This window comes from Lissotriton helveticus, chromosome 4_1 (genome assembly GCF_964261635.1).
Source record: "Lissotriton helveticus chromosome 4_1, aLisHel1.1, whole genome shotgun sequence".
Classification (NCBI taxonomy): Eukaryota; Metazoa; Chordata; class Amphibia; order Caudata; family Salamandridae; genus Lissotriton; species Lissotriton helveticus.
In genome coordinates, this window is record NC_136063.1 from 156,276,424 (window position 1) to 156,348,512 (window position 72,089).

General features: G+C 45.4%; 1 protein-coding gene across 1 annotated transcript; it reads right to left on the minus strand.

The window, feature by feature from the left end:
• Positions 1-6,676: 6,676 nt before the first annotated feature.
• LOC144828454 (uncharacterized) lies at positions 6,677-53,462 on the minus strand. The gene is made up of 2 exons (XM_078686631.1): positions 53,076-53,462; positions 6,677-12,918 (listed from the first exon to the last, which is right to left on the minus strand). Exon 2 carries the CDS (start codon positions 12,841-12,843, stop codon positions 11,530-11,532), a length of 1,314 nt encoding a protein of 437 aa, XP_078542757.1. The 5' UTR covers positions 12,844-12,918; positions 53,076-53,462; the 3' UTR covers positions 6,677-11,529.
• Positions 53,463-72,089: the final 18,627 nt, after the last annotated feature.

Here is a 72,089-nt window from a genome sequence, read left to right on the forward strand (position 1 = left end):
TATCCAATTTTTTTTTATATAAGTAAGACAAGACCAAAAACGGTAAAAATCCACAGTAAAGTCCTTAAAAAATCTTCGGTTATCAAAATATGCTTGAAAAACACTTCCTTGATGTCGATAACTCATGCCAGGGCTATCATTGCGTCATGAGCAAACCAATCCAAACAGTTCTGGCTGACTGCGGTGTCGCGGGCCAGCTGCGGTGTCGGGAAGACCCGCAAATGGTACATTTTAGAAATGCAGGGCGTTGGCGACCTCTCGTTGAGCTTCCGAAAGTACGGCGTCCGCAGGCGTCGGTTCTAGAGGTCGGTGCAGGAGTTGTCGGGGCGCTCGGAGTCACACGCATTGCAGACCGAACTCCTCTCTGTTGAAGTCAGGAGCGCTGGCATCTGCAGGCGTTGGGTGCTGTGGTGCAAAGTGCAATGGTGCGGCGTGCAGTGCCCTCAGGTCGCAGTGCGAGCAGCGGCTCGGTGGCAGTGTCAGATGGCATCGTCGGTGACATCAGGGTCGTGGTGCGTAGTGAATGCGGTGCTCGTCGCCGTGCTGGAAGGTCACGGTGCAAGCAGCATCGTCGTAGTTTCTGAAGCGCTGTCATCGGCTGAAGAACAGGAACCGATGGTGCCGGCATCAGTAGGCCAAGGCTGCGGTGCGGGATGAGAGCGGTGCGTCGTGTAACTTTACGAGCAGTGCCCTCCAACCACAGTGCAAGCAGTGGCGTCAATTTCAGCATGGAGCATCGTCGTCGGGGATACCAAGGGGTCGTCATGTAGCGAGGCGGTGAGGAGTACAGTGCCCACAGGTTGTGGTGCAAGCAGCAGCTCGGTGGCAGCATCAGCAGGCGACACCGATGAGACCAGGGTCGCGGTGTGGCATTGTGGCAGTGTCCTCTGCTGTGCCTTCAGGACACGGAGTCAGCAGTGGCATCGCAGATATTGTTGGGTTGCTTTACTTCTATTGCAGCACAAAACACAGTCCCCAGTGCTGAGGGCAGAAGAGTTTGAAGTCTTTGCTATTCCTGAGACTTCATGAACAGGGGGCAAGCTCTACCTCAAGCCCTTGGAGAAACTCACAAAAGTAGATTGCAGAAAGTTCAGTCCAGTCCTTTCACTGCCCAAGACAGAAGCAGCCACTGCAGGCCAACACAGCAAAGCACACAGCAAAGTGGTAGTTCCTCCTCACAGCTTCTCCAGCTCTTCTTCTTGGCAGTCTTCTTGGTCAAAACGAGTTCTAAAGTTCAGGGGTCTGGGCCCCAGTATTTATATACCAAAATCCCTTGATCTCTTAGACAGAGAGTGGCTGTGCCCAGCCAGAACTAGTTCTGCCTTCTTTGGTGTGACTCCTGGCGGGAGGTGGAGACGCAAGGTCAGAGGCAGACCAGGCCCTTTGAGGTGCAAGGAAATCTCCTCCCTCTTCCCTAATTGCAGCCCAGGTCTATTCAGTCCTTTCCTGACCCACCTAGACTATCTGGAGCCACTCCTGCTCCCCACCCTTCTGTCATCCAAAACCTAGACAGGCAATCCACATTCCAGCAGAGGCACACGGGATGACTGAGCAAGAAAATACCAAATTTCTAAAAGTGGTATTTTCAAACACAGAATGTAAAAATCATCTTCACTAAAAGATGCATCTTTAGATTCTGAGTTCAGGCATACTAAACTTTATTTTCCTACCTAATTCCCCGGGCCAGTTATGTTTATAAGATGTTATAAACAAACTCCCCATTCTGTCCTATGGGGAACAGGTAGCCTTGCAATAGCAAAAAACGAAATTGGCCGTAATTCGCTATCAGGGCATGCCACACACACCAGGGCATGTCCTACCTTTCACATACAATGCACCCGGCCCAGAGGGGAACCTTGGGCTTATCTTAGGGATGACTGACATGTAAGAAAAGGGAAGGTGAGGGACTGGCAAGTGTGCGCACTGGCCAAGTCAACATGGCAGTTACAAACTGCACGCAGACTCCGCAATGGTGGGTCTGAGTTACCTTTTCAGGGCTACTCACGTGGGTGGCACAATCAGTGCTGCACTGGTAGCATTTGATTCACAGGCCCTGGCACACTCAGTGCACTTTACTAGGGACTAATACGTAAATCAAATATCCAATCATGGAAAAACCAATCCATAACACAATTTACTGCAGGAGCGCTTGCACTTTACCACTGATCAGCAGAGAGAAAAGTGCGCAGAAACAATCTGCCCGCAAAAAAAGATTAAAAACCGGGAGGTCATAAAGCAAAAACTCAGGGGTAACACGCCAAAAGATGCCAAGTCTAACACATGTCTCATCCAGCTGAAAGTAGGGAGAACTACTCACCCTCCTGGGAGTTTGCTTCACTAAGACGGGAGAACCTGGTCAGACCATCTGTATTTGCGTGTTCTGTGCCAGGACGGTGTTCCACCGTAAAGTCCATTCCCTGTAGGAAGATGGACCACCTCAGCAGTTTTGGATTCTCACCCCTCATTTTCATCAGCCTGTGGTCTGTCTGGACCCGGAAGTGAGTCCCAAACAGGTATGGTCTCAGCTTCTTCAGTGCCTAGACCACAGCGAAAGCTTCCCTTTCTATGGCACTCCAACTCTGTTCCCTGGGGAGTAGTCTCCGGCTTAAGAAGACTACAGGCTGGTCTAGGCCCTCTTCGTTCAGTTGTGAGAGCTCCGCTTCCACTCCATGCTCTGAAGTGTCAATCTGCACAACAAATTACTTGGAGAAGTCAGGTGCCTTGAACATGGCAGCCTTCAGGGCATCAAAAGCCTTCTGGCAGGACTCAGTCCAGATCACCTTCTTGGGCTGCTTCTTGGAAGTCAGCTCTGTTAAAGGGGCAACAATGGTGCCAGACCCCTTAACAAACCTCCCGTAGTACCCGGTTAGTCCTAAGAAGGCCCTCACCTCTATCTGGGTCTTGGTGGGCTCCCAAGCCACAATGGTGTCAATCGTGGGTTGTAGGGGCGCCACCTGGCTGCTTCCTAACTGGTGTCCCAAGAACACCAGCAAACCCTGCCCGATATGGCACTTACTGGCATTGATCATGAGGCCTGCCCTCTGAAACGCCTTCAACACTTCCCAGCTGGAACTGAACACTGCAATGTCATCGAGGTAGGCGTCACTGAAATCCTCCAGCGCAGCAAACACCTGGTTGACCAACCTCTGAAAGGTGGCAGAGGCATTCTTCAACCCAAAGGGCATCACCCGGAACTGGTAATGTCTTTCTGGGGTTGAAAATGCTGACCTCTCCTTGGCCCCATCGGTTAAGGCAATCTGCCAGTACCAAGACGTCAAATCAAACATGCTGAGGAACTTGGCTGCTCCCAACTGATCAATGAGCTCATCAGCTCTGGGGATGGGGTGTGCGTCAGTCCCGGTGAGGGCATTGAGCCAACGGTAGTCCACACAAAACCGCAGTTCTGGAGTGGCACCGGGTGCAGCAGCCATTGGGACCAAGACCACTGGGCTGGCCCAAGGACTGTTGGAAGGCTCGATCACCCCTATCGCTAACATCTTAGAGACCTCCTCTTTAATGCTGGCTTTGACCCGGTCAGTCAACCTGTAAATCTTGTGCTTCACAGGAGGGCTGTCACTGGTGTCTCTTCGTCATGGGGACACCAGTGAATAACACCTGGGGTTAGGGAGAACAGTGGGGCAAACTGTCCCAACAACTGATGACAGTCGCTCTGCTGCTCTGGAGTCAGTGTAGGGGAAAGGATCACACCTTCCACTTACCCATTGCGCTCCTTGGTAGACAGGAGGTCAGGGAGATTTTCACCCTCTTCTTCCACCCCATCATTTGTCGCCAAGAGCATGCTCACATCGGGCCTCTCGAAGTGGGGCTTGAGGCGGTTCACGTGGAGGACCCTCAAAGGATTACTTGGAACCTGCAAATCCACCAGGTAGGTGGCATCACTTTTGCACTCCACCACCTCAAATGGCCCAGTCCACTTGTCCTGCAAGGCACAAGGTTCCACTGGGGCCATGACCCACACATTTTGCCGATGTTGAATTTCGACAAGAGTGGCATTCTGGTCTTACCACTTCTTCATTTCTTCCTGGCTTGCTTCTATGTTCGCATGCGCGAGTTTCCTAAAGCGAGCAGTTTGGTTTCTGAAGGCCTTAGGTAACTAAACACTCCCTGGGGAGCTTTCCTGGGAGTTGCCTCCCAGCCTTCCTTCACCAAACTCAGGGGTCCTCTCACAGGGTGACCATACAGAAATTCAAAGGGACTGAACCCAAGAGATTTCTGTGTTACCTCCCAGTATGCAAAGAGAAGGCACGGCAAGAGGACGTCCCACTTATGCCTCATGGGTTCTGTTAGACCCTTAATCATTCCCATCAGGGTCTGATTGAATCTCCCCACCAGACCGTTACCTTGTGGGTTGTAAGGGGTGGTGAACTTGTAGGTTACACCACACTCCTTCCACAGGGATGTCATATACTTGGATATGAAATTGGTCCCCCTGTCAGAAACCACCTCTCTAAGGAAATACACTCCGGAAAAGATCCCCATTAATGCCCGGCCCACCACTGGTGCCGTTGTTATTCTGAGAGGGATTGCCTCCAGGTACCAGGTGGCATGGTGCACCAAGACCAGGATGTACCTGTTGCCCATGGCTGTCTTGGGATCCAGTGGCCCCACACTGTCCATCCTTACCCTTTCAAAGGGCGTTGCAGCCACTAGAAAAGGTTGGAGGAGCTTTGACCTTCCTCCCACTCTTACTACTTGCCTGGCAAGTTTGGCAAGACCTGCAATGTACATCTGACTGCCTTCGCATTTGGGGCCAGAAGAAGTGGGAGACAAGCCTGTCAAAGGTCTTGTTCTGCCCCAAATGTCCTGCCAAAGGCACGTCATGAGCCAGACCCAGTAGGAAGGTTCTAAAGCACCGGGGTACCACCAGCACACGGGCTGATCCAGGCTCAGTGACCTTAGGCTCACTGTACAGGAGATCATTCTCCCAGTAGATCCAATGTGATCCGGACTGATCACCAGCTGCCTGGTATGCAGCCTGTCGCCGCAGACCCTCCAGAGAAGGGCACTCCTTCTGCTCCTTGCAGAATTCCTCCCTGGTGGGACCCCTTCTTGCTGCCAATGGGTCAGCTCAGAGATGTCCCCCAGTTCAGCTACCTGCTCCCCTGTAGGCACCGGGGAGTCCCCCTCAAGGTCCGCCTCCTCCCGGTACGTGGGAACTTCAGGGGCCGGTTTCCCATGCCCATTGCCCTTTCTCTTGGCAGGGACTTGGGCCACTGTTTTAGGCTCCAAGTCCTCTTGATCACCCTCTCTGGCCGCCATTGACTGAGTAGACATGCATGCCCACTCTGGTAACCCAAGTATCTTCAAGTGAGACCTGAGCTCAACATCCTGCTCCAGGTTGTTATCTAGCAGATAATCTACAGGCATGGAAGGGCTCACAACCACCCTCAAGGGACCTGAGAACCTCTCCCACTCAAAGCATATTAAAATATATTTAAAAGGGAGGTTTTGACCTGTCAAAAGTTTTTTTTTTGACAGGTTGAACTGCAGTTTTAACAACGCTACATATAGGTGAAAATTGTAGCCTGAAGCTGCTGTTGCACTGCCACAGTAGTGGATGGCACACTAGGTGCTGCAGTCCACTAGTGAGTACTTTCAGGCCCTGTGTATACTTTGTACCATATACTAGGGACTTATAGGTAAGTTAACTATAACAATAAGGAATATGACACTTTACTACTGATTAGCAGAGGTAAAGTGCACAGATTTCAAAGCTAACAAAAACTATAGGGTCCAGCAAAAGGTAAATACTCAGGATAACCAAACAGAAAATGCTGATTTCCTACAATCTCTATTCAACTAACATGATTTAGGGAATGCACATGCAATAAAAATGTAAAATGGCAAAATGAGTGACCTCTTATCCTCTTATTAGTTCAACAGATGTGTTTCTTGTTGCCAGGAGAAAGCAAATATTTGAGCTATCTTTCATGTCTCAGTGCAAGGCTGCATGTCAGAAATATCTTCTGACACAAATATATTGCTACTTAAAAAGGTTTCCAAGAACACTATTGTGCTGAGTATACATTTTTATTATTTACTACAATAGGGCAATATTTCTGTACATGATATTTAGGATGTCACAGTTATGATAGAAAACATACTGACAACAACATTCTGGTTCCACTTTATTTATTTATTTATTTATAAAGTTTTATATGGCGTGAACAAGAATCTCAAGGATATCAGAGCGCTTTACAAAAGGATGGAAGGAAGGTAATAAATGCAATATTGACATCAAAAAAGCATAATAAACATGAATAATTACAGTACAAAGGGGTCAAAGGAGAAAAAATACAACAACTAATACATATCGGGCTAAGAAGGGGGCAAACGATGAGGTAAAGAAGAGTGGCATCAAATGAAGGTCTAACTGTTGTAGGATCTTTGGGCCCGATTCACAGAATGAACTTAAGACTCAATCCTAAACTTACTACTATTTTGGTATTCACAGAATGCACTTACTACTTTTGGTATTCACTGAAGTTAGGATTTTGTCTTAAGTCTGTCTTAAGTCGGTCTTAAGTTTGTCTTAAGACAAACTTAAGACAAAATCCTAACTTCTGTGAATACCAAAAGTAGTAAGTGCATTCTGTGAATACCAAAATAGGAGTAAGTTTAGGAATGAGTCTTAAGTTCATTCTGTGAATCGGGCCCAGAGACTTCAAGTGGATGATCATAACCCATTTAAGGTAAGAACTTGTTCATTAGGAATCTTTTGGCTTCCAGTTTGAAAGCAGCCATGGAGGAGATTCTGCGTACTTACGGTGGAAGAGAGTTCCAGATGTTTGGGGCAGCACCCGAGAAGGCTCGTTGGCAGGTTTTCCTTTTGCTACAGATTTGTGGTTTCAGGAGGAAAGAGTTTGCACCCCTTGAGGGTCTACCACCCCCAGATAGTTCACAGTTTTGTGCTAGGTAACTGGGTTTTTTTTAAATATAGGGCTTTGTGTACCAGACAAGCCATGTTTAGCTGAATTCGAGCTTCGTAAGGCAACCATTTAAGAAATTTTAGGACTGGGGCTATGTGCGCGTTTCTTTTGGTACCTGTAATCAGCCTAGTCGCAGCATTCCGAGAAGCCCTTAGAGGAGCCAATGAATATTTGGGGATTCCACAGAGCGTAGCGCTGCCATAATCAAATCTCTGCAACACAAGCGCTTGGACCACCTGCTTGAAATAAGATTGTGGAAGGAAGGGCATTTCTGAGTGTCCTCATCAAGTGATTAGCTCCCTTACACACATTGCTGATATGAGTCTTCATGTTCAGATGCTTGTCCAGGGTGAGTCCAAGAGATTTGTCTGAGTCTATAATGAGGGAGGAGCAGTTGAAGGCAGTAAGGTGATTCAACCAAAGGTGTGGCTTGGGGGTGTGGTTCGGAGGAGATATGAGAAGGAATTCAGTTTTGGAGGTGTTGAGCAGGAGGTGGTTCTCGGTAACCAGTTTTGAGTAGATGTTAGGAGATGATAGAGTTGAGTGAGATGATGTTGTCCGGGGAGGAGAGTTTCAAATATAATTGTGTATCGTCTGCATACTTGTGGAAGAGAAAGTTTGTGGAATTTAGTGCATTAGCTAAAGGTTCCAAGAACAGATTGAATAGTATAGGAGATAGGGCGGATCCTTGGGGGACTCCCATGAGTACTGGAGAGGGCTGGGAGAGAGTGCGGTTCACCTTGACTCGTTGTGATCTGTGGTGGAGGAAAGACGAGAACCATTGTAGCACCTGACCGGAGAAGCCCATCCTTTTCTTCAGAATGGATATTATATTATTGTGATTGGCCCTGTTGGAAGCGAAGGAAAGGTCAAGGAGGTATAAGAGGCAGGATTCCTTTTGCTTGAGCATTTTTAAGATGTCATCTAAGATGTCATCTATGACGTGAATGAGAGCCGATTCAGTGCTATGCCCCTTCCGAAAGCCAGATTGATGCCGGTCAAGGAGTTGAAAGTTCTCTATGTGGGAATAGAGTTGGGATTGGACGTATTTTTCTAGGAGCTTGTCTAGGGTGGGGATGTTGGATATAGGGCAGAAGTTGTTAAAGTTAGCCCTATAAGCATTAGTTTTTTTTAGTATAGGAAATAAATACCTGAGCTGCTTTTAGGCACTCTGGGATCGAGCCCTGTGACAGTGAGGTATTTACAATCCTTGTCCAGGTGGGGATGAGGATATTCTTGATTTCTTTGAAGATGGAAGGAGACAAGAGGTCGCTGAAATGATTAGATGGGTTGATACTCTGAAGAATCTTGATTTATTTTTCACTGAGGGGAGTGAAAGTTCCCCATGATGCATTGTTCTTGGTGTTCAGGCTAAGCTTCTCAAAGAGGTCTGGAGGTGGTGCGGGCCTCCAAGATGTCAGTAGAGCCTTTTTAGAGGCCTGTTCAATGTTGATGAGACTTGCTTTCTCTGTGAAGAAAGCAGTTTGTCCAATGAGGGTGGCTGCCTCCAGAATCAGGGTGGTTTGGAGCTGCCACTGAGTGCTGTTTAACCAGTTCAAAGAGTTTCTTGGGGCGGTTAGCGGCCTGGTCAAGTTGGTATCTAAGGTAATCTGCCTTAGCATTCTTGATTAGTTTGTTGTAGGAGCTCCTATCATCTCTCAGACGTTTTAGTCGTTCCGAGGAGGGATTGGATTTCCAGGATCGCTCAACTGCCCTAAGGTTGCGGCGTTCAGTTTATATGGTCGTTGAACCAGTGTTTGGATATTTTTGTTGAAGCATTTTTTTGGGGGAGTGCTGCAATGTCGTCCATGATGTTAGAGATGTTAGAGTTGTAAAAGTCAGCGAGTAACGGAACCTCAACCAGGTCTGATTTGGAGGAGAGGGCAGATTTACATTGGGCTGCTAGTTCATCAGAATTGATAGATCTGAGGTCCCTTTTCCAAATCTTTGATTTCGTTGGTTGGACCTTCCTCATAGAAACCTCTCTGTTAATATAAAATAGGATACAGTGGTGGTCGGACCAATCGCAAGGGGTAATGGTATCCAATGAGATGGATTGATCCTTGACGATGATGAGGTCTACAATTTCGCCTTTAGTATGAGTTGGCCGGTCACAATGCTGAGACAGCTCTTGATCATCTAGGAAAGATTTAAGGCAGGATACAGTGTGGTTTTGGGATTAGCCCAATGAAGGTTGAAATCACAGAGGAAGATTTGGGAAGTAGCCAAGTTGACATTCCTAGAGATAATTTGCATAAGTTATTTAAAGAAGGGAAGAATGTCACCCAGGGGTGATAAAAAGTGTGAAGTTTGCACACTGACTGGTTATTACTAGAGATGCTGCGACAAGGGTATTCAGATGAGGATGGTGTAAAGGACCTCGAGTGAGAAACAGAGAGTATGTTCCTGTGAATACAGGCTAGGCCACCACCTGACTTCAAAACTCTGTCTAGGCGAATTATGTTGTGGGTAGGAGGTACTAGGAGGTTCAAGATAGGATTGGAGGTGGGATTTAGCCAAATGTCTAACTCATTGTGTTGGATGAGCCCACATTTAAGTCGTACCAGATTAGGGGGGGAAGGAGTCTGGGTGAAGTTCGCTCTTGTGAGGTTGTCATTATTGATGGTTCTAAGGTTGTGAGGGCTTCTCTGTTTGGGTTAGAATGGATGGTTTGTATTTGTCCTGAGAGATCGTGTTGCTGTAGATAATAGGCGCGTAAGAGTTGAGTAGGTCATTGATATAAGTAGATGCCAGTTAGGCCTTTGATCTTCTGGGCCGGAAGGGGGCGTTAGGTAGGGGTGTGGTTTTCAGGAGGGGGGGGGCTGGGCCATGAGATCTTTAACCCTAGGGTGGGTCTGGATAGGTTCGCAGAGGTGAGAAAGGAGCTGAACAGGGGGAGATGATCAATTGAGAGGACTTTCAAGACATGTAGTTCAACAGTGAGAAGACGCAACTGTAGAGGAATATCGTCCAGGTGCGCTACCAAGCCTGAGTATTGGGAGAGGGGTGAAGGATGAGTTAGGAAATCAGGCGGAGAAGGGGGGCCTTGATGTAAGATCCTGTGGTCCAAGGTGGTGCCAGGGAATTGAGTTGATCGTTAGGGACTCGTGGTGCACTATGGTCTTTGGATAGCTGGGTAGGTAAATTAGTGAGGGAGGGATGGTCGTTGAGCAGTGATTCAGGTATGGTCTAGGCAGGGTTGACTGGATTTGTCAGATCATGGTCCGTGGAGGACATATGCCGGGTCACTGGCCTAGAGGGTAGTGTGAAGAGAGGTATGAGGGAAGGGAGGTCCTTTGTTGAAAGCAATGGCAGTGGGTCACTAAGGAAACTCTCAGCTTGAGGAACAGTTGGAGTCGGATTGGAGAGCTGTATGCAGAGCGAACCAGAAATGTTTCTCGCCTTCGGGGTTGGGGTTCTAGAAGGTTCTGACAAGACACCAGGGGACAGAGCCTCTCTATGGTCAGTTGAAGGCGAAGCATAATTTAAATAGAGTGATGCCATCCCCACTGTGGTGGGGGAGGGCTGGATAGAACCAGAGTAGTGGTAGGGAGTGTGTAGGGGTCACTGGGTTTCGCTGAGGCCATGTTTTTGAGTAAAGGGAAGATATTGGCTATCTTAACTAGGTTGATATTGGAGGCTTGGATTAGGAGGATACCATTGTTGTAGAGAGTGATAGTAGCGTTGGCGTTGAGCATGGGCAAGGGCACCAATGTCAATTTGAGACCACTTCCTTTGAGCAAGTGATAGCTCTCTTTTCAAATGTAGTAGTTGAGGATTATAGTCAAAACAACCCTGCCTTTCTGCATAGCCAATTAGGTTTTTCATTAAACGGGCATTCTATTTCATGTGCTTTGGAAACCTGATGCATTTTTACAGTGTGCCTTTCATAACAAAACTGTAAACTGTGGAGTAGTTTGTTTTGAATCATTCTCACATATGTAATTACATCCCTTGCCAGCACTCTACTCCCCACTACATCATGTCATGTGTTTATGACCTAACTTCAGCACTGCTCAATGTTGAAGGTGAATGCCGAGGTCAACGTAGAGGACAATTACAAAAAATAGTTAAAAAAATATGCATACAATTAGCATTGGTCTAATAACATAGCTCATCTAAATTTGAAAGGTAAGGGAAAAGAGTGATACAGAATTAAAACTTATCACTGATGATCCTATAATGTTGTCAAGTGAATTAAATAATATTATTAGATTGTGGTTACTCATGTTTTGCATGTGGCTAAAATGCTTGAACTGCCTACAGTCAAAATGGCTACCACAATCCATACCCTAGAGAGAACACAGGTTCCAGTCAATTAGCTCCTTAAGTCTGCCTTCTGTCTCCATCAGTCAACTGGCTCAATACACTGCTTGACATATCAAATAAAGAATAACCATAACACTGGCCTGATCCAATCATTCAGCTCCAACGGTTAGAACCCTACTTATGTGTCCACTATTGAACAAGTGTGCCTTGCCATAGCCAAAATGCCCTTAATTCTTTGACCTCGCAGAATAGCTTGTGAAAGGGCAGAGGGTGCTTCACACATTTCCCACTGTTGCCCCATGCCTGCCATCTAATACCATAACCCCTGCTTTAGTCTCAGTGACACATATTGACAGAAGCACATGCCATAGTCTAGGTGTCCCGGTATTGGCACCTCCTCACAAAATGGAAAATGTTTTTTGGCCACACAGACGGCATAATTTGAGGAGAAGTATACAATGGCTCGTCTGAACATCTCATCGGCTGATGTAAGTCCATTTCTGAAGGTATCCCTAAAGGTCTGTTTGCATTCTTCAAGGCAGATGTAGACAAAATGAAGCTTCACCCGAGATTCACAGCCTATCAAAACCAAGGTACCCATCAGGAGATCGTTGGCATGTCCAGTTCTTTGAGCCATCTCAAGATGCTTACGCTCCTCAGTCCTTTTTCCCCAATGACAAACACTTACACATGCAACAGGTAAAAGAATACAACCAATTAACAAGAAAGAGATCATTGAGATAAATAAGTGCATGGAAGCAAAGGGCTCTAAGACATTAAAAAGTATATAGAATAAAATAAAAAGGAGAGCTAAAATTACCAATAACACACAGAGAAAAACCCTGCAGAATATGTTTTGAATGCACGACCCTATGACAGGAGTGGTATTGATTGCCTGAATTGCTGCTTGGTAAATCATTGGGTCTTCTATGAGCATTCTCAACGGATCAGGAATAGGGGCAGTGCTGAAAGTTCCCGTTTGCCAGTTTGGGATATCTTCTTTTAAAGCACTTAACGTTAGCAGGGTCTTTCCATTATACAGTGCACTAGGTTGGTAAGGGACCATGGTGGAGTGTCTCAGCTGATGATTCGATGTGCACAGTACCTGTAGCAGTTTTCTGAAAAATTGGGAGTCGTTGGCCTCAATATAGGTCAGGTGGTGCAGGTGAAGAGGAACGGGGCAGGGTTTCAGCATGACAGGAACAATGGGCTTTCGTTCCATGCAGTCCTTGAGGAGAGAAAGATTGGCTTCAAACAAGCACCAGCCACTCCGTACAAAGTCAGGGCTCAAGACCATCAGTGTTTTTTGGCTCCACTCAATAGACTCCACCATATTCTCAGTGATTAATTTCCCTGGGACAAAGTCCCGTCCGTGGTAACACACTTTTAGACCGGTGGCCTCCAGTTTCCCAACCAGGTCAATGACCCAAGAAGTATCCAGGCTACTAAAGCTGATGAAAACATGGTACTTCTCCTTCTCACTTAATATTGGGATGGTTGCCAAAGCCATTTCTTTCTGGGATTCCATCAGATCAATTCCACATGAATCCTCAGCTGTAGACGTACTTTCCACAGGGAATATCTCATCAGAAACATCCTTCAACTCAGGATTATTTTCGGCCATTTCTTTCAATTTATTTGAATTAATTAATCTGGTCTCTCACTGTACTTGATTTTATAATTTCAAATGGTCACACATCTGTAAGAAAATAACATTTAATTTATTGAACAACAGTTTGTATTTCAAAATATGAACGCTATAAAAAAATGAATATTATAAGGATACAATTAAAACTGGTAGTTAATAAAACATGCTTATGAAATGTAAAAGAAAATAAGCCTATAAAATGTAATGTGTGAGTCACTCTGGCAACTGATAAAAGTTACGGATACCTCAATCAGGTCACATGAAACTATGAAAAAATAAATACTCATCCTTCACATTTTCCAGATGAAATTACAGAATATATCTATCCAATCATATTTCTCCTACAGGATATAAGGGCTGTTCATACATAACTTACAATTCACAGAAATTGCTTAATTGCAACTGTGGAAAAGCCTAAGTTCAAAGGAAACTTCAGTAGAAATATGAAAAGAGCCCACACAGAAGGGTCTTGGAAATTACATGAACAATCCTTTTATCTTTAAAACTTGGAGTTCAGCTAATCCTAATTTTAAATACAACACTGAGGGACCTACAAAGTGTGCATGGTCCAAGTAATCTTCAGAGTCCATCTGAGATTTGTCCAACATAATTCAAGAACATAATACACTCATTTTTGTTCAGGAGATCAGCTTAGTCTAACGGGCATCCTGCTGCAAATTTGACAAACTGTTCTGCTATTTCTTCAGAAAACCTTGCTCTGCCTTTCACAACAAATATTGTATCCTGAATAACACGGAAAAGGTAATGGTGTTGTTTCTTCACACATACTTACAAATTAAATTGCACTACAATATTAACACTCACAATTATCCCATACATTGAAAACAAACATGACCCCCAGAAGCATTTTAATTGTGAATACTTTTAAATCCATTTTGATGAAGAAGCTAAAACATTCCCACTTAAACGTGGTGGACGAGCAGAAACTGAATGGATAAATCTTCACTATTCGATCTTCACATGAACCACCAAACATCCTGTGCATCCAACAACTACTTATTTCATGTTTCGTTTAAGATTTGATTCTAAAATACTGACATCACCAGAAAGGCAAAAAAGTACTTACACAGAACTTAACAAGAAAGGGAAAAAGACTGTTTGTAGAAAGCCAGAAGATGATCCAGAATTTGAAAGTATGAAGAGCAAATACATCCTTATATATGTATTTAATTAAGCATGGCGACAAGAACCCATAATATTGTTATAGAACATTTGGCAGTTTCAGACTTTCAGCTTTGTCTGAAAACTATGATAATTTCTGGTCCTTATCTCCAATTTGGTGTTGTTACAACGTATCCAGAAATACAAGACAATATTATTTTCAGTGTTCTCTGAACGAACACCTTGGGATTTGAGAGTAAATGCATTAGGCGTAAAAGAATATATGTACATTTTTTGCTACACCATACCTAGTCTTACTTGTAGTACAGCTATTTTCGTGCTCTTGATCACATTTTTTCTGATTCAGAATATTGCGGACGCATCCCTCTGCTGAGTCCTCACTCATCTGTCTAACTTCTGTGACTCTGCTGTACCAATTTGCTCTATGTAATCAATTGTATTTACAATGTGTATCTTGTATTGCTTGGATTTTGCTTGCATCGCATGTATATCTGAATTTTAGCTCCTTTTTCATTTTTAATTAATAAAAATGCTTCAACTAAAAAAAAGAATGTGTATGTATGCAAAAAAAGGAACTGTTTGACAGCCACTGTGTGGAGTAAACATTTTGGTTCAACTGCCAAAAAATGAACTATCCGATGAGGATCCACTATTACTTTTCTCTCATTATCTAACATATTTACTATTCTGGTCCACAATGTTTTAGATAATGCACATATATGTGACCTTAGCTACTGGCTTCTTGGAAGACCATTCCTCTGTACTTGGTGGTCGGTCACTCACTATCAGAGAGCATTTTATTATATTCAGATCAGATGGCTCCAGTTATGTGCAAGTTTTCGGGGTTATAACATAAAACCACTCTGATTTTTTACTCTCGTTATATGTAAATGTAAATTGATACTTGTATAGCGCACTACTCACCCGCAAGGGTCTCAAGGCACTTGTACGAAAACCGCTGTGGAACCCATCCTGGCTTTCCCTTTGAGGTGTTGTAGTGACCGGGTTTTTGGCTCTATTTCTGAGTGATGGTGACTTTAGGCTTGCTACCATCCTGGATCCCTATTCTTGGCTTGTTTTGGTCCTTTTCAGGCCTTTTTCCAGACCTAGAAGCATAAACTAGGGGATAGCTGCTTTATATGATGATAGATCCCTTATTCCTGACTCTAATCCATCTATTGCCTATTGGCTTTGACATAATTATGTGTCCTTTCATCATCCTACCTATAGTAGAGGGTGGATCCTGTAGTCCTGACTTTATATTACATATTGGTATGATTTGTGTATGAATTCTGATAGAGTTAAGTCCTTTTCGGGCCTACAAGGCCCAGAACCAGAGAGACTCCATTTTGCTTTCTGTCCCTGCAGACTGAGATGCTTGCAGGGTAAAGGTGATGTTTTAGTTATGAGGTGTTGTTCGCCCTTTGCAAACTGGAGAGAACCGGCCAGAGCTGAATCTTATCAAGAAGTGTCCCTGGGCTCAAGTCTCTAGACGAAACAAGCAGCTGATCACTGTGAAGGCGTCTGGAGCAGGGAGCCTGGTACATGGACCTGGTGGGAGGGGGCTACTGGCTGGAACTTTCCACTAGAGGAGAGCATTCTATATTAGCGAAGTGCAGAAGAGGAGGAGTGTCAGTCAGTCAGTCAGTCGGTCAGTTGAAGCTGGAGAGAGAAGTGAGTTGGTGTTTGGAACAGAGAGAAATCAGTCAGTTCTTGGAATGGAGAGAGAAGGCAGATGATTGCTGGAACTGGAGAGAGCAGTCAGATGAATCCTGGAATGAAGTTGGAACTGTCAGCTGGAGCTGCCAGTTTATATGCATTAAAGCAGTTACCAGTCAGATGGAGGAGTTGAAGCTGCCAGCTGGAACAGTTGTGCCAGTGGAGTGAAGCTGTGGTGACGGAGGGAGAGAGAGAGAGAGCCCTGATTCCACCAGAGAGAGAGAGAAACATTCCTTTCTAATAGGGTGAGGTATTCTAAATTAGTTTGCTTTACACTTAGACATTAATTTTGTCTTTTATTTCCCAGGCTAGATTCCCTACTGTATTGCTAATCCTTTTTCTTTCAGCGGTGTGCAGTCTGTTATAATCCATTCCCTTTTTAGCTATCTACAGTTCCTGTCAGTTACCAGATCTGTGTATGTGTCTATTCCCCTTTTACTTTCAGGCTATGTCTAGATCGCTAATTATTGTGATGTTATAATTTGATATTGTGTAATAAAGGAGCCCCAGTTCTTAGTGAACCATTGTAACTGTTATTATTCATAATAAAGTTAACCTTTCTTCTAGTCAGATGCTGTTATGTGAACGGATGTGACTCCCGTCCAGGTAAATGGTAACTGAGCAAGGGAGTAGAGGAGCACTTGTATTTGATAATAACCTTTGCATATTATAATTTGGCCATTCTTGTGTACCACATAAAATATAATGAGACATCCCCAGTACATATTAGATGTATGAGAGAAACTTCCCAATAGAGAAGAGAGAGCTGAAGGTATGCATAGGAAGTGATTGCCGATGTGTTGCGGCGTTATGTGGCCAACGCCGGATTGTGTTGGTTGTGTGATGTGACATGTTTGTGCGTGATACGCTGGGGGGATACAGCGTTTACACCCGACGGAAGACTGCGGCTTGCGTGAGCACCAACCAGGGTTGGTGTGTAATGGTAATCTCATAAGAACTGCCCCTTCACAGGTGGAGGCTGGTAGTATAGCCTGGGTATGACTTACCGCGAGGCTATCAAGTGTGAGTGAGTGTGCTGTAGAGCATGGACGTCCTTAGTAATCAGTGAGTATTCCTAGTAATCCTATAGATTTAGTGGTGTTTTTGACGATATGAGCTTGTATATTGCTAATTCCCCATCCTCAGGTAGGTACCCAGGTGCCTGGATAAATGAGTCCTGAGGAGGGAGGTGGTTACGTTTCGGCTGGAGTGATGGAGTTTTGTGAGCTGATTCTATCTGGTCCGAAAATCCGGTCGTTACAGGTGTCCACTCCTGGGCACCCCCAAGGTGGAGGCCAGGCATCCTTAGCGTTGTGGAGATTAAGCAAGCTATTGCCCAGAGTTGCAGAGTGGGACTCCATGATTGGAATAGGCACCGAGGCGAGAATGATCAGGTCTGTGGAATTTTTTAGCCCAAGACCCGCCGAGGCGGGGAATTGAACCCTGGTCCCGGGCTAGAACTCTGCATCAGGGTCTGCCGCTCTAACCATTGAGCCACACTTCTCCACTTCTCCATATCGGATTCCTGTTGGTGACATACTTCTGTGAGCAGTTATTCCAACGAATGAATGTGTGAGACATCCCTTCAATATATGTCTGTGACGCTTTCCTTTGCTTTGTTACAATACAGATATACAAAAGAGGGACGAAGGGCTTTTGGCAATGTCCAGCATATGCGCCCAGAATCATGAGAAAAACAAGTAAATTGCTGTTCCTAATAGTTTAAAAACTGAGTCAGTTAAAGGGATCTAGAAGTGCTCGACCATGAATGAATCAGAAGTAGGAATCCATTTTATTGGAATTTAGGGCCCTCACACACCCAGATGGGTGTCATGCTTCATCATGATGCTGCTCCTCGTCGGGTCGGTGCTGCAATACCCGACGGGCTCCCGATGCGGGGCACTTTGGCGGAGATATTTTTTGCAATAGCTGTTTGGCGCCGTAGGGATGAGGGGCCTTGTAAGTGAAGATGTCAGTAATGTGTTCAATGGGTGAATTAAAGCAGGGTTGGGAGTACCAGCTATGACGATTTTAATGAGTGTGTCTCCTACCCTGAGTAAAAACAAAACAAAAGGCGCAAGGCTGGGACTTATGTCTCAGTTGGGGCGCGCTTTCATGTGAGAGGTCAACATGTTTCTCGCCTAATCCTAAATCTAGGGGCGATTCGTCAGGACCTAAAAAACTGTCACCTAGGGTAATGATGTGGTCAAAAAATCACACTACTAACTACCCTAACTACCAATTGTGTAGAATACCTGGTAGTGCTGGATCTACCTGATAATGCAGGATCTACCCTATTCGAATTATTAAAAAACGTCATCAACGCCCGGCAAATCTTACATGAGGAACTTCCTCATGTGATGTGCGTTGCTCTACCCGCCGCTGCGCGGCCTGGCAGGTAGGTCTCCGGCCGTGGTGTAAGCTACGCACATCACATGAGGAAGTTCCTCATGTAAGACTTGCCGGGCATTGAGGAAGTTTCCCTGTTATGGTTTTGCATGTAAATGGTGGCAGCATATCATCTTTTATGAATTCACAGTTGATCAAACCGCTTTTCTGTGTCACTGGATTGAGGCCTACCGGCCAACTTGTGTACAGTTCAGCCTCTATGCAGTAAGCAAAATCCTTCAATTCTAAGGCCTCTATGAAAGATTTGTGTGCATGAGAGACATAGAGTAATGGAGGCCTGCGGGCTCCACTTTGGATGCTTTTGGCTTGGCCTTGTACAAAAGAAGGAGGTGAGATTGCCTTCCAAGCCAATGTAGTACTGGCATTCCTGAAGCTAGAGGAAGGAGACATAGACACTGAAATGGGGAAAGAGAAGGCAAGGCTTGTTCAGTAATTCAATTAGGTCTTTCACGAAGAGGTACTGCTAATATCTTCCTGCAGCAATGCCATTTGGGAAATGATTGGAGTGAAGGATGGAACTGCAGCCTCCGTAGTTCAAGGTGAAAGGCAGACCCTAGGTGAGGCCTGCATTTTTTGTCTCCCCCCTGATAACTCAGCAGTGTGGTTGATGACAGCCAGGAAAAAGCTCACACCTCTTTATGCCTCTGTTGTGGGTGCTACAGGCATGGGACAACCCTGCTGTGAGGAGCACTACTCTACACAAAGGCTGTGTCCAAAAAGCAGCCTGGAAAGGACATTTGAAAGGAAAACCACCCTGAACTGGTTCTGAATCCACAGCTTGTCTGCTTTCACTGCATAGATGTGAGAGCTATGGATGTTCTCGTTGTTCCAGTCCTAAGTTCTCTGTCCCTGAAGAAGTGAGTGCCTTACATCGTACTAACAGGACCGCTGTGCAACCAGAGCTGTTGACTCACTGAAAGCCACCATCTCAGGAGTAAGGGGATATTACCTGAAGTCTTGCCTTGATCGAAGAAGTAGCCAATATGAACTGAAAGTGCGCAAAAGCCAACTTGTCTATCAAGAGAGGGGGGAAGCCTACCAACCCTACAGATGGTGCACTTGTCCAGGATAAGCTAGGAGCAGCAAGACCCTTGTGCTGGTGGGGTCTGACAGAGGAGTGTTATCTGCGGACCCCAAGTATTGGTTGGCATCGGACGCTCCATTATGCTAGTTCTGGTTTGAACCACAGATCTGCCTGCTAACACCTCTAAAACCAAAGCAGTATGCCCAAGGCTGTCCTCACTACTGTGATGAAGAAAAGTGTGCCTACTGTGACCAACAGAGGAGAACCCACAGCTCTCCATGCAGCTGTAAGCAAAATAACCAAACCCACGGAAGCCGATGCCATAGCGACAAGCAAGGTTCACCACTGTGGTTCACCATGCCGGTGCGACCTCAGGATGGCATGACCCACTCACATCAACTACTGCTGGTAGTGCCCAGAAGTGGGCAAGAAGTCAATCATGATCTGCTCAGATCCTAGGGGCAACTCCAACTTTGTTACCTGTACTTCCTGCTAGAGGGATCAGGCAATGGAGTTGGTTACCGTCATACACTACAATCTCCCCATGACTGAAGGAGGCTGCTGCACCGTGAATTGCATGCCATTTCCCAGAAGAGGGAGAAAAAGACACTGCATGCTTTGTCGGTCCACCACTGGCCTCAAGAGACTTTACCAACTGTAAGAGTCGAACTTTACTGAACTGAAAGCTTGTCCATCTAGATGGGGTAATCTGCACCTGAGGCATTATTTGTGCCTTCTGAGATACTCTACCCCACAGGGGAGACATGTCTATCTCAAAGAAGGAGGGACACTCAACGGCTGGAAAAGGGTGAGTGTCATACCAAGGCACAATAGCCCCAGTGCCTGTACACTGAACTGTAGTTGATAGATATTGCAACAGTGATATTACTGAAAGCACAGGGTTGAACAATCAGACATTGCGCTGCTTGGGTGACTGTTGAGTTCTGACCTCAGATAAGGAAAAAGGGGGTTTACCCAAATAAGTCACTGGGGACCTGGGTGCTATATGATATATACGAAAGGGGTCCCAGTGAACCGTTTAAACATTCATCACATTTATTTGCAATCAAGGTAAAAAAAAAACACATTAAACAAGACACATTGTAAATTAATCACAATGAGCAAAGTTTACAATACAAAAATTATGGATACATTAACAGTGCCCAAAGAAAGGAAGGAAAAGAGGGATTGGCGTGATGCTGTGAAAGAAAAAAGTGAAGAAAGATAATAGTTGTGACAAAAAGGATATTTCAAAAATTATTAATTATTAATTGTTTGAAACTAAATTGGCTTCAGATCCCTGAGCCAAAACAAGGAATCACAGATTTCCAAATGTTCATCAAAGGTCATGTATGTGACGCTGGTATTCCATATCCACAACTAAGGGGGGGCGTCAACTGAGGTAAAAAGGAGTAGCCGTCGACGTTTCAACCCCACGCTACGAATGTAGGCGTAATTAGGACCTTACATCGGGGTCTTCATCAGGACAAGAGGCGTGAACCAAGGGAACACTATGAGTTCTAGAAATACAAAAATAATACTTTTAGTAAAATGGTCTCCATCACAATTGGAGATTTAGTGGTGAAATCATCCATACTACAGAGAGATTAAAATATTACCATGGTGGTTAAGTCATTAATTCCACACGGTGGCAAGTTACTGGAATATTTCTTTTGTCGCAATCGTCAAATTCTGCAAAAATAAAATGAATTTCAAACCGGCTATCTCTTTGCCACATTCAATGTCATCCATGAGTTAACTCACTCAATTAAGAACAAGCTAAATGAATTGCTCCACGACTAGAAGAGGCTGCTTATGTATACCTTGAAAGGCTCACAGAACACACCTCCCACAGGACCAAGGTAGACCAACCCTCTAACAACACATATCGATCTATAATCATATACACATGTCACTCCTAACATAGCAGTTAAAATTAAAATTAGAGCCATAGGTTCTGGAATTACATATGGTGTTTAAATTCTCAGGAGTCTCATATATATGGTGGGACACACCAGTATACCTTCCTATACAAAGCTCTGTAATACACTATGTTAGATATTAATGGGGGAGACCTGGAGGTCTTGGCATATCAATATAAAAATAAAATTCCTACCTTAAAAGAAGGTAGACCGTAAATACGTCTATTCATATGGAAGTTTGGGGATTGAGTCTCGACTGTGTGCAACCACAAGACCTACGAGTTCTGACCTCAAGCACCTGTCTGTACCTCTCTGAGAAGACTTGCACCTCCTCCGGCTAGGCCTCTACTCCCGAGAGTTATTCTATTACAGGACCGGAGGCTTCAGATTATGCTTCTCAGTCTTTACTGCAAAAACACAGCAGCCAATGAAAATGCATATTTTCATCTATAACAGTATAAGCAACTACATTGCCCATGATGCACACATATATAGGCACGCCCCCACAGTCCATAAGAACCCTCTGCGTGCTCCCATCATCCTCTTTCTTTGCTGCTCACAGCAAGAGTTAAGTGCACCTGATTTCATGTTCCCTCACTCTGCTTTGCATGGGGATTGATTCGTTATTTAGGGCTTGATATTTGTTTATGTCACTTTCTAAATGCTTGATGATATTCTTTTCATGGTGCTTAAACGTGATTGTACCTGTAATTGTGCCGTGTGGGACGGCTTCGGAGCGTCGCTCCGGTCTCTTTAGTTAAAAAGCCTTCCTTCACCTGTGGCATTGACAGCGGAGCGTTAGTAAACAACAGTCTTTGACCGGCAGAGCGGCGGCCGCATCTCGCACCGGAGCCTCATTTACCGGCAAAGCTCTTAGTGCTGGTGTTGGGCCTCCCTCATAGCCCTCCTACGCCATACGGGCCGGTGGCTCTCGGCCGACGCGCGCGCCCATGCAGACCAAATTGGGCAACTTTTGGGCTGGTTTTTGGTCGCGATTGGGCTGCGCACCTCGGCTCGAATCCCTGGCTTACTTTAAACGTATTTTCGAGCGCTTTACACACCGGTTGCCTCTCTGTGCAGATCGCCTCCCAAAAAAGGTTGTAAAATACTGGCCAAAGAGTGAGCACACGCTCTTGGTAATATTACTGGGCCCAGGTCACTGACCTACTGGATTACAGCTTTGCTGAGGGGGTTTAGGTGAACTTTGTTACTGGACTTGTGTGCTTGTGGGCTGACCCCCCCTCCCCCATTACCCTCCTGGTGGTGGATATAAGAGCTGCTCAGCTACTTCTTAACATTTATTTCTTGATTCACTCCACCCTAATTATGGAAGAGTGGGCTCAGTACCCAGATGAGTATTATGAGGAGGAGGAGGTGGGTGAGGGACAGCAGGAGGCTGTCTTGGAGGATAACCTCTTTGAAGCCTTGGACGCTTCCGTCCAATCTTCAGTAAATAAGGCACTGGAGACTACGGTTCCTCAGACCGTGCAACAAGCCCTAGCTGTAGCCCTGCGTCCAATTAGAAAGCAACTAGAGGGTTTTGAGGGATCTCAAGAAGGCAATCCTGAAGTTATTGAACAGTCAGACAGTCACACTCAGGGCAATTGCCAGAGTAGTAGGGGTTTTGGCTTCGTCAATTCAAGCTATATTCCCGGGCCCTCTTCATTACAGGGCCCTTCAACGCCTGAAAATCAGGCATCTTCAGAAGGGACTGTCCTATTCGGACACCATCCCACTGTCACAGGAAGTCAGAACCGAATTACAGTGGTGGCTAGGTCACGTAGACGCCTGGAATGGCAGAGCAATATTCGGCTCACAACCAGAGGTGATAATCGAGTCCGACGCCAGCCGATGGGGCTGGGGCGCACGCTGCGGGGACATCTCCACGGGCGGCAGATGGTCTCCACAAGAGCTATCTTGCACATAAACTGCTTAGAACTGCTCGCAGGGTCATTCGCAATTCGGACGCTATCCCCGAGGCAGACCTCTTGTTGCATCCTCCTCCGTATGGACAATGTGTCCGCTGTGAGGTATATCAACAAGTTGGGCGGCACGAGATCGTCTCTTCTTGTACAGATAGCCAAGGATTTTTGGCATTACTGCCTCACGACTCAGATCTCAGTGATGGCAGAATACATCCCGGGCCAGTCCAATCAGGTGGCGGATTGGAATTCCAGGCATCTCAGGGATTACAGCAACTGGAAGTTGCTTCCCAAAGTCTTCCAGTGGCTTCAGACGATTTGGAGTCCATTCCAGATGGACCTATTTGCCTCCAGACTCACATGCCAGATTCCTCAGTTTTTCAGCTGGAGGCCGGACCCAATGGCAAAAGCGACCGACGCCTTCCTGCAGGATTGGTCGAATGCGAACCAGTATGCATTTCCCCCGTTCTTGCTGATTCCCAGAGTAATGATGCAGGTGATCAGACAACAGGCGGAGATAGTCCTGGTGACGCCGTGGTGGATGTCCCAGCCGTGGTTCCCCAAGTTGTTACAGTGGAGTTGCGATCTTCCCAGGATGATCCCAGAATCGGAAACGCTGTTGCTGGTCCCTCTTCAGGAGCGGCACCCTATGATCCTAGAGGGCAGACTCACGCTGATGGCATGGAGGCCTTCAGGGAACAGTGGCACTTGCCAGGAGTTTCGAACAGGACTTCTGAATTTATCAGACAGGGCCGGGCACCTTCTACCAGAAAACGGTATTCCTCAGCCTGTAAGAACTGGGTGGATTGGTGCGTGGAACGACATTTGGATCCCGTGGGGGCGGACTTATCCCGCGTGTTGAATTTTTTGTCAGATAAGGCAGCGGACGGTCTGGCTTACCGATCAGTAAACAATTTTCGATCAGCCATTTCAGCGGGGCATGCCCAGGTAGACGGGAAACCGGTTGGTATGCACCCGGTAGTATGCAAACTCCTTAAGAGAATTAGGGTTGCCAACCCACCTAAACCCAAATATACGGGTATGTGGGACGTTTCTTTAGTCATTTCCTTCTTTAACAAGCGGCCTGTTAATGCACTCTTATCTAGGAAACAGTTATCAGCCAACCTAGCTATGCTGCTTTGCCTGTCGTCGTGCAGACGTTCATCGGATGTGAGAGCACTCGACGTTACAGGTAGAGTATTTACCCCTGAAGGGGTTTCATTCATTATTACTGGTCGTACTAAAACATTGTCTCGTCATATTGATTATAATGCTTTTCCTGAAAATGAAAAACTATATGTGGTACAATGTTTAAAGACGTATGAAGACTGTACGATGGCATTGAGGCCTTAAGGTTGTTCTCAGTTGTTGATTGCACTGCAGAAACCATTTAAACCAGTGGCGGCCGCCACCATTCAATCAATCATGGCATTTATATAGCGCGCTGCTCACCCGGGAGGGTCTCAAGGCGCTGACAGATGGCTTCGTTTTATAATGCAAGAAGCTGGTATTGACACTTAAATATTTGGTGCTCATTCAGTAAGAGGCGCTATGGCGTCAAAAATGTACATGTTGGGTTCTAACATTCAGGATATTATGCGTTGTGCAGATTGGTCCTCTGAGTCAACATTTAAGACATTTTATTATAAGCCGGTGGGTGATATTACTTCTGTGGTTTTTAATGAGCGTTAAACTAGCATAATCTGAAGCCTCCGGTCCTGTAATAGAATCTAAAATTTGCTAGCATTCGCACCAAGAATTTTCAATTCTATTAAGGACACGGAGGCGAGGATTATCCCACCGGCTTGGTTAGGAGTAACAAGCTTGCCCACCCATATATTCTGATGATGTGTGACTTTATTCAGTGGTTACGGTTGTTTCATTTCCTTTCTTTCAGGATCAGACAAGAAGTCTGAATAAACGTAGATGGCTGGCAAGAGCCTTTGCCTGATGACCAATTATTTTCCACGTTGGAGGAGATTATACAGTTATTCAAGTTACCGTTTGGACTTGTGTTCACTACAAAGAAAGAGGATGATGGGAGCATGCAGAGGGTTCTTATGGACTGTGGGGGCGTGCCTATATATGTGTGCATCATGGGCAATGTAGTTGTTTATACTGTTATAGATGAAAATATGCATTTTCATTGGCGGCTGTGTTTTTGCAGTAAAGATTGAGAAGCATAATCCTCGCCTCCGTGTCCTTAATAGAATTGAAAATTCTTGGCGCGAATGCTAGCAAATTTTTGATTCATCCCTAAAACTTCTAGGAACTCTTTCAGAAAACCTGACACCTTCGGCAGCAGCTCGTGACGTAACGTTTAACACCCTCCTGCTTATCCTGGGCGGGCCAGTTAACTTCCTCCTCCTCACCAATCCCAGGGCATAAACGGACCATCCGGAGATTAGAGCCCCGGGGGAGGTGCCTGGAATGTCCCCGCTCGGCAGTGCTAAGAAGATGCACCTGTGGGCAATTCACACCAGGCTGCCCAGTCTGCAAGGGTTGATGTTGAATACTATTATTGCACATTTTGCTAACGTTCCATAAACTCTTACTGTTTAGCAATCCTTGAGTAGTCTCCGTATAATCATTTTTGCGCTGCACAAATAGCGATTAACTGTTTCGCCAGTCCTTTTCAACAATGTTACCTCCGGTCGCAACTCACGGCTGTATACGGTTTGGATTTGCATTACATAGTGCTTACTAGCCCTGATGAGGCATTTTGTTTCAACTGAAATTTAAACCATTTTAAGAACGCTAATTTATCATAATGAGACTTCCTTTCAGTACCCTGTCCTAGGTAGGAATGGCCTATGGGCAGAGCAAGAGGAATTATGCAATTATGCCGCCATGGCCTTTTCCTCGAATAATTATGTATTTGCCGCTGTTGCCATATAATCCTTCACCTGCTGCATAATCTGCAGATTTTAACAAAAAAAATGTTACTACCTCATACGGATCAAACGTTATAACAAAATAGTAACGTTTGTTGCTGCTCAGTAAAAAGCCCTTCGCAAATTTTGACTGGTCAGTGGTTTTACGCTGTTGCGGCTGGTTTGTATTCTTTTTTCTTCCGTGAGGTACACCGCAGCGCTGTCAGACAGCCTGCAAGGCAAGCGAAGCGTTTACATGTTTAGTGAGTGCCTTAGCATTGATAACTGTCACTTGTGTACAATGAAACCTGATACGCCGAGTAGTATTCTGAAGCACTACTAAACCAACATGTTGTCAATATTTGAACTACCCATGCACATAGCGTGCACAACACGACCAAAGGATTTCTGCGGGCTCGATTTACGTTGGGTGTGGATGTACAGCAGAGCTAGCTTCTCTGTGAATCGTAGAAGCATTTTCTGTTGGATCGGTTACTACCCTTCATTTTATATTTAAGACATCATTCACAGAAGCCACTGAGAATGAAGTCCTGTTGAACAAAAACCTGGTCATTCACTAACAACATAGCCGTTCAATTGCACAAGCGCACCTCGAAGATTCCAGACATGAGAAGTATCTTATAAGTGAAAAAAGTCCAGCGGGACTTATTATTGTGAATTTCCAGTAACAACACATTTTTGTCAGTCAAAACGTGAAAGCAGCCTCAATAAAGTGCAGGTTAGGCTGCATCGGTCTCCTTTTGATCCATGGTGACATCATAGCATTGACCTCCCACTGCCTCCGATTTACTGCTTAAAAGATCAAGGAGTGGAAATTACAAAATGAAAACTGCTCTCATAGTTGCCCTTGTTTTTTTCTTTTTGCAGTTTTACATAGTGCAAACTTATAGGTGATGAGTGGGCTGTGGCAGGGCCCTCTAGCCGCTTGTGTAGCGCTGTGTGCGTTTGTATTTTTAAAGTGCTCGATTTTAAAAGCATTTTTTAATCCTTTCCTGACACTGATGCTGGGCGGGTGGCGGGATAGCGAGTGAGGCTTCCCGACCGAGTGAGCCTTCCCGACCGAGTGAGCCTTCCCGACCAGGCGCCTCTTAGTGCAGAATTACAACACCTACCTGATTGGGGCCGCGCACCGGGGGGCTGTTCTGTCATCCTTCCTTCCCGCCCCGGTCCGACGCGGTTGTTAGCACCTTTGTGCGGAGGGCGTGGAAGGTGAGACAGCCACTTCCGGTGAACGGGAGGCCGATCAGCGCTCTAGTGCACTGCACGCAGACGGGCTGCGGGGTACTTAAGGCACCTGAAGCGTCGCCCACATTGTGGTGAGTGGGCTGTGGCAGGGCCCTCTAGCCGTTTGTGTAGCGCTGTGTACGTTTGCATTTTTAACGTGCTCGATTTTAAAAGCATTTTTTAATCCTTTCTTGACACTGATGCTGGGCGGGTGGCGGGATAGCGAGTGAGGCTTCCCGACCGAGTGAGCCTTCCCGACCAGGCGCCTCTTAGTGCAGAATTACAACACCTACCTGATTGGGGCTGCGCACCGGAAGGGCTGTTCTGTCATCCTTCCTTCCCGCCCCGGTCCGACGCGGTGGTTAGCACCTTTGTGCGGAGGGCGTGGAAGGTGAGACAGCCACTTCCGGTGCACGGGAGGCCGATCAGCGCTCTAGTGCTCCGCACGCAGACGGGCTGCGGGGTACTTAAGGCGGATGCTCTTCCGGCCGCGCGCCGACGGCGCGCCAAAGGCAAGTCCGTCTGCGCCCGTCCGCGGCCGGACGGGGACAGGGGCCAGAACCCCTGGGCAAAGTGGGGCAATAATACGATGGAGCCCTGGCCAACTCCGCGCACTGTGTCCCGATACTAATGAGGCCTGCCTTCATAGCCTGAGAGCTGAGGAGGACAATGCCTGCAAAGAATGTAAATACACATGGAGTACCAGTCAAACTATGAAGACTGGAGCCCTAAGGCTGACATGCGGACTACTAAATGTTAGATCTATGGTTAAGCATAAATTGGACATTTATGATCTGCTCATGGAGATGAACTTTGATCTTTTATTTCTTACCGAGACATGGCTTGACTCCCACTCTGAGCCAGATGTAGTTGCCGCCCTTCCGGAGGGTTATACCTTGGTCAGATGGGATAGACCTGTGGGTAGAGGTGGTGGAATAGCGATAATTTATAAAACCCCGCTATGTTGTGAATTGGTACCATCTAGTATAGCGGATAGTGAAGTAGGTGCCTTCTCTATAAAGGTTAATGCAGGCAATACTGTGAAGGGTCTTCTGATTTATCGTCCACCTGGCCCTTCTGCTCGTTTTTCCGTCAGTCTGCTTGAAAGCGTGACGGAAGAGGCCCTGCGTAGGGATAAATTTCTGCTTCTAGGCGACCTTAACCTGCATTTAGACGACCCACAGGATAGGGGAGCCACTGACGTTTGTCAGGGACTGCATGCTCTTCAACTCCTTCTTAGGTCCCAGGCATCCCCTACGCATCAAAAGGGCCATCTTCTGGACCCTATTTTTGCCAATTGGGAGGAGGTCAAAACTAAAACCCCTATACCTATTCCTTGGTACGATCATTTTTTAGTACCCTTCTCTATAGATGTGCCAATAACAATAACCCAAGTGCAAGTTAATACTAAATACCCCAGTCGGAAATGGGCAACTTTCTCCAAAGCAAAGTTTGATACTGCCTTGGTCAAAGGAGGTAGACCAGGAGGTCAGGATGCCAATTCTGCATCGGACAGACTGGAAGAGCGTATCAATGATGCATTGGACGCTACGGCCCCACTGCGCGCTAAAAACGCTGGCAGCAGACCTCAGAAATCCCCCCCCTGGTTTAGCGATGAACTTCGTCAAACTAAGGTGGAATGTAAACAACTTGAAAGGCGTTGGAGGATTGCCTTTCTGGAACAGGCCAAACAAGAATACATGGCTAAACGGAGAGTTTACCATAATTTAATTAGGCGCGCTAAGACCAAATATTTTACAGGAAGAATAGGGGAAGCCGAAAAATCGAGTAAGGAGTTATTCAAAATCTATAAAGAAATTTCCTTCCAGGGGCCACGTGTTGATCCAGCTAGTGTTTCAGAGGAATCCTGCAATCGCATCGCCACCTTTTTCTCCGATAAAGTGGCTGCTATATAATCTGCCTTCTCGGGTGGTGATAGAAGGGGCTCTGATTTTAAAGAGACAGAACTGGATGTTATGGAGGAAAATAGGCTCATGCGCTTTCTTACGCCATCGTATGAAAGCCTGATACAGATATGTCGATCCATCAAGTCAGGATCCCCCCTTGATCCGGCCTCACCCAAGCTACTCATGGGAAGTATTGAGATCCTAGAGCCCTATATTAGAGATGTACTTGATCTTTCGTTTAGTACTCATACTGTACCTGAAAGATGGAAGCAAGCAGTGGTACTTTCACTTAAAAAAAAGCCAAACGTGAGCTGGGAGAAATTGGATAACCTTCACCCAATTTCTCTGTTGCCCTATCTGGCCGAAGTGGCAGAGAAGGTGGCTAATCTTCAGTTGATGGCTCATGTGGAGAAGACTAGCCTGCTTCATCCAACTCAGTTTGGCTTTCGCTCCCGTCACTCCACTGAGTCAGCACTGTTGATGGCCACTGAATCCATCAGACAAGGAGCGGATGAGGGGCACACGATGGCCCTTATTTTACTCGACTTGAGTGCAGCGTTCGATACTGTAGCTCATTCCACTCTCCTACAGTGTCTGAACAAAGGTGGAGTCGTGGGGACTGCGCTGAAGTGGATCCAATCTTTTCTGTCTAATAGGGGATTTCAGGGTAGGCAGGGGGAGTATTACTCCCGTATGATCAACTTGGACCAAGGAGTGCCGCAGGGCTCTGCCTTGAGTCCAACCCTGTTCAACCTTTATGTGGCCCCTGTAGCGAACATCGTGGAGAGTCATGGCCTGCAAATTGTGTCATACGGCGATGACAATCAACTGGTCCTCTCGCTGTCACGGGCGCCTGAGGTGGCGGCATCCAACTTCAGTGCTTGCATGAAGGAGCTTGCTTCCTGGATGTCCAACAACTGCCTGAAGTTGAATGGTGCCAAAACTGAGGTGCTCGTGCTGGGGGGCGACCCGTCTGTGTGGACATCGGCGTGGTGGCCGGCATGCCTTGACAACACTCATGTACCCTGCCAGCAGGCTAAAAATCTTGGGGTAATGTTTGACTCGGACCTTTCATTTACTCCCCAGATTGGTCGTGTGGTTGGGACATGTGTTGGCGTTCTCAAAAACCTGCGGAAGACTCTTGATCTGCTTCCGGTTGGTGCGAGACGTACGTTGGTGCATGCACTGGTGACCTCACGGCTAGACTATGCCAACCTTCTCTATCTGGGGACTACGGTTAAAGGTCTAAGTCGCCTGCAGGTGTTACAGAATGCCGCAGCACGGCTCGTACTGAGGCTCCCTAAAAGAACAGCCTCCAAAGCCGCCTTAAAGGCTCTCCACTGGCTTCCCATCAGGGAGAGGATTGCCTTTAAGGCGCTATGCATATGTCATCGCATTATTGGGGGCAAGGCGCCCACCCCCTTGCTGAGCCTCATCACACCGTATAAACCTAGTCGGGTACTTAGATCTACCGGTGTTGGCCTAGTAGCTGTTCCCAAAATCAAGAAAACGCGAATGGGAGGCAGATCCTTTAAACATCTTGCAGCTAAGAGCTGGAACAGGCTCCATATGGAATTGCGTCTTGAACCTTCGGAGGCTAAGTTCCGGAGGGCTCTAAAAACCCATCTATTTTGTTCTACACTAGATTAATGGATTATGGTTGTGCTCGCTGCCCCTCACCACAGCGCGGGGACACGCCGGTGGGCGTAACCAGGCGCTTTAGAAATTTCCATAATAATAATAATAATTTGCAATGCAATAGGTCTCGCATTATTAAAGTGTGTGCTATTGGTGTTGCATTATTATTAGCAAAGCCAATAGCTCAAACTTTAATAATGCGAGACCTATTGCATTGCAAATGCTTGTTTACCCAGCAACCGCAAATTGTGGCACTTTAGCAATGGCGCCCGTGTCCACTGTCAGCAGCTTCTAACACTTCCGCCCGCTTTCCCTACGTGACCGCATTGGAGCTGTTGCGTTGCCTGGAGGAACCTCTGTGCTCCCTATAGCCCCTGCAGACATGACGGGCAGCAGCAGCAGGTTTCTTTACTTTCAATGACACTTCTCCCTTCATTCGAAGATAATCTGGGTAACTTGAAGGAATAGGCAGGGGTGGCTCGGTTTATTCTTTATGCCCCCCTTTTCATTGTTTTATGCCCTTTCCCACTGCACCCTGCTAGCGCGGACTGGTCTGCTCCATTTTACCCACCCTCCGTTCAGTCCTCACTCATTCTGAGTTTAGGGGGTTCTCAATAGAGATTTGAATGCTTCTCCTTTCTCTCCCACTTTCTCAGATCACCTTCCTTACATTCTCTGACTGCGCTTCTGCCTTCTGATTCTGCTGTCTGTATGAGTTACCTCTTTCTAAATAAAGGCGGGAGGCTTATTCTAGCTGTGTTCATGCACAATTTACGGTTTCTAGTGTTTAGCTTTCTTTGTTTTAAGCTGATACACTTTTTCTATTTTTCCTGTTTTGTAGCACCCTGTATTAAAACAAAGAAATCTAATTCTGGACTATATATCAGATACATTCAGGTTTCATCATGTTTCTTTTCTGACAATTAAACATGCTTCAGTTCTGCCATTCATAAAAGCTGTATTTATCTGGTTTGGTTTGTTCAGATTTGATCTCACCAGATTAACGTTTTGATGACTGTGGTAATATCCTTCTTCTCTTTCTAGCATAGTTGTTGATGTCATTCATGGAACCTTTGTATGTATTGCAGAATGTTACACATGTAATGGGGAGTGTTGTAGTGTAACTGAGTTCTAGATCAGAGAAGCGGTTGGAGCTGATCTGATCTAGACACTTTGGTTTGTGCTCCAGTGGGTCCTTTGATTTAGTTTATAATAAATCTTACATTTAACCTTTTACCGCCTCCTCCGCTCTTTACATTGGCGACGAGGGTTATTTCCTATTTATTTTGGACCCACTGTGTAGCTGAGTGTCTCTGATAATTTTATCGATTTTCAAAAGAAATTAAAATTGAACTCCCAGCGTGATGCTCTTTCCTGGATTCGCATGGGAGCTGTTTTCAACGTATTTTAAAAACTCTAAGGTACTGTGACATCTTTAATTTACTTAGATTTCGAGTCGCATTGTGTAAAGCCTCAGAGAAGCCGTTGATTGCTCGAGCACCAGCGCGCTCCTTGTGGTCTGACGTCAGTTTCTGCAATCACTCGCGTGAATCTAAACACAGCGTTAATCTGGAACGCAGCGTAAGGCACCGTTTAGTGGAACGCAGCGTTCTTCAGGCACGCAACGTCGTGGCCATTTTGGAAATCCACTCGACTTCTTTCTTGAAGTACCGGCAGCTGTTCATCTCTGTTGCTGCAAACTTAAAATCCTGTGAAATTTTAAGCGTCGTCGTGTGAGCAACGATTATCTTCTTCATTTACTACATAAATAAACGCGAATTCAGTGATTCGCACACTTCTGCCCTGCATAAAGTGTTGAAGTTGGGTAAGCTGCTGGTGTATTCGAAATACTTTTGCCACAGTCATGTGCACACTTGAAGTGCAGGCATTCTACTCACCACAGTGATATGCCCACTTGTTGTTGATACAGTGCATGTTACAGGATTCAACTGTGATCTGCACACAATTTAAAGTTCATCTACTGAAGTGACTTGATATCTTTTAGAGTAATCTTCAGTGACATGCACACTATTTATTTTTAAATGCATGTTATGTTTTCATTTTAGTTTTCATTGGTTCATCATTTTAAATATATATATATATATATATATATATATATATATATATATATATATATATATATATATATATATTTATTTTGTTTAGTTTAGGTTTCCTCGTTTTAGTATCAATGGCAAATTCACAAATCTGTAGTCAACCTTCCATCTTTTATGGAGATTCTAGGGAAACCGAAATTGAGATGGAAGAAGTGGTTTGAAACATTTGAAAATTACATTATTGCCATTGATGGTTCTGAATTTTCGGCTGCAAGGAAAAAAGCAATTCTCTTCAGTTATTTAGGCACTGCAGCTATTGAGATTTATAAGAATCTTATACCTATTGCGCCACCAGTTGAAGGAGGTGATGGATGGAATGTTTTCGTTGAAGCTGTTGCAAGACTTGAAAAACAGTTTGAAGATGAACCTAATGTCATGATTGAAAGGCATTCTTTTCATAAGAGGAAACAGTCCGCTGATGAATCGGTGGAGGGTTATGTAGCAGCTCTAAGAGTTTCAGCTGCTAACTGTGATTTTGGTGCCTATGTTGATACTGCCATAAGGGACCAATTTGTTTTTAATTGTTTTGCTAAAAAAGTACAAGAACGTCTTTAAGCTTGTCGTAATCCTACCTTAGGCGAGGTAATTAATTTAGCAAAAGGAAAAGAGATCTATTGAGTCTTCAAAAGTCATTACTGCAGAAGAAAACAAAAGTGCTAGTGGTACCTCTGTTTGTGCAGTTCAAATACGGAATAAGGGTAATTTTAAAAGTGGTAGAGAGTTAACTTATTTCAGATGTGGGTCTAAAACTCATTTGGCAAATCATCAGGAATGTCCTGCTCTTAAAAAGAAATGTACAAAGTGTGGGAAGGTTGGACATTTTACTCGTTTTTGTAAGACCATAAAGAAAAGTGTTAATGTCAATTCTTCTGTAAATAGTGTTTCAAGTTTAGAGAGTGACTTACAAAATCTTATCATCACTATTTATGATGACTCTTTTAATGGTAACATCAACAGTGTTACTCTTCCTTTTAAAGCTCCTTTAGGGATTGTTCATGTTCGTAAGATTGCTTTTGAGGCTATGGCTGATTCTGGTTCGCCAGTGACCATTTTATCAGATATTTTCTTCAATGAGAATTGGAAGGGTGTCAATTTGGCTAAAACTGATATCAATCCTAAAGCGTTTGGCAATTCTGACATCAAAATGCTAGGTTTCTTTGAGGATACATTAAAATTTGAGACACGTGAGATTTTTACAAAAATGTATGTTGCGATTGATGGAAAAAATATTGTTGGTTGGTATGATCTTGGTAAACTTGGCGTTAATTTATGCCCAGGATCAGATCGTCCCATTCAATTGAGAGAAATGTCTGTTAACAATGTTTCTTTGGAATTTCCTTTGTCTTCCATTCTGAGTAAATATAAGAATGTTTTTGACGATGTTGTTGGAGAGGTCAAAGGATTTTCACATAAGATTAAACTAAAACAAGCATTTACAATGTAATGGTCTCGGCATCATTAAAGGTAGAGCTATTGGCATTGCTCATGACATTTTTTTTCTTTTTTTTTTTTAAACATAAATAAATGGTATTGTCATTTGCAATGGCAATAGGTGAGCATTAGAGAGTAGTAGAGAGGACACATTCATTTTTGTTAGGCACGGGGAGGGGGTCAGGAGCTCATGCACAAGCCACGAGGGGGGAGGGGGTCAGGAGCTCACGCACAAACCACGAGGGGGGAGGGTGAGGAGCTTACGCAAGAGCTCACGCACAAGCCACGAGAAATTGGTAATTGAAATTCTTAGACAATATATTCACATTGCAATTGATGCTGGTAACGCTGTTTTCGAAGCAGCTAATCTGCGATTACAGCCATTTAAAGTAATTTATAGATAGTATTATACACCAATGAGATTACATTGTGAGACATTCAGGTTTATTCCAAATGTCCCCCAATGCTAAATTGAGCAAGTGGATTACATTCGCACATTTCTGAACTATAATAAACTAACTTGTTTCTGGGCGGAGGTAACCAAAGCAGTTTGGACAGGAGTACAATTTGGTTATCTAGGCTCAGAATATTGTCCTTGGAACAGGTGCATAATCCTGTGGCACTGTTTTCTTTTACAAAAAACAACAAGTGATGGACTGAATGTGGATCAATGTCACACACTCCCCCAGTCAAAAGATCTGGGCCCAAATCCATCGTTTTTTTGCACTCCACACCACCCTGGGTCAGATAATGGCTTTATGCAAATCAGCTCTGACCCTGTTGCCCCATGGGAACAGTCCAGTCCGAACTACAACAGCCATATCTTTCCCAGACCGGAATCAAGCATCCGAGGACCGGACCGGTTTCGAGGTAACACCTCTCTTCAGCCCGGCTAGCTTGACTCCAAGTGGTGTGGAGTGCCTGGGACCCACGTCTGGGCATCCCCAGCGCACTTAGGGCGGCAATTGCAAAAAACAACAAGTGATGGACTGAATGTGGATCAATGTCACACACTCCCCCAGTCAAAAGATCTGGGCCCAAATCCATCGTTTTTTTGCACTCCACACCACCCTGGGTCAGATAATGGCTTTATGCAAATCAGCTCTGACCCTGTTGCCCCATGGGAACAGTCCAGTCCGAACTACAACAGCCATATCTTTCCCAGACCGGAATCAAGCATCCGAGGACCGGACCGGTTTCGAGGTAACACCTCTCTTCAGCCCGGCTAGCTTGACTCCAAGTGGTGTGGAGTGCCTGGGACCCACGTCTGGGCATCCCCAGCGCACTTAGGGCGGCAATTGCAAAAAACAACAAGTGATGGACTGAATGTGGATCAATGTCACACACTCCCCCAGTCAAAAGATCTGGGCCCAAATCCATCGTTTTTTTGCACTCCACACCACCCTGGGTCAGATAATGGCTTTATGCAAATCAGCTCTGACCCTGTTGCCCCATGGGAACAGTCCAGTCCGAACTACAACAGCCATATCTTTCCCAGACCGGAATCAAGCATCCGAGGACCGGACCGGTTTCGAGGTAACACCTCCCTTCAGCCCGGCTAGCTTGACTCCAAGTGGTGTGGAGTGCCTGGGACCCACGTCTGGGCATCCCCAGCGCACTTAGGGCGGCAATTGCAAAAAACAACAAGTGATGGACTGAATGTGGATCAATGTCACACACTCCCCCAGTCAAAAGATCTGGGCCCAAATCCATCGTTTTTTTGCACTCCACACCACCCTGGGTCAGATAATGGCTTTATGCAAATCAGCTCTGACCCTGTTGCCCCATGGGAACAGTCCAGTCCGAACTACAACAGCCATATCTTTCCCAGACCGGAATCAAGCATCCGAGGACCAGACCGGTTTCGAGGTAACACCTCTCTTCAGCCCGGCTAGCTTGACTCCAAGTGGTGTGGAGTGCCTGGGACCCACGTCTGGGCATCCCCAGCGCACTTAGGGCGGCAATTGCAAAAAACAACAAGTGATGGACTGAATGTGGATCAATGTCACACACTCCCCCAGTCAAAAGATCTGGGCCCAAATCCATCGTTTTTTTGCACTCCACACCACCCTGGGTCAGATAATGGCTTTATGCAAATCAGCTCTGACCCTGTTGCCCCATGGGAACAGTCCAGTCCGAACTACAACAGCCATATCTTTCCCAGACCGGAATCAAGCATCCGAGGACCGGACCGGTTTCGAGGTAACACCTCTCTGCAGTGCAAAAAACGATGGATTTAGGCCCAGATCCTTGTACTGGGGTGAATGTAAGACATTGATCTACATTCTGTCCATCAAATTGTTTTTTGTAATTTTCTCCCTGAGTGTACTGGGGTAGCTCAGACGTGGGTCCCAGAGCCTCCACACCACTGGAGTCAAGCTAGCCGGGCTGATGAGAGGTGTTAGCTCGAAACCGGTCCGGTCCTCGGATGCTTGATTCTGGTCTGGGAAAGATATGGCTGTTGTAGTTCGGACTGGACTGTTCCCATGGGGCACAGGGCCAGAGCTGATTTGCATAACGCCATTATCTGACCCAGGGTGGTGTGGAGTGCAAAAAACGATGGATTTAGGCCCAGATCCTTGTACTGGGGTGAATGTAAGACATTGATCTACATTCTGTCCATCAAATTGTTTTTTGTAATTTTCTCACTGTTTTCTTTTACAGCAATCTGTACGGCTAGGTTATGTATTGCCCAGGAGTGGATCAGCACTATTCTACCGAAGATAGATAAGTGGTGGGGTCAGCTCTGGAATTATTATGAATTGGAAAGAGTAGCCCAGGTATTAAGTGGGGGGGGGGAGAAGGAAGAACACCATTTGAAATATAACATGGGGACCAATGGCCTAACTTGGGAGCAGACACTACTTTATTCGTTTTCACCTAAATGCTTAAATGCATATTCTCTCTACACACATACCCAATACAAGCATAATAATATGCATACCGACATTCAAACCCATTGACACCCCTACTCATAAATCCAATACCCACATGCCTTTATATATACACATTAACTGGCTTACTAACATACATGCCAGCCAACAACGCACACAAACATATCTACTCACGGGCATCTCTAGTGAGGGGCCCAATGGGGCCTGTTGCCCAGCTCTATTTGTCTTGCTTTCCTCCCCTGTGCCCCCTCCCACCATGGTTGGTAATTTTACCAGGAGGCCACAGAAAAAAACAAGAAGACACTGTACCTTGCCACACACATTAATGTCTCCTACTACACTCAATTGAAAGCAGAGATTTTTGTTTTAATTGTTTACATTTGAGGTTGCATGATTGTTTATAAATGTATTCCAATTGTAAATATGCACACACATAAAATGTGAGATTTAAAATGTATGCGTGTATGTGTGCATATCTCCTATGTAGATGGCCACACCAGTTTTATCTGTGGCACAATATGTTACACGCCTTAAAATAAGCTTGAAGAGATGCTGAGGGTACCCGCATGCATACACACCAATATGCATACCTACATTTATGCTAACACATTACAATGTGCAAATCTACAGTATACTAACACGCATACTTACATACGCACATATATAAAATCATACATATACCTACTCAGTCACTAACGTGCAAACCTACATCCTTGCTGAAGCGCATATCCACACGCACCAAAGCGAGCACAGACCACAGATATTAATACATACTAACACACAGAAACCCATACACTCCCGCATAGTCCCAGAAACACAAACTCATACTTATTCACGCATGCACACCTGCATCAATACCTACACATATACACATACACCAACACACATACCCACATTTACACTCATACAAACACATCCCGATACATTGGCGAAAACATACCCCAGCCACATACACACTCATTCACACACATGCCTCCTTAGTGGCACACACATACCCATTGCAACACCCGACAAAAACATATACTGAGTGAAACACACGGTCACACTCACATGGCCACGCACGTGTCTCACATACATAATGGTAGTAAGGCGGGGAGGTGTTAAGACGAACCAGGCCCGGTGACCATTCCATAGACATACCCAAGGCTGAGGGGGCGGGCTATTCTCTCAAGACGTTTTCTGTCCCTTGATCCTGGCAGGTCCCTCAGGATGACGCGGGACCGAGCACAAAGGACGCCCCCTCCCACAAACACACACAGTGGCTGGGGGATGCCGCTGCACAGCGCCATCTCTCTGTTGCAACTTGGCCGCTTCACTAGAGAAACCTCTCACCTACTCCCGTCAGAAACACCCCCCTAGAGAGCTCTCCAAAGGACCTGCTCCCCAGCCTCTGACACAGATGGAAACAGGGGAGGGGAGCGAAGGGGACATAGAAAGGAGAGAGGAAGGAAGAGGTGGCAGAGAGAGGGAAATTAAGAGAGAGCGTGCGAGAGAAAGAGGAGGGGAACGGGGGAGAAAGAGGGAGGGAAGGAGAGAAATGCGGGAGAGAGGAAACTAGGGGGGGGAACTAGGGGGGGGAGAGAGTGTGGGGGGCAGAGAAATAAGGCGCAAAGAGAGAGAGAAAAAAGGTCGAGAGCGAAAGAGGGGCTCCCCGATATATACCCAAAGATTCTGAACAAAATATTTTTTCCCCATTAAATACATATTCATTCACTTCAATAATTGGATAATTCAAAATATCATAACCCGGCAAGAAATAAACTGTTGTTTCATGAGGAGATTACACGCGTCTTTCCTTTAAAGAGTTGTCTATTGTCGCTGCAGCGATGGGGCGGCTGGCCACGTTTGAAATGATAAATGATGAAAGGAGGAGCATTGCCTGCAGCATGTCAGCGGTGTGCGTGAGCCTGGGCGCGGGTGCGGCCCTCCTTACCGGTGAGTGGGTCATTGGGGGTCCGGCTCCTGTCGATCCCCGATCTTGCCCCGAGGCCCCCTCTTTTCTCGTCACGAGGCGACCACAAAGGAACCTGCAGAATTTACAGCCGCCGGGCACAGTTAGACCTGAACCCGCGGCGAGAAGCAAAACTGCAACGGCATCCAGGCGCTAGCGAGCGCGAAAACAACTGCAAGAGACAGCCTTTCACCAGAGGCATGAAACAAGCGGCAATACGGTCCCCAAGTGCGGGACGTACCCAGCCAAAGTATTGCCACCTCATAAGCCTCGCCGAAAACCCCTTCCCGCCGCCCTAAAGAACGGGTTATTTCTCAGCGCCATGAATATGCAGTTGGTTTAAAATAAATAAAGGACAAAACAACCTGAATTATCCCTCCACGGAGGAAATCCTTTTTGTTCGTGCTGACCTTTTTATATTTCAACATGGTTTCGCGTTTAATGTGGCCCGGCGCGGAGCCTCAATTTCGTGCGTGTTTTTTTCCATAAAGGGGCCTATTCAGGCCGCTCTGCGCGGGCTTTCATGGCGCAGCGTTACATCTGTCAGACTAATTGAGCACACAGTGGTATGGGAGGCTAACACAACTGGACAGACCATATTAATCAATGCGGCGGCATTATGTTAAGGTGCGTTAACAATTGCATAGGAGAATAAAGTACACACCAGCGGGGCAGCCATTGATCCAGAGCTTATAGGTCCCTCGATCTAAAAAGCACTATGAGGCATTGCAACGCCCACTGTTATTGCCCAGACACAAACAGAGACACTGAATGATTTATTTAGCGGGAGGGGGCGGGAAGAAAGACGGACAGCGGGAGGGGGGTGGGAAAAAGAATACAACAGCACAGCGGCCGACCTAATCAGCGGGAGGAGGGCGGGAACAAACACGGACAGCGGGAGGGGGGCGGGAAAAAGACCACGGCAGGGAAATAATACAACGGCCGACCTAATCAGCGGGAGGAGGGCGGAAACAGAGACGGACAGCGGGAGGGGGGCGGGAAAAAGACAGCGGGAAACGAGGACAGCAAGCCTACCTCATCTTAAGGAGCCGTAAAATGGCGGCCGGAAGCTTTAGAATTTTTCGGAATGGGGGCGTGGTTTTGCTGTCCTGAGTGACGGACAACGTCACTGTCTAAAGAACAGCAAAACTTACGCCCCCAAATCCGAAAAAGACGGAGCCTATTTGGAGGGACGGCTCACTCCTCCAATGGCTGGCCTCCGTTTAGGAAGCCAGCCAATGGAGGGAGAGCCAAAAAGAGGGAGGGATAAAGCAGCCCTCTTACTAACAATAAATCTCGGACTTCCGGTATGCCGACCGGATATTACCGAGACCTAAAAAGGAGCTTTACCTGTGCAACATAAAGTTCGTATGGTACCTTTGGGTGTGAGAGACAAGCTCAAATCACATTTGGATGGTCTGTGTTCTCAAGGGATCATAGAACCTACTGATAGCTCAGAATGGGTTTTGGCTATCGTTATTGCCCTTAAGAAGAATCAAGAGATTAGATTGTGTTTAGATCTTCGATCTCTCAACAAGAACATTGTAGTGGAGACTTATCCTTTGCCAAGAATACAAGAAATGCTGGCAGCTGTCAATGGAGCGAAGTTTTTCTCTATTATTGATTTGAAAGCGGCATACCATCAGGTCACTTTAGATCAGGACTCTAAAGATCTGACGGCGTTTATAACTCCGTTTGGGTTGTTCAGATTTTTGAGGATGCCTTTCGGCCTGGCATCCGCTGCCAGTGTTTTCCAAAAGTTAATTGAAAATTTGTTTAGTGGAGTTAAAGGAGTCCAGTCTTTTCAAGACGACATTTTAATTTTTGCTAAGACTATTGATGAGCATAATATCACTCTGGAAAAGGTTTTGAAGACCTTAAGCAGCAAAGGCATGACTGTGAGCAAGGAAAAATGTAGATTCTTAGTTAAAGAGATTGACTATTTAGGCCATAAAATAACCCAAGAAGGGATTTTTCCTAAAAAAGATATCATTAGTAACCTTGAAAAAGCTAGCAAGCCACGGGATAAGGATGCTTTACGCTCTTTTCTGGGGTTAAGTGAATATTATGCGAAGTTTGTGAAGGGATATGCTTTGGTTGTTGAACCACTCAGACAACTACTTAAAAAAGGTTCAAGATTTCTTTGGACTGATGTTCATGATTCAGCTTTTCAGGGTGTGATTAAGCTTATTGCTAGTGCTCCGGGTCTTAAAACTTTTGATCCAGAAGGGAAGTCTTTTGTAACTGTGGATGCAAGCACTGTTGGATTGGGGGCTGTTTTCACGCAGATGGTTAATGGCAAGGAAAGAGTTATTTCGTTTATCTCGAGATGAATCAGGGGTGCTGAAGTTCATTACAGTACGATAGAGAAGGAGGCTTTAGCCTGTGTGTGGGCTGTGGAGAAGTTAAAACATTTTTTGTGGGGTAGGCCTTTTGTTTTGGTGACGGACCATAAGCCTTTGGTTTATATGATGGCTGGTGTGAGGAGTGGTAAGGCGTCATCAAGATTGGTTCGGTTAATAGCGAGATTGCAGGAATTTAACTTTGAGATTCAACATATTCCAGGTGGAAAGAATTTTACAGCAGACAGCTTATCGAGGTTACCTCCACTTGGTGATTCTTGTGATGAGGTTGTGGATCAGCATGAGTGTGTAGTAGCAACTTTAGATGCCGTAGAGTCCAGCAATTTTGGTATTGATGAGAAGGAGAGGAATGATCATGTTGGTAAAGATAGTTTGTTAGTTAAAGTCAAATCTTATATTGTTAATGGATGGCCCTCTGTTAAAAATCTTGAATCATCATTGAGAAGTTTTGCACAAGTGGCAAGTGAATTGTCGATTGAAAATGGAATTTTATTGAGAAATGATTTGTTTGTTCCACCAGGGAGTCTTAGAAAGAAGATTATTAATTTAGCACATTCAGGGCATCCTGGTGTTTCAGGTACGAAGAAGTTACTCAAGAGTCAATATTGGTGGCCGGGTTTGGATGCCTCTGTTGAGAAGTTTATCAATAACTGTTCGGTGTGTGTTAAGTCGGACAAGCACTGGAAGGTTTCTACTGAACCATTGTCTATTGGTGAAGCTCCTACTGGTCCGTGGGAAAGGCTGTCTATTGACTTTTCAGGACCTTATGAATGTCTTGGCAGGGAAAAAAGGTTTCTGATTGTTCTCATTGATGATTTTTCGAAATGGTTATATTATTCTTTTGTGGAACATCCTAGTACTGATGCTGTTATTAGTTTCTTGGACAACGTTTTCAGGGTTGAAGAGGCACCCATTTCTATTAAGTCTGACAATGGTGTTCAGTTCGTTTCAAGCAAAATGCAAATGTTTTAAAAAAAGTTTGGGGTGTCTGCTAAGAGGGCTCCTCTTTATAGTCCTCGTTCCAATGGTCAGGTCGAAAGGGCTAACAGATTTTTTAAGGAGGGGATTCAAGCTGCCTTGGAGAGTAATTTGGATGTTTTTGACTTTTTGAAAGACAAAATATGGAGTTAACATCTAACTCCTAACTCTTGTACAGGGGTTTCTGCTTATTGTTTAATGAGAGGCAGACATGCAAGATTTTTGTTTTTGCCTCAACTTGGAAGCAAGAAGAATTTGACAGAAAGTTTTGAATCTTCTATCTCTAAAGCTAGAGACAATATAACTTCTGCACGTATGTCAGGAAAGTCCTATCATGATGATTTTCATCATTGTAAGAGCAAGGTTGTGAATGTTGGAGATTGGGTGAGGACTGTCAATCCTTCGCATACACCTAAAGGTATGTCTAAGTTTAGTATTCCCTTTGAAGTTGAAAAAGTTACAGAATCTGCTGTTTTACTCAAGGGTAAAGGTTGGTGGAGCAAGAGTTCAGTGGTTGTTCTTAAACCTGGCCAAGAAATTCTTTTTGATAAAAGGGAAGATGGTGAAGATGTTTGGTTTGATAATTCCTCATCTGATCCATTACAGAAGGAGCAGTTTGCTTGTTCTAGTAATGGTCTTGGTACTACTCTTGATTCAGAGGCTGAACCTATACTGGGTTCTTCTGTTTCTGATTGTGATGCTGGTACTAGTTCATCTGTTCTTGGTTCACATGTCTCGCATAAAAGATGTGTCAAGATGCCAAAGAGATTTGATGATTATATTCTTGATTAATCGTTCTTTTGTTTTGATTTGCTATTCTTTTGTTTTGTTTTTATTTTATTTTTGTTTTATTTGTGGAAAAGATACATGCGGTAATATCATTCTTCTCTTTCTAGCATAGTTGTTGATGTCATTCATGGAACCTTTATATGTATTGCAGAATGTTACACATGTAATGTGGAGTGTTGTAGTGTAACTGAGTTCTAGATCAGAGAAGCGGTTGGAGCTGATCTGATCTAGACACTTTGGTTTGTGCTCCAGTGGGTCCTTTGATTTAATTTATAATAAATCTTAAATTTAACCTTTTACCGCCTCCGCCGCTCTTTACAATGACTTTACAGAATTTGGTCACCAGAATCAGAACTGAAGTAACTCTGCAAATGACTGTAGGTTTGCTATGTCCAGGGCCACGGGAATTATGCGATTGAGCAGCCACAGCGATTTTTGTACAATAAAAGATTTGCCGTATTTGCCACATAGTCCATCATTTGCCACATAATCTACTAAAATGGAAAAAATAATTAAGTAATACTTCCCAAAAATATTCTGCATTACACAGCATGAATTGCTTTTCCTCGCTGCATAATTTACTCAACCCTGACGCATATTTTGGCCCTCCCATGCTGCATAATTCCAGTGGTCCGGGCTATGTCCTACCACTTGTATAGTGTCTTTATCAAGAGTCCATTCCTCAGCGGTAGGATGCACTGTACACGTGTGCGGCAGGAAACATGCTGCGTTTATGCAATCAGTTTCTCTTACTTTCCCAGCTGCTTCTAGGCACTCCCCAAGTGTTTCCTGTGAAGACAGTTATAATAGAATAATGGAAGAGCAGCTCCTATTTTATGCCTTGCCCACCGTCGTAGCTGGTGGGGCGGTCTGCCCCAGGCGTCACTATTTTTGGGGCGGCGGCCACCGGGCACTGATGACCCATGGTGGCGGCCTTTATAATTTATTTGCGGACACTGAAACAGTGTCCCCAAATAAATTATTAAGGCCGCCGTCATGGGCCATCAGTGCCGCGCGGCCGCCTCGTATGTGGGTCCCAGAGCAATCAATCTTGTAGCGCCCAAAAGCGCTACCAATGATGGCTCTGGGAATCTATTTTGGCCAGCCCCCCCTGTGCTGAATGCACAGCAGTGACGTGCGCCACCACCTTGCGCGGGATGATCGATTTAATTCAACTGTTTGGCTGTCCTCAACGTACATGCTGCTGCCCTGTCGTGTGTATGTATGGGGCATGGCGGCATGGGTCATTTTGTGTCTGCTGAGTGTCTTCAAAGGCCACTGAGACAGCCAGTACGAGCGTGCACACTCTGCGCAGCTCCAATATTAAGTTAGTCGCTGGCGGCAATCATGACTGCGCAGCTCTCACGGTGCACCTGGAGCTCAGGGGAACACCAGCCCTCAGAGTCATTCGTCGAGTCATGCCTGGGGGTCCCGTTGCCGAGGGGCAGGGGGGCTGGTGACCTGCAGACGTACATGCACCACTAGCACCAAACTCTGCAGGTGACACGGTTTGCCAGCACCCGTTGGGACTTCACGGACACAAGGCACCACTGTAATTAAGGTGATTTATATGCATGTTAAGTTGCGAAGCTGTTGTTCTATAATTATTTTAATGTACTGGTTAAACTGAAATTTGAAAGTGTTATATGGTATGCCAAGGCATTTTTTAGTCTCTGCTACTGGGTTGATTTATGACTAGTGCGGCGCGATCCGGTTGACGTGAGAGGGCCTTGAGGTCAGTAAGGCATCTCGTTCGATCCTTTAGTGGCTTTCGTAGCGTTAAATTTCAATACTTTTATAACCTTGTCGTCATGGTTAAATTCTAATTCAAGACTTTGGAAACTAATATGCCCAGGAGTCCGACAGAAATTCAGCTCTATATTCTATTTCCCAGCATGCCTTGTATCCTTCTGATGCAGATAGGAAGTTCAGGAAGTTTCAAAGTCCTCAGAGGTTTTTAGCAGGTACAGAGAATCGAGTGAAGTGAGAGCTTGCACTTGCTTTGAGGGATGGTGGAATTATGGGCTGTGAGACTGAGGGCTGGGGATTATTGTAGCCATGAAATACTTTATTTGTACGTGCTTATTTTTAGGAAATGTCAGCTGTACAGTGCTATTTGCACATGCACGAATCTGTCAGAAGTAAAATAATATAGCAAGCAATAATTTTTCTGTAATCCCAACATCTATATTTATCAAACCATTAATAACATTGAAATTCAGTGATTGCCTTCTTATTTGTACAAATCAAATCCCAAAACCTTTAAATAACATATTTTACTTTCAATTACTTTAATATTTCAAAACTATGTATAATGATGTTTTGTATGGTGTTACAGACTGTATCAATATTACGTTTTTTACATGTAGTTTCCTTATGGGTATTTTTATAGAGAAAGTGGCTATTTCCTTAGCAAGATTCAGTGTATTAGAAACACACTACTAATCTGTGTCTAGCCTGCAACTTCCACATTTGGTTCATATTAGGACCTCCACAACCATTCTTCTTTCCAAGGTCGAAATTCATTACCATGGAGGGTTGGTGGTACAAAAAAAAACTTATGAGCAGACAGTCATGAAAACCGCAGCAAACTCAGAAACAACTACAACCGTGCGGTCACGCAGTCTGACTCTGTCTGCAGTGCTCTGCTCAATTTTCAGCTGCCTACCATTAGCACACTTTAGTTTGGTGAGTTTTTAGAGTTTCTCGTTGGTCAAACGGTTGTAATTTGTGATATTTATGTTTCTCTCGTCATCTTCATTACTTACTTTTGCTTGCAAGAAAATATCACTCATAGCCGTTGAAATGTCACTCATAATTTCACTGAAATTATGACTATGTCACACATACCAATCTGAAACCTTGGCAGCTATGTGATTCACCAGCATGACTAGTAGCACTGGTGTTAATTTTCCCTGTGTGTCCAGATGTTTTAAGGAGACAGTTAAAATGTCAAGATAACACAAGTAAATAATGTTCCTGCTGGAGGGGGATCAGCATTTTGTCTAGTGGCAGATCTCACTGATCATGAAGTAACGCAGCGGGTTCATGTGCCTGCCGCAAATAACGTGTACCATGCAGTTCACTAAACTGCATTTTTATGTGGCTATCTCAGTGAGTTGCTGCATTTTGTCACAGAGCTCCTTTGGTTACTTGCAATTCATAAGTTACAATCCTAATAGCACAATCGCATACGAACTCCCTCCAAGGAGCTGCATTCAAACTGCATTTTATATGTTAATATGTTACTCAGGATCTCCGTCAGACCCGTGCCCACACCACGTATTCAATAAAGCTGACGCAGCCATCGCACCCCAACTACGGAAGGTCATCAACATGTCCTTTGAAACAGCGACATTTCCGGAAAGCTGGAAGCACGCCGAAATCAACACCCTCCTCAAGAAGCCCAAGGCGGACCCCAAGGACCTCAATAACTTCCAACCCATCTTCCTGCTACCATTCCCAGCAAAGGTCATCGAGAAAATCGTCAACATGCAATTGGCCCGCCACCTGGAAGACAACAACATCTTGGACCCGTCCCAGTCCGGATTCAGACAAAACCACAGCACAGAGACAGCCCTCATCGCCGCCACAGACGACATCAGGCGCTAACTAGACAACGGCGAAACATCAGCACGCATCCTGCTGGACCGGTCAGCCGCCTTCGACACGGTCTGCCATCGCACTCTAAAGACACGCCTCCTAGAAGCCGGAATCCAAGAGAAGGCCCTTGACTGGACCACGTTCTTCCTCTCCGGCAGAACCCAGAGCATCCGCCTCCCACCCTTCCGATCCGAAGCCACCGACATCATCTGCGGCGTCCCCCAGGGCTCATCCCTCAGCCCGACTGTTCAACATCTACATGGCCCCTCTCGCACAAGTGGCCCGCCATCACGACCTCAACATCATCTCCTACGCCGATGACACCCAGCTCATCCTCTCCCTCACCAAGGACCCACACACCGCCAAAACCAACCTCCACAAGGGAATGAAGGCTGTCGCCGACTGGATGAGGAGCAGCAATCTGAAGCTGAACTAGGACAAGACGGAGGTCCTCATCCTCGGCCCCCACCCCCTCAGCCTGGGATGACTCCTGGTGGCCGACCACACTGGGAACAGCACCAACACCCATTGACCATGCACGCAACCTAGGATTCATCCTTGACTCCTCCCTCTCCATGTCTAAGCAGGTCAACGCTGTCTCCTCCTCTGGCTACAACACCCTCCGCAGGCGCCGCATAATCTACAAGTGGATCCCGACCGAAACAAGAAGAACGGTGACACAGGCCCTCGTCAGCACAAGACTGGACTACGGTAACGCACTCTACGCAGGAATCCCAGCCAAACACCTACGACGACTACAACGCATCCAAAACGCCTCCGCCCGACTGATCGTCAACGTCCCCCGCTGCAGCCACATCACCCCCCACCTGAGAGACCTTCACTGGCTCCCCATCGACAAGAGGATCACCTAAACCAAGCCATTAAAAAATACAATCTATGGGAAAACTTTGGCTACACGATGAGGGAAATGTATAAAAAACCAAGAGCAAAAATACTAATCAACGGAACCCTCACCAGCAACATTGAAATACAAAGAGGGACAAGACAGGGGTGTCCATTATCACCCCTACTTTTTAACCTTTATATTGAGCCCCTTGCATGTTCCCTGAGAAACCACACCTTAATATCTCCTTTTAAACAGCAAAACTGGTCAAAGAAAGTGGCACTCTATGCGGATGACTTGATTATATTCACAGATAACTTTGAAAACTCCACTAATGCAATAGAGGACACGATACTTAAGTTCGGCAGCGTATCAGGCTATTTAACAAATCAAGCAAAAACTGAGGCTATGAGTTGGAATACGCACCCCAATACTCCATACACTAGAAATAAAATAAAATACCTGGGGATCAACCTGGTCAATGAACTAGGAAAAATCCCCCAATTGAACTTGAACAGAGTCCTTGCAGAAACAAGGAGACTACTCAAAGTGTGGGATGGGCTACCTTTAACCTTTCTGGGAAGATCTAACATCATACAAATGTAAATTATAGCCAAATTTACATATCTTTTTAACACCATCCCCCTGGAATTCCAGAAAGACGCTTTAAAGAAAATCCAGAGTGAATTAGCCAGTTTCATTTGGTCATCTAAAAGTACAAGAATTGCATGGAACAAACTAAGGAGGAAGAAAGAGCAAGGAGGAATAGCCAGTCCAGATCTATTTGAATATTATAGGGCATTTCAATTTAAGAACATGAGACCCCTGCTAAGGAAGTATCAATCCTACCCAGTCTTTCTACATAATATGACAGGCAAAGTAGACCCTTTTTTATTCAAATTTGGCCATCCAAAATTCTTTAAAAAAATAAAACTAAAGATTTTATACAATGCTGCAAAAATATGGTATCAAATCAGAAACACTATCAGTTGACCAGTTGGGCCAAATCTCTCACGGAAAAAAAAATGGGTAATGAAGACTTGGAGAAGGAAATGACAAAATCCTTACAAATAAAAAAGGAAATATCTAAATGGTACTGGGCTTTCATAGTGGCAGGAGAAGAAGATTGTCCAGTTCCCGAAACATTATGGAGGAAAGATCTGCCTGAAGTAGACCTTCAGATTCTTTGGCAAAAATTTTTAGAAAAATGCTGGTCCACCTTAAAACCAGCCACTCTGAAAAGGAACCACTTGTTCACAATTCATAGGGCATACTGGACCCCAAAAAGACTATCAAAATTTAAAGGAACAAACACAAAATTCTATCCCAAATGTGGAATGGAGAAGGCGAATGACATCCATATGTTCCAGAAATGCCCTTCACTCACCTCCTTTTGGGATGAAGTTGGTAAGACGATAACTATGGTGTTGGGACTTCAAATAGATGTAAGTATAACTCATTATTTTTGGAATTTACTTCACTAACGATATGAACACAAGTAAGTTGAATAAACAACAGGAAAAGTTACTATTTGTATTAATACTGTTAGCAAGGAGAGAGATCTGTATTAACTGGGTTAAACCAGCACCTCCTATACACGCAAACTGGCTAAATTCCATATTAAAAACGAATAAACTTGATAGGAAAGGGAAAACTAGCAAAAAGTCAGACTTTTGGGAATTATGGGAACAGTACTTCCAAACAGTTTAACTAATATCTTTTATATAGTACCGGTAATCAAATCCAATGATTAAAGCGATGGCAATAATTCTGGCGGAAATCATTTCTGCTGAGTAGCCAGGATGGCTATCTCCTCCCCCCATAAGAAATAGAATTATTGACAATGATAAAGGATAAAGGAGAAACCTTTTTGGAAACAACACCTAAAGGGATACTTCCCAACCAAGCACGAGAAACATGGGGCAGTGACGGCCCGAAACTCCTTATACATACAATCGCAAAATGGCACTCCACAACGCCGGACCAGCCTACCTGAACAGCAGACTCAGCTTCTACACCCCCACTCGCCAGCTCCGCTCCGCCAGCCTCGCCCTCGCCGCTGTCCCCCGCATCTAACGAACGACCTCCGGCGGCAGATCCTTCTCCTACCTCGCCGCTAAGACCTGGAACACCCTCCCTACCCACATACGGAAGACCCAAGACCTACTCGCCTTCAGAAGACTCCTCAAGACCTGGCTCTTCAAGCAGTAGCAGCACCGCCCCTCCCCATAGCGCCTTGAGACCCTCACGGGTAAGTAGCGTGCTTTACATGTACTCTGATTGATTAATTGATTGATACAACATTATTTTTCCTTCCAGTCTTTAATTATCCTAATGTTATTAAAGGGTTTTGCTTGGATGGAAATACATTCTTGGATGGGCACACACAAAGCTAGGGGTCACAACCCAGGTTGGACGGTACTGAATGTGGTGATGAGGAATAAGGTTAATATGGTTAAAAATACATGGTAACGGGATGGAATAATGGAGTATGTCTAACGTTATGACGTAAAGCATGCCAAGAATGTCAGAACACAAAAGCAGTGTGCAATTTCTCTAAGTCACTAGGCCTTGTGTGAAATGAACTTCTATATATCAACAGCAAACTGGAGGTTTTCGGCGCGATAGAGCCAAGCTACACGGTTGACTACATTGGGGGCTCCGGAGCAAATACGTCCTTTTTTCCGCAGCCCCACCTCCCCCTCTAGCTACGCCACTGGCCTTGCCCTTGTGCGATGTGCAGATGCATGTCTCCATCACTGAGAAATATGACCAAACCTGAATCATCTTCACCTCTTTAAAAACTCCACACACTCATATATATTACTTAAAGACATAAGTTTGAAAGCGGGCTAAAGCTGAGGGCTAAAGCTGACTATCAAGTCGACTGGCTACGCCACAAAAAAAAGAAACAATATCAAAAACCTCTCACACCCCTGTCTCACTAACTCAACAATCTGACCTCCCAACTCATTACTTGGAAACGAGATGTGAATGAGAGACTGGGTGAGGATCTTTAGAAGTCTGTCAAAGTTTGTGTGGCTAAGTAACTGCAGTGACCCCTAAATAAATTGCAAAATGCTGTTTTCTTTGGCGGGATGTATGTTCAAATTTTGTTCAAGAATCTAACATGGAGGAAATTAGACAATATGTTATTATGCTAATGAAGTGTTTAGTCGGTTACAACATACTCCGTATATGACAGAGTAAAAGACCTGCCACCTTAAAAAAAAAGCATTTGCAATGCAATAGGTATCGCATTTTCAAAACTTTTACCTATTAGTATTGTAAATTACTATGCCTTTTATTAGTGAATGTTTTTTAAACACATGAATAAAAGGCAATGTCATTTACAATGCCAATAGCTCTAAATCTCGCAAATGCGAGACTGGTTACATTGCAAATGCTTGTTTTTTCTTAGCTATCTGCTTCGCTAATGGGTACCAATTTTAGTTAGGTTCCCAGGCCTATTTTTCATCCCAGTCTGACCCTGTGGGCAGCCTGTTCAAGGGACTTGAGCGGTAGGTCCCTTTCCTGCCCATCCTCAGGGTTAGCGTTCACTTTATGCGTCTCCTCCATCAGGGCTATTCTGACGGATGGTCTAATAATGACGTACTAAGGTGCCGATTATTCTGCAACCAGGGCCAACTCCTAGGTGTTTTTCAGTCCCTCTATTGCTGCACACAAAGCACAAAACAGAGTCAAGTGGGGCATCAAACTGCATACTTCCATGCACGAGTACTTAATCCAGTCCAGGGGTTTTCTCTGCATATTAAACCAGGGTCACCAGAGTTTTCCAATTACAATTACAACTGCTGGTTATTTCTTTCATGACAATAATCTAAGTTTACTATATGCAGGGGGGTAACTTGGGGGGGGGGGGGGTATTTGGGGTGTTACACCCCTCCAATAAGTGTAGTCTGTAGTAATATGCTGTAGGTCGGGTATGGTGAGGTGTTTGTCAGATTTCTTTTAGGATTTTTACATGAATGTGCAGAAAAAACTCCAACACACACACTTTCGTCTCTGTTTTAAAGGTCTTTAAAAATTGTCATTTTACAAAATATTGCTTTTTAATGACCGCTTCCCAATGGTACTCCTCTTCCTTTCATAAATACAAAAAAAAGGGGGGGTCTTGGGGGATGTTTACCGACCATACATTGCTACTACCCCTATACCTATATATCTACCAACAACAGGTAGCAATGGGTCAAAGGAGAAATGAACTAACTGTGTATCTGGAAAAACGTGCACCTCTACTTTTGAGGTCACGTTTTACTCCTCTTCCTTTCTCCTTAAGTTGCCCTGTTTCCCATATAATGTATTTTTACCAGCGTGATTGTTGAAAAATCAGAAGTTCGCACCCCCTAATCTTAGGGACCAAGCTACGCCCCTGAATATATGACTCGCATCTCAAGGGCACAATATCCCAGTCTAGTTTTCCTGTCAACAAATAACTGCAATGTACACAGGGCAGGATTCTGGGGTACACGCGGGTGGACGGCGTCCACCCACTTTTTTCATGTCCACCCCGCCAAGAAGTTGGGCCCCACTGGAAAAGATGCTGAATTCGTCCCGGGGTTTAATTTCCAAACACCGGGACACTTTCAGCAACGCCTGCACGTTGTTATCTGCTTTCGATCCTCAACAAAGTGCAGGCTGGACCGGGCTCTCTTATTTCTGACTCCTGCTGGGCCCATAACAAAGGCTGAATTTGAGGGGTCATCAGGCCTCCTTTTGTTGGACTCTGCTGGCTGGCAGCAGTCAGGAGCCTCACACCTAGAAGCAAATGCAGCAAAGGGTAAACAAAGGCACACATCTTGTTAGCACTTCACACATACTTGAGAGGCTGTTTTTCACTTTGATCAGGCTTTGTTCAGGAGATATGCATGCACTGTAAGAACGTCAGATGTGTTGATCTTTCCCAGTATTTGCACAAAATAACTAGCATTTATATAGCGCTTACTACCCCTGAGGAGGCGTTGTAATAATTTAAATATCGCTATTTTTTGTTTTAAGCACTATGGGTAGAGGAAGCTTTACGCTGACAAAAGGCAACACTGGTTTATGTGAAGCTCACAAAAGTGTGAATCTTCTGCCTAAATCAGGAGGTTTTGCAAGTATACCGAAATGTGCTCAAATGATAGACCTGCTAAACATATGTGAGGGCTTAAGATCTGATGTCACTTCTTGTGATGCCACTTCATGTGATGTCACACACTGTGATGTCACGCGCCGCGATGTCAGGCGCCCTAATGTGATGCCACTTGCATACTGAATAATTAGGTTAGTCCCAAGACTTGTTCCCTGAATGTACCTGTTTGCAACTGATTGAATATGAGGTAAACCAGAATGTATTAATTTTTAATGGAATCCTAAGAACAGAAACAGAGTGTCCTACATGATATGCAGTCATCGGATAAGATTTCAAAATACCTATTTCGAAGTCTTTCTCTCTGCGTGATCAAACACAGGAACCGAGCGCTCCTTTATCTGAGCCGAGCACAGACCTGTTAAACATGTTTCCGGGTTCCAGTCTGTAAATTTCGAAGTTCAAGTTGCAGTAAGTACCGAGGTCGCAAATTGAGGACGGCGAAAACAGCTTTCTGCTTCTGCTGGTGAAAAGTAACAGGAGTTTCGCTCTGCTGCAGGTTCCCCTTGTCGCAAGGTTGGCACAGAGATGTTGTCTCGTTTCTAGCCTTCAGGTCACGTTGGCGCTTACGTATCCGTGGCGTCGCCTTTTGTAATATTAAGGTGAAAGCACCGGTTTCGATTCTGCATCATCTACCGAGCCCCGTTTCCGGCTTTTACTCCATTTTGTCTGAGGGCGTCTCCGTTTGTTACTTTTACCTATGCAATAGGGGTGGGGTCTACGAGAGTGGGACAGGTGCAAAGGCGTGGCTAAAAAGAACAAAATATTCTATTTACCACCCTGGTAACTGCATATTAAACAAGCATTTGCAATGCAATAGGTCTCGCATTATTGAAAGTTTGAGGTTTTGGCACTGCAAATAATAATGATTGTTAGATTATTATAATATTTTTTTTAATATCCCAACAGTAGCATAAGTAAGAGTGCAGGACCTTATGTGGCTAATGGTCCCTTTACAGCTCCACAGGGACACCTAGTAACAGTATGTGGCCTTTTCTTGCTTTTGTAGAGTTTATTACTTATGTTACTGGTTTGATATTATTTTTTAACAAGAAAAAACCTAACAAACATCATCATTTGCGAAGAAATTGCTCAAAATGTCAGTAATACGAGACATTTTGCATTGCAAATGCTTGTTTACTGTCACCACCTGGAGCAAGTAACGCCGGGAACATGGAAAATTAGGGGAAAAACCTATCACACTGGTTAGTAGTAAGTTTCACAGTTTGTTCAGACTTGCCTAGCACTTGATTACTACCTGCGGCATAATGGAAATCTAGAACAACTATCAGATTTTTTAAGAAGCCACAGACATTACTGTACATATTGCATTCTGTCCAGGTCAATAACACAGTTTTAAATTCGATTCAGCTCGCCTGGGATAAATTTCATTTTTTTTTCCAGAGTACTAAAACTACAATGTAATCTTTTCTGTTTGACATTACCCCCATGAACACTCTAACTGTATGTTGTGCACAGAGAGAGACAGACACTCATACAAGTCCCTGCAGGGTGGCAGATTTCACAATGGTCGGCAAGGAACGAACAATTCCCATAGCCCCACAAAACTTAACCATTCACACGCCACGTCACAGAAGCTCCAAAATGCAAAAACACTTTCAATTGTTTCACACTTGGATACAAGGGTTTCTAAATACTACGTCGCAAATGTTCCTTCATCTTGCTGACAGTTTTTTTTTTCGGAAAGTGGCACACGTTCCCTTCTGGACACTAGTGGCTCTAGCATCGCAAATATTAAGGTGCTGAGTTTTATGCATGTATAACTTGTTACATCACACAATTATTTGGAAGCACTGACTGACTGTTTCTCTGCCAGTTACTAGCTTACTCACTACACCGCAAAGATCTGCAAAACAGCAGGCTGAAAAGTTAAAATAAATGACACAAAATAAACACAGTCGGTCTGCAGGTGATTCCCATCAGGACTTCTGTGGTAGAGAGGCACGCGAGACATCAGTGGGCCTGTACACACAGCCGGATCCCTCAAGACATGAATCACCCAAATCCAAAGAGCTTTGACTGCAACATCATGAAACAAGCCTCAAGAAAAAGGAGAAGCACCCAGTCTCTTCCCACTGTGAGAGCAGGGGCGGCCTTAGGCATGTGCAAGCTGTGCACCTGCACAGGGCCACCAAACCCCAGGTGCCACCACGCCAATATATATCCTTAATATAATAATCCTCTGAGGATGGATACAAATTTGCGTGGTGGCTCCTGGCAGAGATTTTGTGGCCTCCGGCTCTGTTCCACTTCCAAACACCCTGACCCCCCCTCTTCACTGGCCTCCGCGCTCTGCCCCGACCGGACCCCCTCTTCCGGGGCCCCCTACCTATGCTCCCTGCCCAGGACCACCATGAGCCTAGAGCCGCCCCTGATGAGAGGCTCGGTGGAAAGACTGAACCACGAGCAGGCAATATTGTACCGACTTGGCTTAAGAGGTAGAGAGGTGCGTACTATCTCAATACCAGGTGGGGATGCACAAGTCTTGCCACGAATAGTAGAGCACCAATTAGCGGGAACAGTGCTCCTGCTACAAACATCCCACACTGAGTCACCATCTTTATTATGAAACAATTACTTAGGTCCATTCAAAAGAATGGAAACTGCTTTAAAGTGCCACTGCGGCCTAGATGACAGGATTAAATAAAAAACAATTAAAAGCCTTTTTATCCTAGCTTCCGGCCCAGAGAAAGGAACACTGATAACAATGGATTGGTCCAGCAACTAGCCCTGACAGGGAAACTCTACCTGTTTTGCAGGCCTTCATGCTTCCTGTTGGGAGAGCCGACATATCGATATTTATTCTGCACTCCCTTTAGTCTTGGAGTAACGTCACCAAAGATTTAGGATTGCCATCTACATTTCCTCAACTTATAGCGCCCATCTGATCATGTCCGAGACTCCCGCGAAAATCCAGGCTACTGTGTCAAACAAGTGAAAGCCCAGGGGAGGGAGGGGCACTGGGGTGGCACTGACATGGTAGATGGGGGCAAAGTGAGGTGGGTAAACCTCCCGTGAAAGAAAAGTGAGAGCAGCAGCAGAAACTGCTGCAACTTCTAAGTATTTTTTTAAAGTATAAAAGTGGGCGCTGTGCACATAAAAAAAGTTAGGCGCATGGCGCCCATGAATTGACTTGTATGTTTTACAATAGCCTCGCATAAACAAAGGCACGCGGCCACCATTCTCAACAAGCATTTTCAATGCAATAGGTCTCGCATTTGGAAAGTTTGAGCTATTGGTCTCGTAAATGATACATTTTTTTTAATGTTATTTTTGAAAATAGTGAAATTAATAGCATTGTTATTTACAATGCCAATACTTTTATCTTTTGCAAATGTGATACCTATAGCATTTGTAATGCAACATGTTTTGTATTTACGTGACTTAGATGTATTGATATTATAAATAACAATGGCTTTTAATTTTTTTAAATAATTAATACTTAAATAAAAGTTATGTAATTTATAATGGCAATAGCTTAAACTTTTGTAAATAACTTTTGTGAAGATTATGTTCAGTGTATTTTATTGTGACGAAAATCCAAGAACAGAAGTTAAATATTAACATCTTTTTGTGACATTTGTAATAAAGTTTGAAAGGAGGGAACATAGTTGAACCAGTTGTTGTTGAATGGGTGCACAGATTGATGTTGTGGTGGCGCTGAGTGATGTTGTTGTGGCGATGAGTGATGCTGTGGCGTTCAGTGATGCTGTGGTAGCGCATAGTGATGCTGTGGTGCCCCTGAGTGATGCTGTGGTGCCCCTGAGTGATGCTGTGGTGGTGCGATAGAAAGATAGAGTGAGGGCGATAGATAGCTAGAGGGAGGGCGAAAGATAGATAGATTGACGGCGATAGATAGAGTGAGGGCGATAGATAGATAGAGTGAAGGCGATAGATAGATAGAGGGAGGGCGATAGAGTGAGGGCGATAGATAGAGTGAGGGCGAAAGATAGATAGAGTGAGAGCGATAGATAGATAGAGTGAGGGCGATAGATAGATAGAGTGAGGGCGATAGAGTGAGAGCGATAGATAGAGTGAGGGCGATAGATAGATAGAGTGAGGGCAATAGATAGATAGTGTGAGGGCAATAGATAGATAGAGTGAGGGCAATAGATAGATAGAGTGAGGGCGATAGATAGATAGAGTGAGGACGATAGAAAGATGTGTGTAGGTGTGTGTGTGTGGTTGTGTGGTTGTGTGTGTGGTTGTGTGAGTGGTTGTGTGTGTGGATGTGTGTTTGGATGTGTGTGTGGTTGTGTGTGTGGTTGTGTGTGTGGTTGGGTGTGTGGTTGTGTCTGTGGTTGTGTGTGTGGCTGGGTGTAGTTGTGTGTGTGGTTGTGTGTGGTTGTGTGTGTAATGTTGTGTGTGTGTGGTTGTGGGTGTGGCTGTGTGTGTGGTTATATGTGTGGCTGTATGTGTGGTTGTGTGTGTGGTTGGGTGAGGTTGTGTGTGTTGTGGTTGTGTTTGTGGTTGAGTGTGTGGTTGAGTGTGTGGTTGAGTGTGTAGTTGAGTGTGTGGTTGTGTGTAGTCTAGTGTGTGGTTGTGTGTGTGGTTGTGTGTGTGGTTGAGTGTGTGTGTGTGGTTGTGTGTGAGATTGTGTGTGTGGTGTGGTTGTGTGTGTTTGTGTGGTTGTGTGTGTGTGGTTGTATGTGTGTTGTATGTGTGTGTGTGCGTGGTTGTATGTATGTGTGTGTGCGGTTAGAGAAGGATGTATGTGGAAAAGAACAGCAGATCAGCACAGCAGAAGAGAACAGGGAGTTCAAGAAGGAGGCGGGCGGAAGAGAGCAGCAGATCAGCAAAAGAGAAGAGAACAGGGAGTTAAAGAAGGAGGCGGGGTGGAAGAGAGCAGCAGATCAGCACATGAGAAGAGAAGAGAACAGGGAGTTAGAGAAGGAGATGGGTGGAAGAGAGCAGCAGATCAGCACAGGAGAAGAGAACAGGGAGTTAAAGAAGGAGGCAGGGTGGAAGAGAGCAGCAGATCAACACAGGAGAAGAGAAGAGAACAGGGAGTTAGAGAAGGAGGTGGGTGGAAGAGAGGAGCAGATTTGTACAGGAGAAGAGAACAGGGAGTTAAAGAAGGAGGCGGGTGGAAGAGAACAGCAGATTAGCACAGGAGAAGAAAACAGGGAGTTAAAGAAGGGGGCGGGGTGGAAGAGAGCAGCAGATCAGCAGAGGGAGTAAAGAAGAGAACAGGGAGTTAGAGAAGGGGGTGGGTGGAAGAGAGCAGCAGATCAGCACAGCAGAAGTGAACAGGGAGTTAAAGAAGGAGGTGGGGTGGAAGAGTGCGGGCGGTAGAGTGAGGGCAGTAGAGTGAGGGCGATAGAGTGAGGGCAGTAGAGTGAGGGTGGTAGAGTGAGGGTGGTAGAGTGGTAGAGGGAAGGCGGTAGAGTGAGGGCAGTAGAGTGGTAGAGTGAGATTGGTAGAGTGAGTGTGGTAGAGTGGTAGAGTGAGGGCAGTAGAGTGAGGGTGGTAGAGTGGTAGAGTGAGGGCGGTAGGGTGAGGGTGAGGGCGGTAGAGTGGTAGAGTGAGGGTGTGAGGGCGGTAAAGTGGTAGAGTGCGAGAGGTAGAGTGCAGGTGGTAGGCGGGTGGTAGAGTGCGGGCGGTAGAGTGGTAGAGTGAGGGCGGTAGAGTAAGGGCGGTAGAGTTGTAGAGTGAGGGCGGTAGAGTGAGGGAGTGAGGGCAGTAGTGTGAGGGCGAGATGGCTGTAGAGTGAGGGCGGTAGAGTGAGGGAGGTAGAGTGGTAGAGTGAGTGCGGTAGAGTGGTAGAGTGGTGAGGGTGTGTGAGAGGGTGAGGGTGTGTGAGAGGGTGAGGGTGTGTGAGGGTGAGGGTGAGGGTGTGGGTGGGTGAGGGTGGGTGAGAGGGTGTGTGAGGGTGAAGGGGTGGGTGAGGGTGAGGGGGTGTGAGGGTGAGGGGGGGTGTGAGGGTGCGTGAGGGTGAGGTGGTGTGAGGGTGAGGGTGGGTGAGAGGGTGTGTGAGGGTGAGAGGGTGTGTGAGGGTGCAGGTGGGTGAGAGGGTGAGTGAGAGGGTGTGTGAGGGTAAGGGGTGGGTGAGGGTGAGGGGGTGTGAGGGTGAGGGTGAGAGGGTGTGAGGGTGAGGGGGTGTGAGGGTGAGGGTGTGGGGGAGGGTGGGTGATGGTGGGTGTAAGGGTGAGGGGGTGTGTGAGGGTGAGGGGGTGTGGTGGTGTGTGTGGGTGAGAGGGTGAGAGGGTGAGGGGGTGTGAGGCAGAGTGAGGGTGTGTGAGGGTGAGGGGGTGTGAGGGTGGGGGGATGTGAGGGTGAGTGTGGGTGAGGGTAGGTGAGGGTGGGTGAGGGGGTGAGAGGGCGTGTGAGGGAGAGGGTGTGCGAGGGTGAGGGGGTGTGAGGGTGAGTGTGGGTGAGGGGGTGAGAGGGTGTGTGAGGGTGAGAGGGTGTGTGAGGGTGTGGGTGGGTGAGGGTGGGTGAGAGGGTGTGTGAGGGTGAAGGGGTGGGTGAGGGTGTGTGTGAGGGTGAGGGGGTGTGAGGGTGAGGTGGTGTGAGGGTAAGGGTGGGTGAGGGTGGGTGAGAGGGTGTGTGAGGGTGAGAGGGTGTGTGAGGGTGCGGGTGTGTGAGGGTGGGTGAGAGGGTGAGTGAGAGGGTGTGTGAGGGTGAAGGGGTGGGTGAGGGTGAGGGGGTGTGAGGGTGAGGGGGTGTGAGGGTGAGGGTGTGGGGGAGGGTGGGTGATGGTGGGTGAGAGGGTGTGAGGGTGAGGGGGGGTGTGAGGGTGAGGGGGTGTGAGGGTGAGGGGGTGTGAGGGTGAGGGGGTGTGAGGGTGAGGGGGAGAGGGAGGGTGAGGGGAAGTATGGGTGAGGGGATGTGGGGGTGAGGGGTGTGTGAGGGTGAGGGGGTGAGAGGGGGTTTGAGGTGGAGAGGGTGTGTGAGTGTGAGAGGGTGAGTGAGGATTAGGGTGTGTGAGGGTGTGTGAGGGTGAAAGGGTGGGTGAGGGTGCGTGAGCGTGGGTGAGAGGGTGAGTGAGGGTGAGGGGGTGAGGGTGTGTGAGGGTGAGGGCGTGTGAGGATGAGGGTGTGAGGGAGGGTGAGGGGATGTGAGGGTGAGGGGGTGTGAGGGTGTGTGAGGTGAGGATGAGGGGGTGTGAGGTTGAGGATGAGGGGGTGTGAGGGTGAGGGAGTGTGAGACTGAGGAGGTGTGAGGGTGAGGAGGTGTGAGGGTAAGGAGGTGTGAGGGTGAGGAGGTGTCTGAGGGTGAGGAGGTGTCTGAGGGTGAGGAGGTGTCTGAGGGTGAGGAGGTGTCTGAGGGTGAGAGGGTGTGAGGGTGAGGGGGTGTGAGGGTGAGGGTGAGGGTGTGTGGGGTGTGAGGGTGAGTGAGGGTGTGTGAGGGTGGGTGAGAGGGTGAGTGAGGGTGTGTGAGGGTGGGAGGGTGTGAGGGTGTGTGAGGGTGAGGGGGTGTGAGGGTGAGGGGGTGAGGGGTGTGAGGGTGAGGGGGTGTGAGGGTGAGGGAGGGTGAGAGGGTTGTGAGGGTGAGGTTTACAAATACCAGGCTTATGTAGAGAAAGGTGGCACCCGCAGGGTGGGATTGCTGCACGGTGAGGCGAGGGGGCCTGCGGTTCGCTTTAGGGGCTTGTTAGGGGTAGTAAGCACTATGCATGCATTCCGTACAACCATGAGGGAAGTGGGTAGAAGGTGACGGTGAGAAAAATATTGAAGTGGGGGTTTGACAGTCGTGCAATTGGTGAGCTGACTGTGGGGGACTGGTGGGGTGGGAGAGAGACGATCAGAATTGGAAAGTGAGGGGTCGAACTAGCAGAGTGATTAGAAAGAAGGGGGGGGCGGACGGAGATGATGAGACCAAATTGGACTGGGAAGCGAAGATTGTGATTCTGTAGAGATGGAAATAGGGTGAGGGGCAAGAGAATAGGACGTGCACAGACGCGCTGATGGGGTGGGTTGCAGATGAGACCTAGAGCTAGTCGAGACCTAAAAACACAGGAACGCGGTAGTAGACACACAACAAAGTAACAAGACACATAGACAGGAATAAAACGTATACAGAGAAGGGAAACACATGTACAAAAACACGTGGTTCATTATGCACACACATGTACTATGTAGACACTGAAGAGGCAACAGAAAAAGCACCCATTAAATTAAAAGGAGAGACAAGCGAAAATAAAATTATTCAGAAAAGAAACAGACCCAGGTACATATTGATACGAATCAGATATATTGAAACACACAGGACTAGACACACACTTCTGTTATGAACAAATGCACAGCTGTCAGCCCGCTGAGAACTGTGCATACAACAGAGAAATAGACATACACATAATTGGATGCGCACACAACTAACGTGTAGTGACTGCACACAGAGCAGAATAAACACTGATAAAAGTGCCCCCACATGAACACGCAGATTATTTAGTCCCTCGTGCAACAGAGGAGATGGACACGCTGTCACATGTGTAGAACACAAAGCACGCGTCCACCATATTTCAATGTAAATAAAAAATAGATAATCGTAGCGCAATGTTCACATACAACTCAGAACATCGCGCTTCACAACGTGCATACAAAGTAAATTTAAACAGGAGGCCGCTACAATTACTGCGCTTGTGAAGACGCAATGATTTCAATGCAAATAAAAAATAAATAAACGGAGCTCGATGTTCACATACAACTCAGAACATCGCGCTTCACAACGTGCATACAAAGTAAAGTTAAACAGGCGGACGCTACAATTACTGCGCTTGTGAAGACGCAATGATTTAAATGTAAATAAAAAATAAATAAACGGAGCACGATGTTCACATACAACTCAGAACATCGCGCTTCACAACGTGCATACAAAAATTGAGGAGAAGGGTTAAGCTAGCGGCTGCACAACAACACAAAGCGAAGTCACGCGTGGATGCAATTACTGCGCTTGTGAAGACGCAATTATTTCAATGTAAATAAAAAATAAATAAACGGAGCGCGATGTTCACATACAACTCAGAACCTCGCGCTTCACAACGTGCATACAAAGTAAAGTTAAACAGGTGGCCGCTACAATTACTGCGCTTGTGAAGACGCAATGATTTAAATGTAAAAAAACAAACAAAAACGGAGCACGATGTTCACATACAACTCAGAACATCGCGCTTCACAACGTGCATTCAAAAATTGAGGATAAGGGTTAAGCTAGCGGCTGCACAACAACACAATGCGGAGTCACGCGTGGATGACGGGGTGCTAACAACACACGTTAACCAAATGTCCAGGACTTAGTGCCTGAACTACAAGAGACACTGGTGATTGTTGTTAAAGGATAGGTACTAGCAGCTTTTCACTAATTGGAAACCGGGCGGAGGCCAGATGTGCCAATCGTGTAGTAGTGATGGGGGGGGCAAGGGAGACGGATGGGTCACGAGCGCGGCAAAGGAGGGTGACTGGAGGAAAGTCGGGGTGTGATCTGATGAATGAAAGGTGGTGGAGATGAGAAGGGGGGACGGAGTAAGCAGTTACGTAGGTTGAGTTGTGCTGGGGGCAGAAGCGGGGAGTGGATACCCGGAAGACGCGCAGCAATTAGTGAAGGAAAAGAGTCATGAAAGTAACAAGCTCGCGGCCTTTGCAGATTTAAGGAACGTTGGCTTGCTCGGAGAGCCGCGGGTAGTGGATACCCGGAAGACGCGCATCAATTAGTGAAGGAAAAGAGTCATGAAAGTAACAAGCTCTCGGCCTTTGCAGATTTAAAGATCGTTGGCTTGCTCGGAGAGCCCCAGTCACAGCATGAGCAACTACAGATGAAACAAGCTCCTGGCATTGCTGTGGGGAGAGGGGTAGGAGAAATGCGAGACACGGCCTGGCGGCCGTGAAGTGTGAAGCAGTGGGTGGGGGAGCCCTTTGAAGTGAAGTTCTCGGAGGCAGGCGGCTAGGGAGCGAGGGAAAAGCGCGTGCTTGTGTTCACGTGAACTGTTTAAAATCCGCCCGATGGTTTGAGAATGATTTTGCCCACTATAATTCTCCCCTATCCATTCCTTGCGGAATGGGATAGGCGAGACCTAAAAACGGAAGCTCGTTATGGGGGCACTTTAAAAATGAAAGATTGTCTTTAAATTATAAAATGAAGAAATGCCGCTGCCCCTGCCAGAAGCAAAGTAAACAGAACAGCAAATGAGAGGTGGTCAAGCACTATTGCTGGGGTGGGGGGTCGGAGGGAGGGTGGTCAGGGGAAGCATGGCAAATGAAGCTGCCAGAACTGAAGTAAACAGAACATTTAAGAAGCAGAGGCACTCCAACAAATGATTACTTATTAAAATTGATAACTTATTAAATAAAAACATTGATTGATGTTTTTTTACTTGGGTACTTTCAGTCCAGGAGTCTACCTACCCGGTGCTTTTCGATGGCATGTCACTTTACACCCTTCACAACCAATGGCAGGTCGGCACACTGTTTCTGGACACGCGGGGAAAGCAAGCTTTAGGGAGAGCATTGTACATTCATTGCATGGCCTCTGTGCTGGAAGCCTGCATACTGGGTGTGTCTTTAAGTGCTCGCTTGGAATGGGTGGAGGGCCAGGGCTGTATGTGGGGCGGGCAGAGGATTCACACTCAGGTAATGTTTATTTTCTTTTATATGGCGCGCGTGTAGTCCTAGCTGGCGTCTGAGAGCTTTAATAAAAGGCACAGTAGACACTGTCAACTATGTGCATTTCGAGTCGAAACAATCGAACCAGGACGCCTCATCAGGGGTAATAAGCGCTATTTAAATAAATAAATTGCCCTACACTCGTGTCTTCGTCACAGAAGTGCTCTATGGATGAAGGAAGGTTGTCAGTGAAGTGTTTGGTGACCCGCAGAGCAAGGGCGGCACGGCCGGGAGAGGTGCGAGATTTAACTAGAAAACTTGGCCTCCTCCAAATGATCTTATGAAAATATTTTGTTTCTCCTCCCCCTTTTCTTAATTCCCCTCAATAAACCTGAAAAGTGACTTATTAATGTCAAAGCTGCCGCACGTTACAGAAATGCGTTTTTTCTCTATTTTGAAGAGACTTATTATAATATTATCATATTTTACATGTCCTTTCTTACACGATTCACACAGCAAAGAAATGCAAGGCTCGGGTTGTGCTCAAGCTGTTACAGCCGAGCCAGACGCTGGGCTCGACTTTTCTTGTTAATTTGCTGGATCGCCTAACCAACTCTAGTTAAAATCTTACACATGATTTAGAGACGGTGACACTGCACCCCCAGCCCCGCCCCCTTAATGTACCAGGCGCATCTTGCACGGGCACTTCCCTGTTCAAAAGCCAGCTCAGTTGTAAGTAACAAAAAAGTTTAAAGGTCAAATACACAAGGTTCTTTCCCCAATTACACCACATTATAGCGCCGCGGCGCGCTCTCTCGCACACAAGGCGCTCTCACCTTCACAGCACAGGACCACCGGCGCCCGGCCCGGAGCAGGCTCTGAAGCGGCAGCATCTCCTCGGGTTCGGACGGGTCCGGACACCGGTCTCGGTGCTGGAGAAGCAAAGTAGCAGGAACTGAAGGAAGCAAAACACGTGACTTTACCTCCCGTACTGACTAGAGTATAAGCGCCTCCACCAAAGGAGGGTGAAGAAAAGAGCTTTTATACGAGATTAACCCATGAGCCATAACTAGAACAGAGAGAATAAAGAGATTCTCAAATAAAAATATGGAGTTAGCTCTCGTAATAAACTGCGTATAAAGGCGCAAATATACATGCATCGGGGAATGAGAAAAAAAGAAATAAAGAAGAAGCGCGAGCGCGCGCCACTGCAAACCATGTGTTTCTATTATCGTGCCTGTGTGTGCACGCTAATAGAAACCACGTGACAGGCTATTGGTGTCTATTACGCGCACAAAGCGCAAAATAGACACCAATAGGCCGTGGGCGGAGCAACGTTCCCGCCTTAAGCCAATTGCGTGCAGTCTTTTATAAAAAGATGCACGCAAACGCCAATGGGGTACCACAAAAGGAATCGCACACGCACGAGCGTGTACGATTCCTAGGTCAGTGCTAAAACCCCGTTTTTGATTACAAAATGCCTCGCCTGCGAATCACTGGTTCGCAGTGCAACGCAGGTCGCGAGACCTAATAAGGCACAACTTAAATGAAAAATAAATTACATTTCAACTAGTCAATGGGAAATGTATTATTTCACATTATGAAACATCGATGTACGTAGCCAGGCAGCCACAACATTATATCCTGGTTGGTGCTGTGGAGAATAGTTTTTAGTGGTAAAAAGACCCATTCTGTGTCAGAAAGTAGTGACTTTGTAAGTCCTTATATTAAAAAGTTACATTACACAAAGTAGATACATAAATTCTGCTAAAAGATTTAGGTTTATGATTGATAACGTGCTTCCAAAATATAGACTATAGTAATAAGCAGATTGCACCTAGTACACTTCTTTAACTGTTCATTGTTATAGTATGTTATGTTGATTTGTTTAGGGCACTAATAATCTGAGAGGCTATCCAAGCTATTGTAGGTGTGTGGTTCCAAGGTGCTTGTATGGTGAGCTAGGTCTTCAGCTTCTTGCGGAACTCAAGAAGTGAGGATGTGCCTCTGATGTGTTGAGGGAAATTGTTCAATGTCTCGGTGCGATGTAGGAGAATGAGTGACCTCCAATTTTGCTTTTGCGTATGCGGGGAGTGCCAAAAGAACACTCAAACAGACTTTACGAAGAAAGAAGCTTATCAGAAACTGTGAGAAAGAATGGAGATTAGCACCCTCTCACATGAGTATGAATAAGCTTCACATAGTGCGAAAATAGTGCTAGGACTAAATCCTTTGAGCCAAATCCTCTCACTTCAGAGCACTCGTGAATTCTGCATAGAGCAGACCAAAGCGAATGTTCGAGGTTCTCGCGCAAACTAGAAACCTCTCCACAACGTCAGTCGTTGAGGCATCAGTGGCCTGCTGAAACAACTTTGTGGATTTCGTTGATAGAAAAGTCAGACATACATATCTCGCTACACACCAGTGAACCTCCAGAAACAGAGATTCTACAATGCAAGGCCCTTTATTCGTGGTCATCTTTCTCTCCCATTTCCGAACGAAACCTACAGCGAGCAATCTCCAAAGTGAAACCCTTGAACCACCTTCAGGATGCCATTCCAGGGTGTATCAGCAAATCTCTTGCACACTCCTACTCCCCCTATGGATCAACACGGTCAACTCCTCTCTTCAACAGGGCCTATTCCCAGAACGGCTAAAAGTGAATCAAGTCTCTCCTCTCTTGAAAAACAATCTCTCGACCCAGAGAACAAGAACAACTACCACCCAGGCTCCACACTTCCATTTTTAGGTCGAGCCTGGCGTAAGCAGCGTGAAGCGCTGCTGTCGCCAGCGAGGCTTATTGTTGTCTACTTGCCTCGGAAGTGGGACAGGAGATGGGCCCGCGCAGAGCTTTTTGCGATTTGAGCAGGTGTACGCGCACATACACCCACGCGCTGTGCTCAGCTCCTGTCCCGCTTCTGAGCCAAGTCAGCCTCCTGCAATAGAGAGCGCGTGCGCACGCACACACACACACACACACACACACCCACTGTCCCCCTTCCTCCAGCAAGCATGCTGCATGCAGTTGTAGTGTAGTTCCTATTATCCCAATAGGCTCTGCGCATTGGAATAATACCTTCAATAGTAAAGGCCTAGACCCGACGTTAACTAGGTCTACTACTGTCGATATTAGACTTAAAGTTTTGGGTTTGCCAGCTAGCTCAGAGTTCACTAGAAACTTTCTCGAATGTTCAGGAAGGAATTAACTTCCCTGATTAGACAAGAAGGGATTTAGTTTCTGACAACCATAGAACATGACAACTTTGCTCTCCCCTAATCAAGAGTGTATCTCGAGAGTCGTGTGAACAAAAGGCAATTTATTTTACTCAGTCAGTACGTGCATTCTTAGTCTCATCAGATTGTAGAGAAAAGGAAGAGACAGGCGTGTTCAATAAAAGATGTTATTTATTGATCAGTCTCTTTTCTCGTACAAGAGAAATGGATCGATATTATTGCAATACTTATCGTTAAGTAAAGTGCATACATTAAAAGCAGAAGTATAAAATAATACTGTAAAAACATTGATATGGTTTCTAAGCCATATGAAGGTTTAAAATGAATAAAATATTATTACATACACATATACATTTGACTAAACGTACTCAACTGGTGTTTCTAGATACGCCTACCCCGTGTACCTGACCTAAGCCTAATACGTGGGCGGGAATAGAAAGTTACAGTTTAAGTTAAGTTTGTTTTTGCCAAGTGACTGACTAAAGAATTCTCTGCGAGGGGTTATTCAGTTCTGTACCTGGAATCTAGGATGAATGAGGGATGGTATCTCTCTTCTCTGGTCTCGATATTCTAGGCTGCCTGCGAGGGCTACCCAGAAGCGCCGGTGCTGGATTTCTCGGCAGGAGAAAGCAGCGCGTCTCGTTCTCAGCGCGTCAGGAAGGCGGGGCTGCGCCAGCGGGGTCTGCTCTGCTCTGGGCTTCGGCAAGTATGGCTGCTCCGTCTCGTCACCACCGCGTGTCTTTGCATAGGGCAATATCGGTAATATTTATACCTTTAAGGTGCCGAGATTGACGTAAGGATGGACATAGATACGTCAATAAGGATGTCATACGACCAGGTCGTTAGCACATTCTTTTGCTGAAGTTCTCGGTGAAATCAAAACAATGGCCGCAGGGTTTTTCCCAGGTTGTCATAGGTTTGATTTGTTATGAGAACTCCGTATGCCTTATCAGGGGCTGGAGGAATATCGCTTGTCTAATTAGATCGCAAGCGTTATGACCTAATCAGATAACACGTTCCTGTGCCGTAGTGTGGCTCGTCAGATAACGGTATCTGCATCATGGGGGTTTGCTGCCTCATGGGCTGACTGCTAGTTAACTTGTTGGTTTGTTAACCAGAATAGGGTCAGGAATAGGGGGATCGATTCAGAACCTATAGGAATACATCACACCCACTCCACGCTAACTATGGTCATATTTACTAATCTATGCATAGTAAAACATAGTACAATATATTTATAGAGTATTGTGTATACCTTACCACCCCAAAATACATAAATGCATTTTGAAATTATCAAATATACGGAAAATGCAGTCATATGTATAGTATGCACTCAAGCTGTAGAAAAATACTAAAGTAATCACGCATTTGTATACATTATTGCTATTTTGTATATGAAAATTTACACATGAAATGGCTCTTAATACAGAAAAAAAGTTCGAGACCATTTCATCACAGAATAATAATAACTATGAACATACCAGCGGGCAGCTAATGTCTATAAGCTAGCTAAAATTAGAAATTTTAGTTCTCTAAGAATAGTTCTTACTTTAAGCAGAAGATAGTGTCCCGAAAAATATGCAAAAATATTTTGGGGCTGCTGAAAAAATTGCTGTCCGTGAACTGGAGGGAAAACTGTTCATGTGACTTTATTATTAAAGTTGAAGGCCAAATTCAGGGAACGCCGTGTACGAGCTTGCTCAAAAGTCGCTATTTCTGTTCTGGTGAGAACATCATATCATTTAGGCTTTCGAAAAAGTTGTCAACAGCTTCCTGGGAGAGTTCCACTAACTCGGAAATAGGTGTAACCATGCATTCGTGCGCATGATTGTCTCCATTGACATTCTGATTTGGATTGCTGACAGAAGGTCGTACCTGATCGATGCTGCTTTCATCTTGTACTTCACTACCCCTTAATCGTAGTGGTGAAGCTTCCACGAATGCCGTCATCAGGATTGGTAGCCTTTGAGGGCAGCACAAAGCATGAGCCTTGATCGGACTCAACAATGTTTCTGCATCCATTGGCGCATCCGATTGTAGCGTCAGACAGGTGTCTAACACGCATTCTTCTCCGCATAGCAGGCACCTTAATACAGGTAAAACACATCGTTGCCACATAGGTCGAAAGGATAGAAACCAAGTCATGTTCAGGTCTCTAAGCCGGGATAGTCCCAGGATTCTTGATATCCGGTCCCGGTATCCAATGGCTAGGATTGTTTCTTCCCTTGTCGCAGGTGTTTTGTCTGTGACATGGTTTGCCATAACGAAAAATGAGGACTAGGAATAGGATTCCTGCAATCAGTCCTAAAATGAGGGGAAGTCCGCCAAAAATCGAATGGACGAAATCTGGAAAAATACCCAGTATGGCTTTGAATGGTGTTAATGCCATCGAAAATACTGTCTTAAATACTTGTGAGACCCACTGGTATCAGAAATATTTAAGATTTCATTCAGGATTTCTGCGAAATGTATGGGGGAATTAGTTGATAACAATGAATGTATCTCTGCAGTCGTCCTTGCGACTTGTAGATCATATGTTTCTTTTGATGACGTGAGCCTGGTCGGCGTCTGAAGAAGCACTGTTTTCATTCTGCTTAAAGTATCTATTCGAATAGAAGTAATTTTCAAGTTGGGCCATGCCCTTGCCACCCTGTCTGGAAAGGAGCTGGGGAACAATGAGTGTCCACAGCACTTGACCTTCGCAGTCGTAGTTACGAGATAAGGAGTCCCGGGCATAAGACTACAACATCTGTGATCTACAATTAGAATGTAACTCCCATTATAGAGTCTTTGAAAGAATGGTTCTATCTCTGTTGCAGGTGCGCCTTGCTGGTGACATGAAAGGTTATTTGAGTTCCCTTCACAGGCTCCGTGCAAACTAATTCCGTTACACAGAAGTGTACCGCTTAGTGACATTGCACAATTATTGCCACTAAGAAACACTTTCTGTCCTTTATTACTGACACATGCATGTGAATAGGGCAGGTTCCATGTTGTTTTTATGTACCCTTTTCCCAATTTCTCGTACATGCCAGCCTGTATATATTTTTGGCAGTATTGAAACCTTAAGGTTGAAATTGGAATATTTATTATTCCATGTATTATCCATTCACTGACAGGTCGTTCTGACATTGTCACTGGTAATCTTTCAAGTTTCTCAATGCTCAGGATTGTATAATCAGCTCCCTTTTGGGCCATACTGATTTGTCTATCAGTAAGGTTAAAGATATAGAATAGTGACGTTGTGTTGATTAAACGCCAAGGCACATAGCCTGAACGCAGATTTTGTAACGTCCAGCCAAGCTGTACAATAGAACGCAATTGAGACTGACCGTGTTGTAGCAACAGTAAGTCTTGCGATAATATGTCGATTGCTGAAGACACAATGCTGTCCAAAGAAAAAATTCTGGAGGACAGAGTCATTCACCCATTGTCCACTACAGAAAGTGATTTTTCCAAATGAATACGGTCAATTTCCCGTATCCTTTCTGCTGTCTCAATTTGAGTAACCTTCCAGGCCTCATTGTATGCTGCATATACAGAGGCTGCTATGAAACGCTTTTGACGCTGTTTGCGTGGTCCCATAGTGAAATCACGCAAGTCAGCACCATCAGTAAGTAAAGTTAGGTGTTGCTTAATTTCTGCCAGTGTGGAAGTTTGTAGCCATTGAAGGCATAATTTGCCCACACTGTAGGTGGTTATTATCCCTGGGTGATGTCTTTGAGGATATCTAGGGTCTGGCCTGGTCATTTTGAACCCCTGTGTTTTGTTCAGGAATCTGTCTTGACAGTTATTAGTATCTGTGGGCCGGATCAACCACTGTTTCCAATCTGGATGTGTTCTGTTTTGGTTTAATACATAATTTACGTCTATCTCCTCATCTGTAGAGGTATTGCTGTACATTGTTGGTTTTGGAATAGACGGTTTATTTAAGTCTTTTATTTTGGCTAAGCCAAGACAGGTAGTTTGTTGAACAGTGTCATTTAAAAATATAATTTGTTCTGGGATCATGCAGGCTCTAAACAAAGATTCTATACCCTGTACTTGCCATTCTTTTGTGCCCCAAACACTTTTCAATTCAACATTTTTGTCCCAATAATCAAAACCAAAAGTATTCATTTGTTCAAAGAATGAGTCTGAATATATCAATTTTGTGTTGGTTATCATGGTCTTTGTCCCTGTCTTATTTGACAATTTGAAATAAAATGTTTCAGCATTACTTATGTTAAAACCTGAAAAGTATGAATATTTGTCGTAAACGGTTCTTGAGCTTCCTTTTGGAGGTGTTGCACAATGTTCCCATTGATTATAATTTAAAACATTTCTAGGTTGTGCAGATCTATGTAGAAAATGGTTACCATAGTGGTTATAACAGTACATACTATCATAATTTGTAGAACCCTGCAAATAATCATGTTTGGTAAATTTAGCAGACATTACTAAGTCAGACATCATATTATTAATGCTTTCGAAATCCCAATCATTAGCAAATGAGCTTGGTTTTACAAAGTCACTCAATGAGATCTTAATTTGGTGTGGATATTTCAGGATTTCGACCGGACCATAAATTTCATAGTCAGTGTTGTCCCATGCTACCCCACCCGGTATAGGATTGGCTGTGAAGTTGACTGAAGAAAGTTCTCTTTTCTCGACGTGTGAAGATGTGTGTGGTTTGAGGATCAAGTTGATTTTCTGACTTGCTGTGTCCATTTTAGCATATTTTCCCTCAATGAAGCGTCCCAAAGTTAGTACCATGATGAGCCAAAGTATGAGGATAAATGCACCAAAACCCACCCAAAATTCGATCCATGGAGAAACCAGATATGTTTCTTTCAGTTGTTTCAAAAGTTCTTTAGCTTTATCTTTAAAGGTATTTGATGATGGCTGTGTCTTTGATTCATTGAAGCCTTCAGAGGAATCATCGAAGTTTATGAAGTAGCCGGATGCAGTTCTGTCAATTGTTCCAATTGGTTCAGGATCACTGTTTCTTGCATTTGCACTTGGTACTTCATTATAGATTGGTGTGTCTCTGCTAAATGTTTTTATTTGGGTTTTCAGAGGTCTAAGTTCCATTGCATTGTTGCATAGTCCTTGTTGTTCTTTTGTAGGCGTTTCGAATGTAATAAGCCTCTTTTTTAGGACCTCTGTACTGGTAGCAAACCTTGGCGTTCTGCTACTTATTGGGAGTCCACTTGGCCTACTATTTGTTATCGGCCACATGATTGTGGTTTTACCAGGTCGATGGATACAACTCGGTTCTCCTTTTTACCAGCAAGCGGCGGTAGTACAACTGATCTTGTCCCGTTGACAGACAAGACAGGAACTGCTTTTCTGCACGAAGGCCCAAATTCCTTCTTTACCGCGATCTTTTCTCTGACCAGATCCCCGACTTTTGGAATCCAGACAGGTCTTGCTGGGACAGGTGGTGGTTCTTCAGTGGTTGTTGGCTGTTGTTTCAACTTTATGTTGCTCAGGTCTTTTCTTGTTTTGTTTAAGTCCTGC

Excerpts from the sequence above, each read along its gene's own strand:
- LOC144828454 (XM_078686631.1), bottom strand. The coding sequence starts at position 12,843 with ATGGCCGAAAATAATCCTGAGTTGAAGGATGTTTCTGATGAGATATTC.